General features: G+C 30.7%; 4 protein-coding genes and 3 pseudogenes across 4 annotated transcripts; all 7 read right to left on the bottom strand.

The window, feature by feature from the left end:
* Window positions 1–9,066: 9,066 nt before the first annotated feature.
* On the bottom strand, window positions 9,067–10,774 carry LOC125832565 (transcription factor TCP14-like). The gene is made up of 2 exons (XM_049511745.1): window positions 10,304–10,774; window positions 9,067–10,213 (listed from the first exon to the last, which is right to left on the bottom strand). The coding sequence occupies exons 1-2, from the start codon at window positions 10,598–10,600 to the stop codon at window positions 9,278–9,280; spliced, it is 1,233 nt and encodes a 410-aa protein (XP_049367702.1). The 5' UTR covers window positions 10,601–10,774; the 3' UTR covers window positions 9,067–9,277.
* An 11,495-nt stretch (window positions 10,775–22,269) lies between these two features.
* Window positions 22,270–24,174, bottom strand: LOC125832444 (jasmonate-induced oxygenase 1-like). The gene is made up of 3 exons (XM_049511597.1): window positions 23,798–24,174; window positions 22,867–23,188; window positions 22,270–22,554 (listed from the first exon to the last, which is right to left on the bottom strand). The coding sequence occupies exons 1-3, from the start codon at window positions 24,148–24,150 to the stop codon at window positions 22,270–22,272; spliced, it is 960 nt and encodes a 319-aa protein (XP_049367554.1). The 5' UTR covers window positions 24,151–24,174.
* Window positions 24,175–24,892: 718 nt separating this feature from the next.
* LOC125832680 (1-aminocyclopropane-1-carboxylate oxidase 5-like) lies at window positions 24,893–26,028 on the bottom strand (annotated as a pseudogene).
* Window positions 26,029–27,733: 1,705 nt separating this feature from the next.
* LOC125832308 (flavonol synthase/flavanone 3-hydroxylase-like) lies at window positions 27,734–28,953 on the bottom strand. Its single transcript, XM_049511447.1, has 3 exons — window positions 28,584–28,953; window positions 28,162–28,483; window positions 27,734–28,074 (listed from the first exon to the last, which is right to left on the bottom strand). The coding sequence occupies exons 1-3, from the start codon at window positions 28,916–28,918 to the stop codon at window positions 27,805–27,807; spliced, it is 927 nt and encodes a 308-aa protein (XP_049367404.1). The 5' UTR covers window positions 28,919–28,953; the 3' UTR covers window positions 27,734–27,804.
* A 742-nt stretch (window positions 28,954–29,695) lies between these two features.
* LOC125832307 (protein DOWNY MILDEW RESISTANCE 6-like) lies at window positions 29,696–30,855 on the bottom strand (annotated as a pseudogene).
* A 1,164-nt stretch (window positions 30,856–32,019) lies between these two features.
* Window positions 32,020–33,071, bottom strand: LOC125832249 (flavonol synthase/flavanone 3-hydroxylase-like; annotated as a pseudogene).
* A 1,348-nt stretch (window positions 33,072–34,419) lies between these two features.
* On the bottom strand, window positions 34,420–35,560 carry LOC125832681 (jasmonate-induced oxygenase 1-like). The gene is made up of 3 exons (XM_049511883.1): window positions 35,238–35,560; window positions 34,774–35,104; window positions 34,420–34,689 (listed from the first exon to the last, which is right to left on the bottom strand). The coding sequence occupies exons 1-3, from the start codon at window positions 35,558–35,560 to the stop codon at window positions 34,420–34,422; spliced, it is 924 nt and encodes a 307-aa protein (XP_049367840.1).
* Window positions 35,561–62,889: the final 27,329 nt, after the last annotated feature.

Genomic DNA, 62,889 nt, shown 5'->3' with positions numbered 1-62,889 from the left:
GATTTGACATGTTATTTATAGCATGAAAAGATGGAACTCATTCAATCCCCTTTTCTCCACATGGAAAAACTTCAGTCACAATTAAATATATAGTTCCAACTTAGGTAGCAGCTCCAACATAATAATTAGTAGCATTGTATCCATTCACTTACGACAACGAGCCAAAATTTAATTTCTATTTCAATCTATATTTCCTCCATCTATTTTTAGGTATCCAATATTGACTTGATATATTTTGTAAAGAGCAATAAATAAAAGGGAAAAGGGTCAAAAATGTCCTCCGTTTATAGTTTGACTTAAAAATGCCTTTGCAGTCAATACTTTGATCCAAAAATGTCCCTATAGTTACAAATGTTACGACCGAAATAAGCAGGTGTAACGCGGAAGTTAGCAAAGCAAACCTCGAAAGACCATGAGTAAGAAGACAAACGAGAAATATACAAAGACATAAAGATTTAACGTGGTTCGGTCAATCAACCTATGTCCACAAAGGAGATGAGCGATCCACTATATAAACATGAGAGTACAAAACATAGAGAGAAATAACCTCAACCAATTCACTCGGAATACATGGGAGGTTCACACAAGTGATAACGTATCAAGCTTGTGTCTCACTAATTCTCCCCCTAACCAAAACTCTCAAAGCCCTTAATACTACATTGTGAATGCTGATTATGTTAGAAGGAACAAACCTCTATTTATAGAGTCCTAAACATTTTTCTACAAGAAAAGGACTAGCCAATCCAAAACTTTTTCCTAAAAGGAAAACCTATTTATGGTAAGAAATTCAGGGCAAATAAAACCCAACAAATCTCCCCTTGGCTTGAATTTCTGATAAAAGAAATTTGTCCACCTTCTTCACATAATCTTCAACAGCTTGCTTCTCCTCTCCATAATCTCCTTCATCAAATCTATGTATCAACACAGAGAACTTCTTTGAAACAATTTCTCCAACAAAAATCTTCATTACTGTCAAAAAGGTTGCGGCTAGAACTATGCCCGCCAAGATGAACACCCATCTTTCTAACCTGGTTCAATCATCGATTATCGAACCACTGAACCTGACTCCATCATTGAATCTGGCTCGGATACCACTTGTTAGGACCGAAATAAGCAGGTGTAACACGGAAGCTAGCAAAACAAACCTCGAAAGACCATGAGTAAGAAGACAAATGAGAAATATACAAAGAAATAAAGATTTAACGTGGTTCGGTCAACCGACCTATGTCCACAAAGGAGATGAGCAATCCACTATATAAAAATGAGAGTACAAAACATAAAGAGAAATAACCTCAACCAATTCACTAGGAATACATGGGAGGTTCACACAAGTGATAACGTATCAAGCTTGTGTCTCACTAATTCTCCCCCTAACCAAAACTCTCAAAGCCCTTAAGACTACATTGTGAATGTTGATTAAGTTAGAAGGAACAAACCTCTATTTATAGAGTCCTAAACATTTTCTTACAAGAAAAGGACTAGTCAATCCAAAACTTTTTCCTAAAAGGAAAACCTATTTATGGTAAGAAATTTAGGGCAAATAAAACCCAACAACAAAATGGGTCAAAAATGCTCTTTTTCGAACAAATATATTGTTTGTTTTCTTTTTAAACACATCTTCTTCCTAATTAAAATATTATTAAAGAACACTATTCTTGTTTGTTTCTTCTAAAATCACTTTACAAATAAAAATGTAGGAGATATTTTTCTTATGAATCTCATTCTATCAATTAAAATAGAATAACTTCATGCACCCTTTCAACAGACAATATATGTCATATATATAAGATCATAGTATATTCATCATTAATTTATATTTATATAACGATAAATAATAATAATAATAATAATAATAATAATATAAGAAATATTTTCATTTTTTATTTTTTTTTCTAAATTGAAGTAAGATAAACATTTGCAATTTTTTTTTAAAAAAACACTAATCGAAAAAGAATGTGTCAAAAAGAAAATAATAATATGTTTATTTGGAAAATGAGGATTTTTGATCCATTAAATAACAATAAGGGTATTTTTGGACTAAAGTATTGACGGCAAAGACATTTTTGGACCAAACTACAAACGGAGGACATTTTTGTTCCTTTTGCATGGTTTAAGGCATTTTTGAACTAAAGAATTAATGGTAAGTGCATTTTTGAGCCAAACTATAAACGGATGACGTTTTTGTTCATTTCACATAGTGTAAAGACATTTTTTATCCTTTTTCCTAAATAAAATAATATTTTTATTATAACAAAGGCAACTTAGGAATAAAGTGATGAGTTATCTTTTAAGTTTTTAAGCTGAACAAGTGAAAGTTGATGTTTATGTTTAATATAATGAACTAATAAAAGTGGATGGAGGGTATTTTTGTTCCTTTCGCATAGTTTTTGGCTAAAATCATCCCTAAAGTATGACCTAAACCTAAAGTACATCCTTATGTTATATAAGTGAACAAAAAACATCCTTGAACTATCCAAAAAGTTGCAAGATTCATCCTTCTGTCTATCTTTTTAAGAAACTCACGCCACCAACAAAAAAAAAAGTGTCAAGTCGAATGAATATATGTACACATGGTTAAGCTAGTCAAGTTAGATGGTTTTTTTAATTTTTAGAAATTGAGGGTTTAAATCATATTTAGACAAAATATATTCAAATTCTAAATATTCTTTGTAAAAATATGGCCAAATACTACTCTAACTTCAAAAATTTCAAATAAAGTATTTTTTTTTAATTTCATAACTAAATGCCTACGTAATTTCACTAAATTTTCAGCATTTCTATACATTGTATAAAATGTGAATGGCATTGTATATATAGTACATACGCCCTAAATATTTTATAAAGAAAATCTCTAAATAGTTGGACGTAATATTTTTAAAATGATTTTTTTTACATAGTCTTTCTAACCATCGGAACTTACTGTATAAATATTTCAAAACTTAGTATTGTTGCAAGTCAATTTACTTGATGATACAAAAAACATATAAACTAACAACACACAAAATTTAAATCCTGAGAATAGATTCATTTTCTATCCATATCTTTATTCTTTTTAGGTAACTTTGATCTTCTCGTCGTGGCCAAGACATGAACCAATTAAAAATATTTTTTTTATTGGTTCTATCATTTTCTTAACAAAAATATACTGAAGGATGATTCATGTTATTTTTTGGATAGTATAAGAATGTTTTTTTGCTCATTTAGATAATATAAGGATATACATTAGATTTGAGTCATAATTGAGGAATGATTTTAGCCAAAAACTCGAAGTTTATATTATATAATATAGTATTGATCAGTGACTTAACGCCACAAAATCAATAAATAGTTTGACACTCTGGCCATGGTTGATGAGTTTCTTGGTTCTGAACAGTATATATATAATTACTGTTCTAAATTAAATGTTTATGACAAGAGTTCTGACTTCTGAACGATAGCAATAAAAATTGAAAGAAACATTAATGGAGTGTAAGGTTTGGGAAAATATGCCATTAAGGGTGTGTTAGCCTGTTGGGTATGGAGGAAAATGTTTTTGGTCTTTTCATTTTTTATTGGGTGAATTTTCTGAAAAAATATTTTTTCGAAAAAAATAATTTTTTTAGAAATGAGAAAAAATGATTTCTTTAGTAGAAATATGAAATACAAGTCTCAAAAGCGATAATATTTCATATTAACTGTGTCATTTCTATTTTCGAACACACTTTATCTTTCCTCAACTCACGTAACCTCCATCTCCACACCACAACTCCTACCCCCAAGCTCCCATATTATTTAACTAGCTAGATTATATATAATTTTTTAAAATAATACTTTTTATTTAAATATGAAAGACACAAAAAATAAAATAATATAACTATCAATTTTCTTAAAAGATATTTTTTTCAAAAAATAAAATAATATACCTATCAATTTTCTTAAAAGATATTTTCTTTCGTACCGAACACACTTGGAAGGGTAAGTGGTATGATATATGGCATCTTCTACTGTCTTGTACCTTTTTACAATCATAGAGTTGCAGCTGTCATTCTTACACTCTTCGATCAGTGGGGTATATGTATCACTTTCTACTTAAATGATATATTCTACGCACATCCAATCAAATATTTGAATTAATCAGATCGATTGGTAAGTTTTGAATAGTAAATATAAAATAATTAAAGAAAATATATATGTATAGAACTTATTTCAGCTAGCTGATCCAACAGTAGAGTGACTACTACTTTCAATCAGGAAAAAAAATGAGCAAGAAAAAGTATGTTATCTAGAACTGAAAATAATTTATAAATATTGATAAATTAATTTTATAAACAAGCAATTACATGATTGAATAAAATATTAGTCAATATAAGCGACTAAGATATCCTTAAACCTATCTACAAAAAAGTATTTTTACATAAAAAGAAAATAAGAATAATGAAAATAAAATAGAGAAATAAATTAAAAATATGTTTTAGGAAGAGTATTTCAAAGATCATATATAAATCAAAAGTGTTTATAAATTGAGGGTAACGAACTTATAATTTTTAGCTGATTTTTTATTTATAAACCCTTCGACTTATAACTTTTATTTTTATTTTTGCGTTTACCAAATACACAAATAAATCATAAAATTACTTAGGCATACACCCTCCTGCTCTCCCACATTTTCTTTTCTATTTTTGTGTGTAAGAGAGAGCGGGCAAATCAATAAAAAAAAGAGACAAAAAAGCTATCAAAAGACCAAAAGTAAGTGAGCTATCAACTTCATTTAATTATATTGGGAAAGTCAGAAATCATATAAGAATGGGAGATGATCATATGGCCAAATTTAGCAAAATTTATGTGTAATTAGCAAACTTAAAATCAATCCCCCCCACCAATTTGGTTTGCCAACTTGCTGGATTATAAGCTAATTAATTCCAAAAAGAAGACAATGGCTGGATGTTTGGTTTAATTTTGGATGGTCTAAATCTATAGTAATCAAAGGGGTTACAAGATTTTCTTTAAGGGACCACTTTGTTGTACCTTATGGTTTCAACCCATGTGCTATTATTTTTTGTACAACCACGACCAAATTTTCTATATTGATATTATGGAAGCAGTGACAAACCAAATACTTACCCCTCATAGCCACAGACATCTAATTTCACCTAACTGAAAATTTCCAGTTCTTGCCCCCTTTCACAGGCCAGACTACTTGCTATAATGCCAATCTATACTATTGTATTATTGAAAGTTTTAGTTTGTACCTTCTTGTTTCAATTTGGTTGTACATCATATATTTAAGACTATGAGATTCAAAAAGTATCTTTTACTTTTTAAAACTCATGTATCAAATCAAAACCAAACAAGTTAATTAAAACGAGGGAGTATGTGAATTTCAATCGGAGCACTTCAAAGAGAAAAAAACATCAATAAGTGAAGTTTAAGACGATATATATATACTTGGTTTGAATTTTGAAAAATAAAATAAAATTAGAAGTGTATAGGGTTTAAATGTTGAAGTTGTGTTCTACGTACATAAAATTCACTTATAAATACTGATGATGGCCAAGTCATTGTTTGCATAGTGAACTTTAGTATATTTGTAAATATTTGTGATCAGATCAACATATATTCTACCTTTTTCAGAGTCTGTTATTTTAACTAACGCGGTATATATTTTTCACGCAGTATCTGTACTTAAAACGAATCATATATAGTTTTGCATGTACTTGGTAAGAAAGAGAGATTGGTAAATATTGACACTTTTAATTTTCTCCAACAATGTCTTCCTCATGACAGATAAGTTTTTTCCCCCCTAAAAAGTTAAGGTTGAAGATGCCAACTGTTATAACTCTCTTTAGTGGTTTCAAGGTCCACCACATACTTTTGGATTCATTCAACAGCCAAAAGAAGGCACTTTGGCTTTTATCATTTATTTCACATTTGAAAAGGCAACTGATTAAATAATACACAGACCTTTGTGAAACAATAGAATATGCACGTACGAGAGGAAATACGTAGCTGCAAGGGAAACTTTTTTCCATTTATACTTTTAAAAAAAAGTTTTTCTTCTGCCTAAATTACAAAAGTATTACAATAAAATCCGTATTTTTTTTTGGATAGAAACTAAAATATCATGAGATTCACACAAAATTATGTTCCATGCAATTTAAACTAAGTGTTTTGGAAATTATGGCCAGATCTAGTTACCTAGTACCTATGATGGTATGAGTCTATGAGATATCAGTCATTAATAGATATGAGATATTCAGTGAAATTAATCAAGATAAATATATGAGCTTGTCTGACCATCATCATTCGAAAAAAACTACTCTTTCCGTTTCATTTTATGTGAGGTAGTTTGACTCGGTACGGAGTTGAAGAAAGAGATGATGACTTTTAAAACTTGTGGTCCAAAATGAATTATTGAAATTTGTGTGACTGTAAATCATTTCATTAAGGGTAAAATAAACATTTTATAGTTAAATTGTTACTTAATATAGAAATGTGTTATTCTTTTTGGAAAACTGACTAAAAAGGAAAGTAAGTCACATAAATTGAGATAGAGGGAGTAGTTATTAATTCTACTCTAACTACTAAAATAAGTTAAAAATCATCTTTATTCAACTATTATGTTTTGATAAAAGTAATTGTTACCTTTCAATTGATTATTAGCAGCAAATCTTTTTAAGAAAGTAGAGAGGGTAGTTGTCCAACAAAGTCTAGCGCAGTACAATTTCCTGTATTAATTAGATTCACAATATAATGACTCTGATCATATGATGGAATGGGATGTGATATATTAGTGTTTTATCCCTTTGAACATCAACTTTTTATCCAGACTTTTTTACACAGTTTAACTTTAGTTTCTTTTTGGTACTAACTGAATAGTGAATATTCTTCAACTTAGAACTTGCTTATTGATCAAAATTGTGAAATTGCATGACCATCTCATCTAAAATCTCAACTTGTTAGAAATATTACTTACTCTTTATTTATATAATTATATTTAATAAGTAACAATTTACATTTCTTGATTTGCATGTTCTTACACGTTTACCCAGTGCGCACAAAGGCAAATGTTTAAACTGTATACTGAATACTTTTTTTTAATCTACTTATATTTTTATATATTTTTTGAACAAAAGCTTGAGGGTAAAGTGTTGTGATTTATGATGGGAGACATTGATACAACATGGTGATGCAAGAAACTCATCTTTAATACTCAATACGCATTTCTCTCAAACTAATCATTCAGCTGAGCCCATTAACAGAGGGCCCACTTAAGCATGAACGGTCCAGATCATTGGAGGTGTGGGCCAAGTCCAGTGGGGTCATTTAAACCCACCACCGATCTTTATGGTGCCAGGCCAGCAATGTTCACTATTGGTATTATTTATTCACTTTCATTTTTTGTCTATAAGATAGAATGATTCTTATTAAAGAATATTTTGATATATTCTACGTATCTTTAATTTAAAATTATAAATTTTAAAAAGTTAATTTATTTTTCGACGTATAATGTCAAACAAATTGAAATGGAAAGAGTATAAGGAATGATCCACCTGTTTGTCAGTGATACCAATCGTACATTGGTTTAGGAGATGACCAACATGTGGGCCTCACCACCTGAGCCAACATCTGGACCTGATAAGGTATGGGCCCCCACCAATCTCGGCCCATATCTCTCAAACTACTTTTACTTTTATTTTTTTTCTAATTTTAAAACTAGAAAGGAAATTTTTTTTTAATCATACTTTGTTATGAAAGCAGAGTAATTAATGGGAATACCAAAATTTCTTGCCACATATACTTCTCCAACATTAAATGGTTAGCAAGACTATTCTATACCTAGCGACTAGCGTTAATTACAGGCTTCAAGTCATAGGTCTTGTCGAGAATTTAAGGGTGATGTTTAAAAAAGAATAATCTAATTTGACTAGATACGAAGTTTAAAAATAAAAATTACAATCTTGTGGCCCTATAATAAAATTATGTCAAATATATATAAATATCTTTTTAATCTTGTGACCTGAAAAATGTCGCGTAGAAAGTTAATATTAAAATGTTACCAAGAAAATAATATGGGTCATTCCTTTTTAAATAGATTAAAAAGGAAAGTATCTCATATTTTGTTTAAACAAAGAGAGAGCAATTCATTTGCAAGTTTAAAGTTATATATTGTACTTATAATATAAAAATATTTAATTAATTTAGCTAAGATAGATAATTACAATTTATTTTTAATAGAATAAGCTTTAATTTTATGCTCGGATAAAAATAGTAATTAACTGTTATTATTAGTTAAGTTACATTAATAATGCAAAAATATAATATTGTATTTAACTTATTATATCAAGTAAAACCTTATTAATTTCAGTTCTTAAGAGTTTACGTTATATGTTTATAAAGATTGTTTTTCTTGATTTGTTATAGAAGATTGCTCTCCATTTTTTAAGGTTACCAATTATGTTTATAATATCATCTTTTAATATGACTTGATAATGCAATTTAATATTACACAATCAATGAACATAACTTATTTTCATGACTCAAAATCATAAATTGTGGTAACACCTTATACTCCCTTCTTGCAATTTTAAAAAAATTACTTCTATGTATGTCCGATAGTGTGAAAAATATTATTTTGCATTGTCAATAGAAATTAAACTCATCTTTTTATGATAAGTGCACGACAAAATTAATTAATTTTTTCCTTGAAAAATAGTAGTAACAATTGAGAATAAGAAAAGAAATTACAAAGTAGGGCATCGAACTCTCACCGATATAGTGAAATTTCATATAACAAATCAATCAGCTATCGAGATTTCCCGCGTCAAGGGTTAATTGGGACTTGGAAGTTTCCATAATTTGAACTCAAACAAGTGAAAAATCTTTACTACTGTAGATGTTAATTTGCAAGTCAGCAAAGGGTTAAATGCTTATGACATGACATAATCCATATCCAGAACAAATTAGCTTACTGTAATAATGTTTGTACATGTAACTTTAGAAGAAAGATAAAAAAGAACAATCAAATGATGATGAATAGCAAACGACTCTAAAATTGGAAAAACAATTCAGAGAAATTTTGACAAAATCACTCATCAAATACTCCTTTTTTTGTTAAAACTGTGCCCTCTTCAAACTCGCAAGGCAAATTAATCACACGATAAAAAAGGTGAAGAAAGAAAAAAGAATGTTCAGAACAAATTTAACAACAAAAAAGAAAAATATAAGGACCTTTAAACATCCAAACTTACAAAACACAAGTTGGGAAAGAATGGATGATCAATCAATCAGCAGTCTATAGCTATGAATGATGGCTCGTTGTATCGTGCCGATCATCCGTGCCACCGCCGTGATGCGAATGGGACCCACTCGCCTGAGATTCCGATACACCGCCACCACCTCTATACGGATTTAGTCCGGCAAACATGCCTAGTTGACCTTCTCCCAATCCATTATTACCGCCGCCACCGCTACTGCCGCCGCCTAGTTGCTGACTAGGCAAAAGGGCAACTGGAGTGGGAAAATTCATAAATTGCAATCCACTTGGCATTGTGCCTCTATACAAAGCAGCTGCTGCACCAGAATTGCTTACTGATTGAAACGGCCAAATCGGATCGCCTCCCATCACTTGGTTACTAGGAATCGGATTGGTCACCATCCAAAAATTAGCCGGAATTGAAGAATGGCTTGTTGGCATCGTACCAGTACTCGACTGTAGCAAATAGCTTCCCATTTGCTGTTGTTGTTGATGCTGCTGCTGCTCCAAATCTAAATCTGACCTTCGTTTCCTACTTAAATTATCCTCCGCCGGACTCGACTCCGTTATATCGATTGAATTGTCACGCAATTCAGGCTTTGTTTGTAACTGCATATTAGGGCTTAAATTCGCCGACTGAAAATTCAACAACGTAGTAGCTGAAGTATCAGTCGACAATCCAATTCCCGGAGGAAATAGCCCTCGTCGTTGTGAGAGCGAAAAATTCGGATTGAAATATGAAGACCGTAGCTGTGAAGGTACTGACATGCTGGAGCCTGAGCTACGTAGTGAAATATTAAGCGACGTGAAGTTTGCTGGAATTGTACCGGTTCCTGTAGCGGCGATTACAGCTGGTTCCGCTTGTTGAAGTAGCCACTCTATGGTTTCACCATCGGATTTATGACCGAGTTCCCGTGTGAGCTGAAAAACCCTAGCTGCACAAAGCGCAGGCATGCGGATACGTCTGCCACGACCATCAACCTATCGACACAAAATATACATAAGTAATTAATTCAATATTCTGACTGTTTAAGCTTTTTAGATGAGATAGTCAGAAAAAATACAACAAACCTTAGTGTGGCGGTCTTTGGTGGAGGTTCGCTTTGGGGGCGGCTTTTTAGATGTATCGGCACCAGAAGCTGAGATTTGAAGAGTTGAAGTTGTTGATCGAGGTGTATTATTAGGGTTTGTATGAGTATTATCTGTGTTTGAAATGGCAAGAGAAGTAGTATAAGCAGCTGCAGCGTTGGATGAACTGGAACAAGCTTCGTCTTCTTTTTTCTCAAGTAATTGGAACGGAAAAGTCGCGATAGGGCGGTGATTGTGTTGGTGGTGTTGGTGGAGATGATCATCACCTCCTCCATCCATGTTCACAAAGTAGTAATGACTAAAAACTCGCTCTTAAAAAAATAAAATGATCCCCTTCTTTCTCTTTTTTTTTTCTCACTAGGCCAAGTTCTTTTTATGAGAAAATAGTGACAGACACTATATTTAATTCTTTGTGGGTCTGTGTATGTTTCTTTCTCTTTCTTTGAATGAATGAAATGAAACAAAATGTTCCCTTTTTATCTTAAAAAAAATTAAGTTCCTATTTGTATTAGCTGGGATGAATATGTCTCTTTCGAGTGTAGATAGTTGTAGGGGATTTTCTTTAGGCATTTGACGTGTAACATGTGTTGGTTCGGATAAGAGGTGAAAGAGGGAGAGAAAAGCTTTAAGCATCAACGATAATGAGTGGGAATTATAAGCTTTAAACATTCAAGAAAAAAATTGAACAAAAGGAGAAAAAGGAAATTATTTGCTTTTGTTGGAGGCTACTTTTTTAATTTGCCTTTTTGACAAATATGCCTACAAAATAATCAAAGTAATAATTATACATATTTTGCTGAATTTGATTTCGATATTTGGAGAAAATACTTTTAATTGTGGTTGGACAGAGCCTTTGGTTCAGACTCCACGTGAGGTGCTCTTTATATCATTCAATCCATAAAGACAATGGTGGCCAAAGGTGGGGTCTAATCCCAAGAGTCAATTTTTTTGATACCCGAATAGATTTACTGTTTATTTTTTCTATTTCTAATCAATATTACATGAATTATGTATTGATGGATTATTTTTTAATTTAAAATTTTATACTAATAATTATTTAGATTAATTTTTTGAAAATAAAAATGGAGAGACTTGTAAAGGGAAGATTTTATCAATCAAAGGTACATAGGATCCATTTACTTCATTCATGTAATCATTTCCATTTGCCTTTGGCTCTTTGCCTTTTGTTCTCAACCTTTACCTTCTTTGGGATTCCTCCAATTATTTTCCCTCCTCTTTCATCTAAGTCTATTGCTCTTTGGATCTAATCCTATGAAACCTACTCTCCCCCATATATCCAGGTCTTCAGATTATTTCTTTTATTACAAAAGAAAAATGTTCAAATATTTCATTGAATTTGAGAAAAAAACTTATTTATATCCTTCGTTAAAATTTTTGGATCATGTCATTATCGTTTGAGCAAAGACTCATTCATGCTATTATTTATTAATGGAAAATAATTTCACTTTTGCAAAATCAATTTTTACATATGGTCAGCTGTGATTCGATTACTTTATTAATTAAATTATCTTTTTAAAAGGGAAATGATCAAATATATCATCAAACTTAGAGAAAAGTCTCATTTATGTTATTAATTAAAAGTTTAGTTTATCTATGTCATTTCAGTTAACATATAAGGACATTAATGAGTTTTTTCTCAAATGAAAGCGGATAGATGAGCCAATTTTTACGGAGAGACAGAAGAATGATAACTGAAGGTGGGTCGGTTTTGTGTTATATATGTATTGCCGGTGCTTTAATTAGCATGGTGACACCCTACTTCATATATATATATATATATATATATATACACACATACATACGCACCTTTTTGGGTGGGCATATATTTTTCTACTATATATATATAGGATGGAGATGTTAAAAGATTTTACATGATCAGATCATTTAAAAGTCAATTAGAAGCAATTATTTATACAAACATGCATGAGTAATTGATAGCTTTTAAAAAATTGAAATGCATTCTTCTACGAGGAAAGAAGAAAGTATATATATATATATATATATATATATAAGAAAATAACTTTTAAACTTTATAGTATGAGGAATGGTATTGGTATCAGTGGCGAATCTAAACCTAAAAAATAGGTCACCGGAACCCGTGGTCTCTTCGTAAAACTAGATATTTTATGTATATATTTTCTAAAATTTGTATATTATTATATTCCTGCACCCGTGCTATAAGAAGTCTATCTGGTCCACATGGTTAAATGTTGAGCTTTTTACCTTGAGGATGAAGAATCAATTCTCACTTAATACATTTTTCTTGATGCATCCATGTTCGGATCAATTCCCACTTAATACATTTTTATGGGTGCACCCATGTTTGAAAAATCCTAGATTCGCCTCTGATTGGTATGGGTGTAAGACCGGCAGCTATGGAGAGATGCACCTTTCAAATGTTTGTTTAACAATACCTAGGTAAACACCCTCTATATTATAATCAGGAGTGGAGCTGAGTGGGATACATGGATTCAGATGAACTCAGTAGCTTTTCTGCAGATCATATATTTGTATTAGAAGATTAAATAAATATATATGTATATAAACACGTGAATTTCTAACAAAACTAATTGATGGTTCAGTAGTGAGGAAGGGGTCGTGGAAATGCTTTCCACGCTAAAGTCGTGGGTTGTGAACCTCACTATCAACAAAAGTTTTAAAAAAAACACGTTTTGCAATATTTTTCTCTTCTGTCCTAAAATTTAGAACCCCCAAACTTCTAATCCCGGCTCCTCTGAATTTATAATTATAATTTTATATATATACGTAAAGCATTTTTTTAATAATTAGGAAGTAAATTCAGTCTGTACGTTGTTGACATATTTGGTAAGTATTATATTATATATACATTTTTCATTCTACTTTTTTCTCCCAAGTCCCAGCAGGCAGCAGGGGACCTCTACAAGTCAATTTTTGCCGCAATAAGGTCAAAATAAAATCGATCTTTCTTTATTTTGATCTAACCTTAGTTTAGTAGAGTGCTACTAATTGATATATATGCTATAGAGGAAGTATATACGTAAAATATATATTAATTAAGGTAAAGGAGGTATGAGTTATGACTCCATATGTCCTTGTTGTATAAAGTCTCCCTCCATTTTATTTATACGAATGTGTTTGATTTGGCATAAAATTTAAAAATAAAAGTTATTTTTTGAAATTTATGGTATTAAAGAAAGGAGAAATTATGCGGTTAAGCAAACATATAGTACTAGTTAATTAGGTAACATAATTATAGTTTGCATTAATTATAATTCAGAACTTACTTCTCTGCCCTCTCTCGCTCGCCTCTCTCCTCCCTCTTCCAATCTTACTCGCCACTCTCTTCCCTATAACATGTAGCTACGAATCGTAATTATCAAACTATAGCTATGAGCATAATTAATCTATTTTTGAGTGACTAAATGTAAAATTCCCCTTAAAGAAACATATATATATCACATAAATTAGGATAAAGTAAGCATATACCATTTCTCATTAGTTATTAATTCCTTGTAGTGTATTTCAGTCTAATTTCCTAACTGTATACATTTAATTAAGGTGATTTTTATTTGAAGAAAAAGACCTAAAATCCAACAGAAGTCGAAGTCTGAAAAGTTTTGCTGTTTGTTGAGTCAATAATTAACGCTAGCAATTAGCAATAGCTAAACCATATTAACATGTGATAAGTATGTTATTCAAATTATTGAATAGCATGAAGTACGTGCATCGTACATTGATATATGGTGACTCTAGGGTGGTGCTTAGTGTTGGAAAAAATCAACAAAACTACAGAAGAAAAATAAAGAGAGAGTGAAGATAAACTTAGGGGTCATTTGGTAGCAGGATAATGCCAAAGCTAATACATGGATAACTTGGTTATTCATAAGTATTAATTTTATACCATGTTTGATTTGCAAATAGGATAAAAGTTATTCATGTAGTATTAATTTTGTACAATGTTTTGTTGGCAGATTTTCAAATGTTGTATAAAAGTTATTCATGTATTATTTTTATACGGTGTTTGATTGCCTTTTTTGTAATCCTACATAATTAATACTTATATAACTTATAAGGGAATCTATGTATAATTTATGCGGGATAAAAGGTGGAATACATTATGGGGTATTAGTTATATATGTATTAAAATGATAAATTACACATTCACCCCTATTAATTTACTCTTATATATATATATATATATATATATAACTAATCAAATAATTAATACATATAAAAAAGTGTACTACCATTTTTTTCTTTGAGTTTTTTGTCTTGATAATTGATTAATTTCTTTGCTTAAATTCTTGTTACTGGTTTTTTTTAAGTTAAAAATACAAGTTTTAATTATTTTGTTGCTTAAAATACAAGTTTCAATTTTTAAGTTATCTATTATTTAGTTTAATTTACATTACATACTGCTTAATTACTTAATCATATCGAATACAAATTACTTAATTACTTTTAATTATTTGTTATTTACTTTGCTATTTTTAGCTATTGGTATTTATTTAATTTTAATGTATTATTTTTAAAGTTGGTTATTTTAATGGTTATAATAAATATTAGCTCACTAATAACTTTTGAAATTAAGAAATAAAAATTGACTCACTAATATATAGTAATCTCTACAAAACTAAACCTTGCATAACTAATATCTACATAACTAATACATGTATAGCTAAACCCTGCATAACTAATATATGTATAACTAAATCCGGCATAATTAATATATGTATAACTAAATCCTGCATAACTAATACATGTAACCTAAAAAAGAAACTATGAAAGAAAATATACTCTCTTTTTTTTTATGAAAGAAAATATACAAAAATGTTTTAAATAGTTTTGGCGCTTAGAATTAATTGATGTTAAATGCACAATATTATTTAGAGAAACTTTCACATATAGCAAACAAAAAAATCATATTTGTATGCTATAACAAAGTTTGCATAATTGCGCTCCATAGCAAACATATATATGTATAATTCGCTATACATATATACAAAAAGAAGCAATTGTATAATTCGTTGGCTCCTCTTCAAAATTGTATAATTTCGCTGGCAGACCATTTATATAAATTGTTGTTAGTCTCTCGTTTGTATAAATCGTTGACAAACATAAATTATACATTATACAAGCATAAAACTGGGCAGGGGAATATTTTTATTGTATAATTATAAGTGTATAGGACGAATATATATGTATTTGCATGTGTATATACAATTTTCTCTCGCTTTATACAAACAGAAACATATAAATTGTTGTTAGTCTCTCGTTTGTATAAATCGTTGACAAACATAAATTATACATTATACAAGCATAAAACTGGGCAGGGGAATATTTTTATTGTATAATTATAAGTGTATAAGACGAATATATATGTATTTGCATGTGTATATACAATTTTCTCGCGCTTTATACAAACAGAAACACAATTTATACAATTCTGTTGTATAAAACGAGAAAGAGAGAAAGACAAAAGAGAACTGGGCAGGAGAATATTTTTATTGTATAATTATAAGTGTATAGGACGAATATATATGTATTTGCATGTGTATATACAATTTTCTCTCGCTTTATACAAACATAAACGCAATTTATACACTTTTGTGTATAACGCGAGAGAGGCGAGCACAGAGAGAGTGAGCGAGAGAGGAGAGTGGCGAGCGAGAGTTTGAGGGAGAGAGGCGCTGACAAACAGTTTGCTATAGGACACAATTAAATCAAAGTGTGGTTATACCATTTAATTTGAATTAATAGTTTGCCATTATGTACAATTTTCCCTATTATTTAAGCAGCTTTCAAACCGTTAAAACATTTTTTCACCCCTTCTTGAAACTCTCACTTTTTTGTGCGACTCTAACCCAGTCTAAGCATTTATTTACTACTTGAAATGAAAATAAGAAATTAATGATGAACTAAATTTTGTATCTAAATAACAAAAACCTCATGTCAATTTGATAATCCCTGTTAGCTACAGATTAGCACGAATTATAAAATGAAGGGGAAAAAAAAAAAGAAATTGGAAAGCAAAAAAAGAAAAAAAACAAGTAATAGAAGCCAGTCTGTATCAATCAATTTATGTATGTTAAACTGTCAACTCTTGTTTGATGAATGTGTTGGATTGCATTTATTACTTTTAGATCCATTCCAACTTATTATCACATATCCATTCCAACTCTTAACTCTTTTTCCTCTGTTCCCATTGATATGTTACTACAAAACAAATTAATAATGGAATTTTCTTTAATTTCTTAATTAGTTTTTTCCAATTATAGAGGAACTTCCCTAAAAAAAGTTTGACTTTGTAAATTTATTTTAAAATTTCAACTTCTAAAGGAGTCAAACTGTCAAAAGTATGAATATTGGGACTTCACTATTTCCTTTATTTGACCATATTGCTAGTTATGAATTTGGTGCCAAGATTCAAAAAAGGAGACTGCTAATTGAGATATGATAGAGATCTTTTTTTTTTTCTCTATAGTCCATGATGATGTCAGTCCATTTTACTTGAAAAAAAAAATGAAACAGGTATATAATCTAGCTAGTTCTAATTATAAAATTATTTTGTACGCTGAATGATTTATTGTCTGTCACGAAATTTATGTACATAGGATATGTGTACTGATCTAGCTATAGCGGAATGTCAAGTGGCATCACATCTATTACCGGACAAGGACAATTTTGTCATCCTATGTGTTATTACGGTAATTGAATTAGTTCACAAGAATATGATTCGTCTAGTTAACATGTTCAAATTTGAGCAAATAACTTTAGTCATTTTGATCATCTTGATTAATTTAGCTCAGTGAAAAGTTAAATTGATTCAGTGAAAAGTTACATAGGATATCTGTACTGATCTAGCTATAGCAGAATGTCAAGTGGCATCACATCTATTACCGGACAAGGACAATTTTGTCATCCTATGTGTTATTACGGTGACTAAATTAGTTCACGAGCAAATAACTTTAGTCATTTTGATCATCTTGATTAATTTAGCTCAGTGAAAAGTTAAATTGATTTGTGCTCGTATAAATTGACTAATGTGAGATCCAATAAAAAATTAAATAATATTTTTTGTTTGATATGTTATATAATCATTTATAATGAAGAATAATTTTTTTATTAGGTAATTAAATAAGTTATAAGAAAACAAATCCAAAAATTAAAATTTAATATAAAGCGTTGTGTGAATTGGGCTATGAAGTCAATGTTTAGCTCATGAATTCAACCTTTACTTCTGGACAGATCAATGATTGTTCCATTTATTAAAAACTCAGGCAATTTATAAATATTGATCCTTCCAGAGTTTGGATATATATATTATTTATATATAAGTTGTCAACATCGATCACTCAGAAATTGAGTGACGTTAACCTCTACAAGTAAAAGTGGCAAATAATAGAGTAATCAAGTTGATCTCATGACATGTTTCACAGGCAGGAGGAAGTGCAACATTAAACAAGTAAAGCTTGTGTTTGATCTAAAACCAGCCCACCAAGTAAAGTTAAGAGAGTAACAACTTTATTTGTAGGGATGGAATTATGTGAGTGGGTGAAGGGACTAAAAGGACGTATCAAAATATATTATAGGGCTCCATAATATATACTTACTATATACTAATGGAGGTTGAAATGCATGCAGAGAGAGTACTACTAGCAGTAATTTTTTACAACATATTATCACGTGAAGCCAATTTGTGGACCTCTTGTCAATGTTGTTTTTTCTCACACCATAACCTTTGTGTGAAGAAATAAGCAAAATGTGATAAGTAAAAATGAATGAACATAGAACTAAAAAGTTATTTTTTCTCATATCATATAAAGTTATGTATCGCGTAAAAATATTAGATTTAGATGAACTTGGTATTATTCCCGTAAATTGTAATGGTTACAGCTTTCTCACTTCAATTTCACTCACAAATTTCATTTTCATAAGTGCATCTGTTTTGGCTATTTGTAGTCTCATCGATCGTGCGATATTTCACCTCGACAGAAACATACGTACAAAATTGTCTTAAGATAATAATTATAACAGCTGATGCATATACTCATGTTTTCAACATATTTTTTTGTTTTAATTGTTCAAAAAGTGATTTTTGAATCTAGAGGTAATAAATTAAAAATGTGTATAATGTACTATAGTAGTTTCTGAATCTAGTGATTTTAAATTTATCATGCAAAATATTTGGATTGTCAATTTTTTATTAATATAAAAAAGGAAAATATAAACACTTAAATGAGACAGAAGATATAGTAATATTTACATTCTCTGGAAGCAGGATTAGAGGAGGAGGGCCCTCCTCACAATGCTTGTTGGACGAGTTACCAATCATTGAACTGCTACCTCAACTAAGAGGTGTGTATATTTGAAATAATATTGTTTTGAAACAATATGTTAGAAATAATAAATAAAATTTATATATATTTTTTTATTTTTTTATTTTGGGTATACACGTAAAAAAAATAATAAGAATAAATTGGAGATTAAGTGATAAACTATCTCTTGATTTTTTTTAACTTGACAAGTAAAAATAGACGCTAATTTTTAATATAACATACAAGTAAAAAAGAATGAAGAGAGTAATATTCTAATCTATATATGAATTTAAGTGCGCCTAAAATTATTTTTGACTTTACAGGGTGTTCAATTAAATCTCTTTCATAAAGAAAATCAAATAAAAAGTATATGTACGTATTAAATTTCCTGTGATGTTTTAACAAAGAATAAGCCCATTGTGTTTTAACATTATATTTTTGAAAATTTGTCAATAGTTTATGTATGTCTCTTCTTTATTTAAAATGTGGGGTAGGGAGAAAGGGGATTTATATCAGTGAATAGCTAGGGTCCATTTAGTGCTGAAATTGGTGTAGTGAAAACGGTTAAATTAGTTTGTCCAAACCTATAATCTATTCTTTTGATGCTAAACCCAAAAAAAAAAAAAAGTCGCAGGGAAACAAATTAGTGCTTTACAAAATGAAAGGCACAATCTGCATATTCATAGTCCCACTCAGCCCATTTAATTTTGTTTAAAGCAGACCAACTGATCTTATACATCATCATTGATCCTCTTTTCTTTATGTGGATTTACTTTATTTAATTTTTATCATATACTATTATTGTTATTATTATATACAATGCGCCAAGCTGTTTAAAGATCTTACCACTGCTAGCCTCAACTATATCTATAATTAAAGTGTCAGAGATATGATGAACATCATATTAAAACATTAGCCCGTACAAAATTATGTGATTTAATTTATATCTCTAGCTATTTGTTTTTTAAAGAGTGAAGAATATTTTAAAATTAAGAGTTGTTGGTATTCTTTGGTCATATATTAAGATTTTATTTATATAGTTCTGAAACAGAAATTGATGCATATATCTTTTAGCTAGCCCCTAATCACAGTGGAGGAAAAAAAGGGACTATTCGGGAGCTAAAAGGTATATAAAATAGTATTATTGTGGAATAGATATACTTTGAAAGAACTTGATTTTTACATGAAAATGGAAGTATTTGAAGTGATTAATGTAAAATAAAAATGATCTTAATTTACAGTCAACTAAGCAAACTATTAAGAACTTGTATGGAAGTTTGATTTGATTGTCCTAACTATGATGAAATATTTTCAAAATGTACTTTTATTTGTTTCCATTTTATTCATTCAATTTTGATAAGTTCTATTATCTTACAAATTAGTGGCACCAAAAAAAATTTATCGGGAGGGAATTAACAATAGCTAAGAACCTCACAGTCTTGGATGTGAATCATGTGATAATAATTATCAAACATAAATCTGTGATAAGATTCCAAAAGGATATCATATAACTATGAAATGATCAATTGACTCAAAGTCATTTTCTTTTATTTTTTGGTTAGTGAAGTCATTTTTCTTTGCCTTTTAGTATGCTGTTTTCATCCAAAATTCCAAAAGTCACCACGTAAGAATATCTTATCCAAACGATCTTCACATAAACCAATCAAAATATAACACATAAGAAAACCACGACAAGCAGAAAAATATGGAGAAAAACACTTTCACGGAATAAGCTACACTTGTCATCATATATTTAAATTCAATATTATTTATTTAAACAGAACCCACTAAGTTTTTTTTCTTTAAATATTTTTCTAAATTCTTAAGAGAAAGGAACTATCAGTTAGAAAATTGAACAATGACCGTTAAAGTAAAAAAAAATAGATAATTAATTAATTAAATTATTTGCATTAAATTTTGGACCAGGTGATCTTATAATGAATTTTGGAAAAAATTCACATTAAAAAATAAAACGCTTCCCGACTCCTGATAAAGACGAATATTAGGTTAGCTTGATGAGAAGACGATTTTTTTATTGTCGGTTGCATGATTAAGGAAAGAATGATGGACATTCATGGAGATGATAATAATAAAAGCAAAATATGATTGACACATTTTATTTTAATTTTAGAGGGAAAAAAAAGAACACGTCATCAGAATAAGGAAAAGGAGACACAAGGATTGAGAAAGCTCCTATCCTGTTTAAAGAAAAGTCAAGAGAAAATGCAATTTGCCAATTGAGTGCGTACTGTTATAATATATGATGCTGACATCAAATTTGTAGAAAACGATATTACCCAATCATATATTAGACTATATTATACTCATAAATCATAATAATAACACTCCTTCCTATTTTTTGGGCAACCAGAAGAAATCCGAGCTTATCTCTTGACTATTATTTCATTTTGGAACTTTAAAGCGTAAATCTTACGTTTTAATGTATATGATATTATTTAATTTAATAAAAAATGTAAAAAGAAATAATTTTAAGATTCACAGTGTAATAAGCCATGGATATATATATATATATGTGACTTTAAATTTATCATTCAAAAATAAAATAAAAATAGTTTTTAGATATAAAATGTGACATTTTTATGGATAAATATAATTAAAACGAAAAATGTGTCGGATAACTCTTTTTTTTTTTTTTAGTTTAAACAAAGAAATCTTTTACTAATTGTTTGCGTCCAAAGCAAATACCAACAAGAAAGTCCTATTTTGTGTGTCGGATAACTCAGATGTGTATCCAATGAGTAATAAGCTATTGATATGTAAATGTTTGGGCTTAGACCATGTATATTTGTTTATCTATCAAATAGTTATAAATAATAGATTTTGAGCCGAGTAAATTTGATAAAGGTAGTTGAATCACAAATCTGTTAATAGCATAATTTGAGATTTTCTTTTAGTTTCCATCTGATGTCCAACATTTTCAACAATAAAAAAAAGTCATTTCCAAAAAATCGATTCAAAACCTCTAATTAAAAATAAAAGAATCCCTATAATCCTACCAAAACCATATTTATACATAAATTGAGACATTGATGTGAATGGATCTCTCATTACTGTCTAAAGAAGGTTATAAATAAGGCAAAATTATTTGGTGCTTTATTTATTTAACTATTTAAATATAAGGGGATAAGTTTCACACATCCATCTTTCTATGATCAGAAATATAGATGCACACAACTATCTTAAGCATTTTTGTCATTGGACAGTGAATACCTTAGACCAATCTCGTTTACATGTAAAATTTGAAACTCCACGATAATAATGACTATTTTTTCGAAACAGGATTGAAAATTTATTTCTAGTCTCGTATATCCATTAGAAGTGAACCTGGACGCTTGTCCAATCCAACCCTCTTGGGCTGTACGTTCATATACTCAACTTGAATTCAGTCCAGAAAGAGGTCGAAAGATAATTTGGCCCAAAAATGTATCAAATGTATTGCTTAATTTCTTCCTTCTTGTCCTGTAGTATTATTAATTAAGTAGCTTAAATATATCATTTTGGATAATAAAGAAAAGAAAACAAAAATGGAAGACTAGAGAAACATGTCTACAAATAAGAAAGTTTATATTTAAAATGAGGGGGAACAATGATTGATAAAACACAAATTTAATGATTCTCTATTGATTTAGTGAGTGAAAAATGAGATAAACCAAGATCTTCTTCAAGTCCAGCAGCACGTTTGAGCTTATTTTCGTTGCGTTTTTGCAAATAATCACTGTAAATGAAACCCTTATAATTTGGTTTCTGATCAATTTGCTTAGTGAAATAGGGAAGGGGTTCAAGCCATTTCCCCCCTGATACATTATAGAAGAATGAAAATGAATTTCTTGATCTCCCATTGGGTCTCATCACCCTATGATTTGGACTTTTGTAATTGTCATTCGTCAGCACCTTCAACAAAAAAATAAGAAAAAATAAACATCATGCGAAAAAAAAAACAATTATATTTTTAGTGTAATCATCTACTTTATGAAACTCAATGGTTAGACTAATTTAAATTCGTGACATGTATGACTCATTTAAGAGTGTTGGAAAAAGTTGTTGAGTCGAGTCCACCAACAAAGGATTCTAATCGCCTGTAACTCCTCAAGTTGTGGTTGTTGCAGATTAGCTTCCGCAATTACAAAACTCAAATTCAAGACCTCTGGTGGCGGTGTAAATACTAATGATACTTATATAATATAGTAAGTATATTTTTTTTACCTGAAGAACAATACCAATGTTAACAACAAGGGCACCTTTATTGGGGGTTACTGGGATCCATTTACCATCTTTTTGAACTTCAAGCCCTCCAACTTCATCTTGTAACACAAATGTTATACATCCAACATCTCTATGTGAACTTATTCCCATTTTCTCATTCTCTGTTGCTGGTAAATAATACAATGCTGTCAACACATCAGAATTTCTCTCATTGTTAAATTCTTGAAGAGTACTTGGAGGCAGACCCAAGGATTCACTAAGGATGCTTTCTAAAATTGCACCCATCTTTGTGAATTGATTGAATAAATCTCCCATTACTTCTCTGAAACATTGAATAAACAATAATTAATATATCAGCGGCTATTCGTTCAACTTGAAGGACAAGTTTCTTTCTGTTTATTTTAAGTGATCAGCTTTTCATGCCCTACAAAGGTGATGATTTGTGTTCTATACATTAGATTAATAGAGAAATACGCAATCATTCACTCATATAAAATACTTAAACGGGATTTAAAATTAACTAGCCCTTAATCATTCACTCAAATAAAAATAGTTAAATGTATGGAATTTATAATTAAATAGCCCTTAATCATTTCTGTTCTGCCCCATATGGCCATATAAATAATATTCATTTTTCGGATAGCTCTGTCATAAATTTTAAAAGATGTAAAGGTTCTCAACAAATAATTTAGTACAAGAATCATATGAAAACTTGGATGACTGTTGGAAAAGTTGGATAGCTATTTTGGCAAAAATGAGATAACTAGAAGTGTGATTTTAAGTTCAATATTTACACAATCAGATCACTCAAAAAGGTAATGACAAGTAAACTCTATGACGAATATTAATTGATCAAACAAAACTAATTGCGTCAAAACTTTTTTATGCATTTAACTTAAATCATTCTAATATTAAGATATATATGACTAACCGGAGTTGTGGATGATTGGCAGGAAAAACATTGAAGGTGGATCCGGGGTGAAGCATAACCAAGTACTCTGCAAATTCATAAGACGGATTTGGTTTTCTGTTATAGCCTGCAGGAAAAGGCGCCCCTGGCAATGGAGAGCAGTTCATTTTCTCTTCAACAGGACACTCAAAAAAGGACTTTGATAGTTTTAAGGCGCGGCTCATAAGGTCCAAAGGCACCCCATGATTGACAATTTGAAAGAAGCCATATCGACTACATGCTTCGTGTATCACTTCTCTTGCCTTTCTCTCGCCATCTTCATCTCCTAGAAAGAACGGGGAAAGATCAACTATTGGCATCAGTGAATTAGCCATGTTGATTTACAACATTCGATATGGCTAAGAAAAATCTTATTAGTACAAGATTACAAACAAAATGGTGGCTTTTTAACTACTTATTATCTAGATACGTGTGTTTCTGGTTGATGATTAACATTATAAAAAAGGAAAAGTATGGTTACAGATTAATTAAATCAAATAATTTAACTCCCAGGGACATAACCACGTCACATGGATCCTTCAATTTATCAACTTCACGTGATTTCACCACATATTACTATTATAATTTGCGTTGTGTTGTTGGATCTTAATTAGTATTCTTTATCATTTGTCTGATATTATTTTTAGCATTATCAAAGATTTGTTCAGAGAAAATCTCAATACTCTAGATTCCCATATAACTTTAATATGGAGTTAAATTTTATAAAACAGATGCATTGGTGTCTAAAACTACAGTAAAACAATATGAAGGAGTACTTGATGTTATTCTGAAAAGCAAAAAAGGAAAGCAAGAAAACAATATCTGCAGTATCCGCAATTTGAATATTTTGAATTAGTAACAACATACAGCAGCAATACATAGCTATAAATTGAAGATTCCTCTTCATAGAATCAGGCTTGTGCGTGAAAGACATGTTTAACATACTTAAGAAAATAACTGTGTGCCCTCTAACAATTTAAATTTTTAATTGAGATGGTCGCACACTTCAACATATATATTAGGAGTGATGTAATACATCTTTATTTCCATAATATAGATAAAACTTTTCACTACATAGACGTCTTCTCTAATTAGAAATTGAGTAGTGGGTTATATGGATGAGATCTTCAGGTCTATCTGGTGGATTACTCCTGTTTTTGATTCTCAGCTGATGATATTCTTCAAACAGGAATCCTCTGTACTTTGGCGACTCTCCAATTTCCTCTGTAAATTGTGGTAATGGCTCAACCCACTTGGCTCCTTGCACATTATAGAAGAACGCGTACGAGTAACGGTCTGTTTCACTTGGGCTCACTGCTCTGTGAGTTGCACTCTTGAATTTATTGTTGCTTAGCACCTTTTTTATTTATGTCAATAAAATTTAATAAATTAAAATTTTGGGATAGTGGTAAATGTGAAATCTATAACCAACCTAGAGTGGAGTTATAAGTACCTGAATGACATCACCAATGTTAACAATTAGTTTGTGTTTGGAAGGCGCTATGGGAATCCAGTGGTCATCTTTAAGCACCTCAAGGCCTTTAACTTCATCCTGGTAGAGAATGGTGAAGAAGCCAGGATCTTCATGTGGAGGTTTTCCAATGTTGTCATCTTGTGTCACCACTGGTAAATAGTGGAGTCCGAGCAACGAATCCCGAGACCGATCATTTCTGTAGTTTGGTAGGAAGTCAGGAGGGAGGCCAAGACACTCACTTATGATTCCTTCCAACACAACTCCTAATTTTGTGAACTCGGAAATCATCTCCTCCAATACTTGCCTAACAATATCAAAACATATTTATTAGGCAACATTCTGAAAATGCAAATTAACAGAAACAACTAATTTGAGTTGCAATCAAGAGATAATATATATATATTAGTACTTGAAATGAGGTAGTTTGTTGGGGAAGACATCAACGACAGAGAATGGAAAACGAAACACCAAGTTCTCAACTGAATTCTTTGTGCTTTTTAAATAATTATCAGAAGGTACCGCGAGTTTTTCTTAATCAGAACAAGCAAAGAAATTCTTATACATATCCATGGTTTGGCTCAACAACTCGAAAGGAATTCCATGATTCACAATTTGGAAGAAACCAAAGTTAACACAAGCTTCTCTAATTTGCTCAATAGCCTTCGTTTTCCCTTCCCCATTTTCATCTGATCTAAAAAATGGAGAAACATCAATTGTTGGAATATCAAAACTAGCCATCATATTTTTCTTAATTCTCTTCACTCTTCTTAGTCTTATATTTGGATTTTCTTTTGAGTTTAATTTATAAGCATTTTCTGATCTTACAAATTGTGGTACAAAAAAAGATATTTACAAGGAAGAAATTAAGTGGAGCTAACAACCTCATAGTCTTGGGCATAGTGGGACTCTCTATCTTAAGTAGATATCAATCGTCATTGAATATTATTAACATAAATTTGACATGACAAAATAAATTATTTTTTATGTCATCTTATAAACATAAACCCCATAGTGTTAATAAACAAAAATAAAAAATGGACAAATTACTTAACTACACTCCTTTACTTACCTTAATATCCATTTATCCTACTTATTTCAAAAATTTCAAAAATCCCTTATTTACCTATGTATCCCGCATGTATCCCGTGCACAACGTTATGTATCCCACTATGTGGTATGTATCAAACCTAATGTATCCCGTGCACAACGCTATGTACCCGCTATGTGGAATGTATCAAATCTAATGTATCCCGCAAACATTATTTTTAAGGGATTTTTGGTAAATAGAAAACTAGAAGGGATAGGATGTTATTTAGTACTTATAATATGTGGTTCCTATAATTTATACATAAAAAAAACCATTATGCTTCTCCTTTCTTTATATTTCTCCCAAAATTAAATTCTTACCTAAAAAAAAGGCTCTTTAATGCTATTCATCTTGAAAGTCTTCTTAGGGATGAAGCTTTGGGGACCCCATAATTATTTTTGAAGTTCCCCTGTGTGCGCCTTAGTAACGTTACAAGCAGACATAGTGAGAACTTTTTTTGTTAGAACAATTTTATACTAAAACGGCAATACTAACGGCCAATACTTTTCCTGTGGGGAATGCCCCTCAACCAATGTAATGAACTTATGTTTTTTCTTTCTCCTTTAGTCTATTGAAATCCTTGTTTAACCCCAAAAAAATAAGTCATTCTTACACAATGGATTCCTTCATTATTTGGTGTGATTAAAATGTTATTTTCTTGCCTTGTCTTTCTCTCGCCATCTTCATCTCCTAGAAATAACGGGGAGTGATCAATTATTGGCATCAGTGAATTATCCATGTTGACTTTTAAAGAACCTTATTACTTTCAACATTCAATATTGCTAAGACAAATCTTATTAGTACAAGATTACACACAAAAAATTGATTTCCATTAATAAAAGGGATAAGTATAGTGACATATTAATTAACTCAAATAATTTAACTCCCCATAGAAAAAGGGACTGGATCCTTCAATTTATCAACTTCACGTGATTTCACCTCATTTTACTATTATAATTTACAGATTAATCTAAATTAGTACTCTTTCTCATTTGTCGATCTGAAGTATTTTTTTAGCAGTATCAAGGATTTGTTCATAAGAAAATCTCAATAATCTGGATTCCATATAGCTTTAATAGGGAGTTAGATTTTATAACACAGATGAAGGAGTAGTAGTACTTGACGTTATTCGGAAAAGAAAAAAGCAAAGAAAAGAAACAAGATCTGCAATTTGATTATTTTGAATCAGTAACAACAAGCAGCAGCAAGACACATAGATATAAATTGAGGATTCCTCTTCAATGAATCAGACTTGTACGGTGAAAGACGTGTTTAACATAATTTAGAAAATAAATGTCATGTGCTCATTTAAATTATTAAATGAGGTGGTCACACACTTCGACATACATATTAGGAGTGACGTAATACATATCATTGGTATGTTTCTTTCCATATAGAGAGAACTTTTCATTAGATAAAACTTGTCCTCTAATTAGAAATTGAGTAGTGTGTTATATGGATGAGATCTTCAGGTCTATCTGGTGGATGACTCCTGTTTCTGAATCTCAACTCATGATATTCTTCAAACACGAATCCTCTGTACTTGGGCGACTCTCCAATTTCCTTTGTAAATTGTGGTAATGGCTCAACCCACTTGTCTCCTTGTACATTATAGAAGAACACGTACGAGTAACGGTTTGTTTCACCTGGTCTCACCACTTTGTGAGTTGCACTCTTGAATTTATTGTTGCTTAGCACCTTTTTATATGTCAACAACATAAGAAGTTAAAATTTTGGGATAATGGTAATTGTGAAATCTATAACCAAGAGTGGAATTATAAATACCTGAATGACATCACCAATGTTAACAACTAGTTTGTCTTTGGAAGGCGCTATGGGTATCCAGTGGTCATCTTTGTGCACCTGAAGGCCTCCGATTTCATCCTGGTAGAGAATAGTGAAGCAGCCAGGATCTTCATGTGCAGGTTTTCCTGTGTTGTCATCTTCTGTCGCTGGAAAGTAGTGGAGGCCCATCAACGAGTCCCGAGAACGATCATTTCTGTAGTTTGATAGGAAGTCAGGAGGGAGTCCAAGACACTCACTTATGATTCCTTCCAACACAACTCCTAATTTTGTGAAATGGGAAACCATCTCCTCCAATACTTTCCTAAGAATATCACATGCAAATTAAAATGTTAGTTCTTATTGGAAACACCATAACAGAGGATCAGCAGGTAATTTGAGAGAGAGTATAGCGGAAATGTTACTTGAAATGAGGTGTAATGCTGCGGCAGTTATTGAAGCCAGAGAATGGAAAACGAAACCACAAGTGCTCAAAAGTATCAGCTGAATTCGGTGTGCTTTTTAAATAATTATCAGGTACCGACAGTTTTTCTTCATCCGAACAGGCAAAGAAAGTCTTATACATATCGATGGTTCTACTCAACAAGTCTGAAGGAACTCCGTGATTCACAATCTGAAAGAAACCATAGTTAACACAAGCTTCTCTAATTTGCTCCATAGCCTTCTTTTTCCCTTCTTCATTTTCCTCTGATTTAAAAAATGGAGAAACATCAATTGTTGGAATATCAAAACTTGCCATATTGATGTTTTCCTTAATTTTCTCTTCAATGTCGTTCTTCGTCTTATATTTGGATGTTCTTTTGAGTTTATTTTATAAGCATTTTCTGGTGTTGAAGTTAGTTAAATTTGGCATCTCTTCATTTCTCCAAGTTCTTATTTGGACAAGAGATTCAGGTGATTAAATCTCAACCATTAATTTAGATTTATGACATGTGTTCTTTTTGTTTTTTTTTGGTCGCTGAATGTCATTTTCCATTGCCTATTTGTCTGTTCATGTCTTGATCCAAAATTCCAAAAGCCAAAAAATTTAAAAAATTCAAAAGCCAGTAAGCATATCTTATCGAATCAAGGTAACCAATTATCAAAATACAACAGATCAGCAACCTCTGATCCAAAATTCCAAAACCAATAAAAAATCATAATGTGCCTGCCCACGGCCCACCTGATGAAAGATGTCGATCGGCAAATTAATAGCCTTTTGTTTTCTTATTTTTAATGTTATTAGGTAATATGCATTGGTGTCTAAAACTAGAGTAAACAATATGAAAGGAGTACTTGACATTATTCAGAAAAGAAAAAAGGAAAGAAACAAACAAGTCTGCAATTTGATTATTTTAAATCAGTAACAACAAACAGTTCATTGAGGATTCCTCTTCAAAGAATCAGGCTTGTACGATCAAAGACATGTTAACATAATTAAGAAAATAATTGTGTCCCCAGTAACAGTTTAAATGAGATAATCACACACTTTGACATACATATTAATGCTATGTTTCTTTCCATATAGACTTGTTCTCTAATTAGAAATTGAGTAGTGGGTTATATTGAATTAATCTTCAGGTCTAGCTGGTGGATGAGTCTCGTCTCTCTGTCTCAACTGCACATATTCTTTAAAGAGGAATCCTCTGTACTTGGGTGATTCTCCAATTTCCTTGGTGCACTGTGGTAATGGCTCAACCCACTTATCTCCTTGCACGTTATAGAAGAAAGCACACGAGTAACGGTTTGTTTCTCTTGGTCTGATCACCCTGTGCGTTGCACTCTTGAATTTATTGTTGCTTAGCACCTTTTTAATATGTCAAAGACAAAATAAAATGTTCAACTCTAGAAGAATTTTGGGATAATTACAACTGTGAAATACATCAGGAATAACCAAACTATAATTACCTGAATGACATCACCAATATTAACTTCTAGTTTGTCTTTGGAAGGCGCTATGGGAATCCACTGTTCATCTTTATGCACCTGAAGACCTCCAACTTCAGCCTGGTAGAGAATGGTGATGCAGCCAGGATCTTTGTGTGCAGATTTTCCTACGTTCTCAGCTTCTGTCGCTGGACTGTAGTAGATGCCGAGCAAGAAATCCCTAGCCTGATCATTTCTGTAGTTTGCTAGGAAGTAGGAGGGAGCCCAGACACCCACTTATGATTCTCCCCAATACAAATCCTAAATTTGTGAAATGCGAAGCCATCTCCTCCAATAATTGCCTAAGAATATCAAAACATATTTATTTAACAAACAACATTCTTATCATTTAAGTGAAATCACCATAACAGGGAATCGCTTAAACTTGAAACAGTGAGAATAGGGCTATAACGGAAATAAATTAAAATATTACTTGATATGAGGTGGATTTTCGGGGCAGACATTGAAGCCAGAGGATGAAAGATGAAACAGTAGCTGCTCATAAGTCCCAGCTGATTTCTTTGTGCTTTTGAAATAATTATCAGAAGGTACCGATAGTTTTTCATCATCTGAAGAAGCAAAGAAAGTCTTGTACATATCCATGATTCTGCTCAACAACTCCAAAGGAATTCCGTGATTCGCAATTTGGAAGAAACCATAGTTAACACAAGCTTCTCTCATTTGTTCAATAGCCTTCTTTTTCCCTTCTTCATTTTCCTCTGATCTAATAAATGGAGAAACATCAATTGTTGGAATATCAAAGTAAGCCATGTTGATTCTCTTGACTCTCAATGATGTTCTTAACCTCTTTATAAAGCAAAAATGAAGTTAACTATTGATTTTCTGCCCATATAAATATTCAGTTTCTGGATTGCTAGATCTGTCATAAATTTTAAAAAAACTCAAATCTGTAGTTCATGTTATAGTTTAAGAATTTCATGATTTTGTAGTACTCCAAAAAAGATCCTATAGCATAAAGTGCCAACATTTTATCTAACAAATTAAGTCATATGTGACCCTTAATATTTCATTTACCACTTTAATCTTAAAAAAAATTATATCTATTAGACATAAAATAATAATCAGTTGAAAAACAAAATTGTGTGTATCTCAAATTTAAAGAGTTAATAACTTAGATGGTCACTGAACTATTAATTCTTTTCATAGAAAGTCACTGAACTTTCATTTTCAACTCAAAAATCATTCAACTATGACTTCTTTGCACATAAAGTCACTCAACCTATTTAATTGTTTTTTTTATTAAAATTTGCTGACATGAAATTTTAATTATTAATCAAAATTTTAAGAACTAAATATATATCCATTTAAATCATTTAATGACCCGCCCCATTTAACTCAACCCGCTATTTTATCTTAATTTAAAATTTTCAGCTTTATTGATATGAAAAGAGAACAATTACATCACTCATTTGGGCCTAATGCCCAAATCCAATTAACAAACAAACATATAAACAAGATAGGGCCCATTTCGGGAAAGTTCCCGAATTCCTTCCCTATAACACTTTCCTTAAGCTTAGGGTTTCCTAAAGTGTCACTTTCCTAATCTTCTTTACCGCCACTAAATATGGTTAAGGACTAATCCAATCAAATAATTTAACTCCCTTTGCAGAACCATAGAAAGGGACAAACTAAAGTAAACAAAGAAGAAATAAGATTGCAGTATTTCAAATTGACAGCAGCAAGACGCATAGAGGATTCTATGAATCAGGCTTGTACGGTGAAAGACGTGTTTAACATAATTAATAAAATAATTGTATGCTCTTTAACAATTTAAAATTTTAACAAGAGTAAACAATATGAAAGGAGTAGTTGAAGTTATTCGGAAAAGAAAAAAGGAAAGAAAGAAAACAACAACTGCATACATATATTATTTTTCTTGCTATGTTTCTTGCCATATAAAGAGAAAACATTTCATCACATAGAAATTGAGTAGTGTGTTATATGGATGAGATCTTGAGGTCTAGCTGGTGGATGAGTCCTGTTTTTGATTCTCAACTGTATATATTCTCCGAAGAGGAATCCTCTGTACTTGGGCGACTCTCCAATTTCCTCTGTAAACTGTGGTAATGGCTCAACCCACTTGTCTTCTTGCACGTTATAGAAGAAAGTGCACGAGTAACGGTTTGCTTCTCTTGGTCTCACCACTCTGTGAGTTGCACTCTTGAATCTATTGTTGCTTAGCACCTTCGACATAAAAAAAAAAAAAGATTCTTCAAATTTTTGGATGATTATAAGTGATGATAACTGTGAGCAGCGGAGCGGAACAATAATTACCTGAATAACATCTCCAATGTTAACAACTAGTTTGTCTTTGGAAGGCGCTATGGGTATCCACTGGTCATCTTTGTGCACCTCAAGGATCTTCGTGTGCAGGTTTTCCCGTGTTGTCGTTTTCTGTAGCTGGAAAGTAGTGGAGGCCGATCAAGGTATCCCGAGACTCATCATTTTTATAGTTTGTTAGGAAGTTAGGAGGGAGCCCCACACACTCACTTATGATTCCTTCCAACACAACTCCTAGTTTTTTGAAATGCGAAGCCATCTCCTCTAATAATTCCCTAAGGCAAAACATATTTATGTCACAAACAACTGCAATTTCAGATACAATATACCGTAAATAAAATAAAGAATTACTTGAAATGAGGTGGATTTTTGGGGCAGACATTGACGACAGAGGATGAAAGACGAAACACAAAGTGCTCAAAAGTCTCAGTTGGATTCTGTGTGCTTTTGAAATAATTATTAGGTACCAACAGTTTTTCTTCATCTGAAGAAGCAAAGAACGTCTTATACATATCCATCGTTCTGCTCAACAACTCCAAAGGAATTTTGTGATTCGCAATCTGGAAAAAACCATAGTTAACACAAGCTTCTTTCATTTGCTCAGTAGCCTTCTTTTTCCCTTCTTCATTTTCCTCTGAACTAAAAAATGGAGAAACATCAATTGTTGGAATGTCAAAACTAGCCATGATGTCTTCCTTAATTTTCTCCACTCTCAATAGACAAGTATCAATTATTCACTCAAATAAAATAGTGAAGCAGAATTTAAAATTAATTAAGCCTTAATCATTTCTGTTCTGCCCCATATGGCCATATAAATAATACTTGAATTTCTGGAAAGCTCTGAATAAATTTAAAAGGCATAATACACAAATGTGTCTTTTAATTTGGCTTCGATTGATAACTGTCCAACTTTGAATGTACACATATAGACACTTAAATTAATTAAAAAATTAAACAAGAATACACGTGCATCCTATGTGGCATATTACACATATAGGACGCCATGTAGGATGTGAATTGCCACATAGGATGCCTAAAATTAAACAATGGTGTCAGCGAACCACTGAACAGGGGCAAAGTACACTAGATCAGAGGTGTTGAGATATATACTATTAACCATGCGTTTGGATATAATATTAATTATAGAATAATTATTCATTAAGTTTTAATAAATTATATGTTCATTTATGATGTCTGTTTATTTATGTAGTAGATGATTTAGAGTCCGTTGGGATTGACTTAAAAAATAGCCATGTGGACTTGCAATAGTACTCGTGCAACCAAGATGTTGATAAAAATCAATCAATAATTTGGTTTTGTGAGATGGCTAAGTTAAATCTTAGGCATAATACATAAACATGACCCTTAATTTGGTTTCAGTGGACAACTATGCCCTTCAACTTTGAGTGTGCACAAATAGACACTTAAACTTGTACAAAATAGAACAAGTAGACACATGTGTCCTACGTGACATAATACACGTAGGCCATCACGTTGGACATAAAATTGTCATGTAGGGTGCCATGTAGGATGAATGTGTTTATTTGTTCAATTTTATAGAAGTTTAAGTGTCTACTTGTGCACACCCAAAGTTAAAGGTCATAGTTGTCCGTTGACGTCAAGTCAAGGGTCATGTTTATGTATTATACCTAAATCTTATTAGCACAAGATTACACATAAGTATGGTTAAATATTAATCATATCAAATAATTTAACTCCCTTTGCAGAACCATGGAAAGGGACAAACTAGAGTAAACAATATGAAGGAGTAGTACTTGACGTTATTCGGAAAAGAAAGAAACAAGATCGCAGTATCTGCAATTTGAGTATTTTAAATTAGTAACGACAAACAGCTGTAACACAGATAGATATAAATTGAAAAGACGTGTTTAACATAATTAAGAAATAACAGTGTGCTGCCTAACCATTTAAATTTTAATTAATTGAGATGGTCACGATACATATTCAATATACATATTATGGCTATGTTTCTTTCCATATAGAGAAAAACTGTTCATCACATAGACTTGTCCTCTAATTAGAAATTGAGTAGTGAGTTATATGGATGAGATCTTCAGGTCTATCTGGTGGATGACTCCTGTTTTTGATTCTCAGCTGATGATATTCTTCAAACACGAATCCTCTGTACTTTGGTGACTCTCCGATTTCCTTTGTAAATTGTGGTAATGGCTCAACCCACTTGTCTCCATGCACATTATAGAAGAAAGCGTACGAGTAACGGTTTGTTTCACTTGGTCTCACCACTCTGTGAGTTGCACTCTTGAATTTATTGTTGCTTAGCACCTTTTTTATACCAACAAACATAAAAGTTCTTAAATTTTGGGAAATGGTAACTGTGAAATTAACCAACATTCAAATTATAAATACCTGAATCACATCACCAATGTTAACAATAAGTTTGTCTTTGGAAGGCGCTATGGGAATCCATTGGTCATCTTTGTGCACCTCAAGGCCTCTAACATCATCCTGGTAGAGAATAGTGAAGCAGCCAGGATCTTCATGTGCAGTTTTTCCTGTGTTGTCATCATCTTCTATCGCTGGAAAGTAGTGGAGACCGAGCAATGAATCCTGAGAACGATCATTTCTATAGTTTGGTAGGAAGTCAGGAAGGAGGCCAAGACACTCATTTATGATTCCTTCCAACACAACTCCTAATTTTGTGAAATGGGAAACAATCGCCTCCAATACTTGCCTAAGAATATCAAACAGAGAACATTCTTGCAAATTTTCTAAAGAATTAAAATTTCGTACTACTACTTATAATTGGAAACACCATAACAAAGGATCGCCTAAATAAGAAACAGTTAATTTGAGATGCAATTGAGAGAAAATGAGGTGGAATGTTGGGGAAGACATTGAATGGAAAACGAAACAGCAAATGCTCGTAAGTCCCAGATGAATTCTTTGTGCTTTTAAGATAATTATAAAAAGGCACCACGAGTTTTTCTTCATCTGAAGAAGAGAAGAAAGTCTTATACATATCCTTGGTTCCGCTCAACAACTCCAAAGGAATTCCGTGATTCACAATTTGGAAGAAACCATAGTTAACACAAGCTTCTCTTATTTGCTCAATAGCCTTCTTTTTCACTTCTTCATTTTCTTCTAATCTAAAAAATGGAGAAACATCAATAGTTGGAATATCAAAACTAGCCATGGTTTTTTCCTTAATTCTCTTGACTCACAATGTTGTTCTGATCAACCTCTTTATAAAACAAAACAAAAAAACATAGTTTTAAGGAGAAGTCAATTGTTGATCTGCCCCATATAAATATTCAGTTTCTGGATTGCTAGCTCTGTCGTCAAGACTTGTCATATGCTATAGTTTAAGTATTTTATGCTTTTGTAGTAATCCAAAAAAATGATCCAACAACGTAACGTCCTAACATTTTATCTTACAAGACAAATATATACTTATTAGTTAAAGGGTCTCCACAAATCATTGAGGACAAGAATCATGAGATAATAACTTGAACAACTCTATTAGAAAAGTTTGATAGGCGTGATCAGTAAACTAACCAGATGATCACTTAATTAATAGTGGAATCCAATTAATTAATTTATATTTTAGATGATGCTGATTGCTACTCCTACTATATATATAGTAGTGATGATAGATTTGTTATTTCTCAAAAGTAAAGCAACTACCACCTACTTATGTAGTTGTTTATTTTCAGCTGCAACTCTCCATGATGTTTGTCTTCTAACTGACTCCAGTATTACTGAATAAATTATTTTGAAAAAAATACAGATGTTGGTTGCGGAAAAAGGAGGGTCACCTTTATGTTCATTAAACAAATTATTAGTTGGAACTTTAATTACACTTTGGATAATAATTAAGGTCTGAATAACTCTTTAGCCCTTGTGTATCGGTCGGTTCGGTTCGGTTTTGAAATTTATCGGTTTAACTTATTCGTTATGGGTTTGTAGAGATACTAAACCATTATAGAACCATTAAGACATTGGTCTATCGGTTATTGATCGTTATCAGTTCGGTTATCGATTTACCCGTTAAGATTTGACACAAAAAAAATATTGAAAATCATATGGAAATAAGGTGACAAACCAAATGAACCATGTACATGAGTTCACAAGTTACATCTTGCTAAAAAACAAACACTTTTACCTTGTAGAGTAACCAAGAGTTTGAGACAACCAGAAATAAAAGTAGGAAACCAAACTCTAAGTCAAGAACTTTATATACAAAATGATATAAATATAATTATTTAATTTACTATCGGGTTATCGGTTAACCCGTTAAGAAAAAGCTTCAAACCGTTAGGAACCGATAATTAATCCGATAACAAAAATAATCAAAAACCGTTATCAAAACCGCTATCAAAACCAATAAACCAATAACTTTTTTTCGATTCAAATTATCAGTTTCGATTCGGTATTGAACAACCCTACTCATCACATCATTTTTTTCCACGAATACTCTGCCAATTCATTTTAAATTATGTGAAGGTGTTATAACTATTTCGGTAATTAAATAGTTTTTTAATTGTAAGTTTCTCAATTATTTTTAAATATTTGAATCCTTACATCTGTTGACTTATAGTGTTTCCGTGTATTTAAATATATCAATTTTTATTTTTAAAAATCTATACATTATTCATAATTAAAGTAAATATTTTAATTTTCTTGTATTTTAAATTTCTCCACATAGATTGAGAGAGTAGCATTTGAGAGCTTCTTTATTTTACAATGTTAACTTAGTTAGCTTAGTGATGAGACGAAATTTTTATTTTTGGTGGCATGACTAAGGAAAGAATGATTGTCACTCATGATTATGGGTGACGATAATAATTAATAATAAAACCAAAATATGATTGACGCATATTTTTAATATTTAGTTATTTGGAGAATAAAAAACACGTCATCAGAATAAGGAAAAGTAGACACGAAGATTTTTATTTTTATTTTCTTAATTTAAAAGTGGGACAAAGATGCCCATTTATTAAAAACAAGGATTAAGAAAGCTCCTATCCTATTTAAAGAAAACTCGGGAGCAAAAGCAATTTTCCAATTGAGTGCTTATATGAGCAGCATATAATATAATCCCTATATTCAATTTTATATGATGATGCAATTTGATTTAATACGAAATTTAAAAGATAATTTTTTAAAAAAAATTGTAATTTAAAATAAGTAATAGCTATTTATGTAATTATAAATTATTTTATTAAAAATAAAATATATATTTTAAGTTAGTTTTTTTTTATTAAATACAAGAATGCGTCATTTTTTTTGCACGATCTAAAAAGAAAAATGAATCATATAAATTAAGATAGAAAATAATAGAGGAATTTCAGGAATAGATAATATTAGTTTGAAATTAGGTATTTTTAGCTACATTTTGACTGTTTCAATTCATAGTTACATTATTGTCTGCGGAGTACTAAATATATTCCATGTATCTTTATGTTAAAAGTGATTTCTAATAAAAACAGAATATTCAATGCAGTACATTAATTGAATTCCAATATCATTTTGAAACAAGAAAACTTAGCATAAATCACACCCACTAATATCTCAATTTTTCATAAATAATGAGACTCCAAAATCTCACAAGATCTTATCTGTGATAAAATGAAATTGTTCAAACAAGATATTTTCTTCTTTATTTATTTATTTATTACTAACTATTACTCATACCACAGTATTACATAATTATTCAACATTACATATTAAGAATGATGTAATACATATTGCAATGTTTCTTTTTCATATAGAGATAAAACATTTCATCACATAGACTTTTTGTCTAATTAGAAATTGAGTGGTGTGTTATATGTATGAGATCTTCAGGTCTAGATGGTGGATGACTCCTGTTTCTGAATCTCAACTCATGATATTCTTCAAACACGAATCCTCTATACTTTGGTGACTCTCCAATTTCCTTTGTAAACTCTGGTAATGGCTCAACGTACCCACTGCACTTAGTCGAGTAATAAATAATTTATGCATGATTAATGTTAGAATAATTAATATAAATATAACTAAAGTAATACATTATATTTAACATTACTCTTATATACTCTATCAAACTATCATGAGGGAAAGTGCATTGTCTATTAGGCCAAATGTGAAGTTACATACCTCAACTATGTGTTCAAATGTCAGCTCATGTTATTTTACTTGGTAGTTTTTTTTTTCATCCTTTAATGTAATAAAAACATTGTGTTTAAAGATTATTTTTTTAAAAAAAGGTTAGGGTTCACTACAAAAAAACCCTTTAATTGTTGGAGTTTTATTACGGAGGTTAATATAACCCCGTAAATTGCATCTAATTACGGAGGTTTAAGTAACCCTGCCATTTCTAAGCAATTTGTGGGGTTATTAACTGTGGTAACCCTCAAATTAAAATTCAATTTATAATATTAAGGCAGAGGCATTTTCTCCTCTTCTCTCCAATATCCCTAATTAACATTTTAGGTTCCTGGATAGCGATTGTTGGAGAAGAAACAATGGCGTCGGTGTCAATTGGAATCACCAGCCTGGAAGTCCGATACATCGACAACTCCATCGGCGATGGCATCAATATGTATTGAACGTGCTGGACCAATAATTTCGTTGCCGAAGAAAGTAAGTATACCTACCTCAAGGTCACTTAGAACACCTCTCTAATTACCCGTCCATAGTTGTCCTCTTCTTAGTGTCAATTTTGTTGAAAATTTGGTACAGATTGATTAAAATATTTGCTTGTGTAGGTTTTGTCGGTAGCAAATTTTGAATATTTGTTCATTTACCTGGCGATTTCCATGTATTTGATTACAACTGGATGCGATTTCTGATGCATATGTATCACTAGTTCCTTACAATCAGGTATTCTAGAGGCTTAAATTTAGTGTAGAAGATTCATGGCATATTAGTTAGTATTGTTGTGAAGTGAAATAATAATATAGGTGACCTTTGTTTTGTCGATTTTCTCCACTTTACTTGGAGAGGTTTTATGACCCTGTTGTTGGTCACGTTTTACTTGATGGCTGTGTTTTGAAGTCATACAATTTGAGATGGTTGAGGAACCATTTAGGACTTGTTCATCAGGAACCAATTATCTTCTCAAACATCATTAGTTAAAACATAGTCTATGCAAGGGGCAATGCTAGTATTAGAACACTAACATGATGTCAAGAATCTGCATTGGTTAGAATTCTCCCGTTCTAAATGGAATATCGATCTTGTTGGAATTTTTTGGCATTCTTAACCTGTGCTTTTGTATTCGTGACAGAGGAATTGCTTCGTAGGTCTTATAAACTGATAATCATTTTTTGACTTCTTCAAGGGAGCACTTGCTCTGGACATTGGAAGATTGGCAACAGGATATGGAATGGGAGTTTTCTCTTATGTGGTAGTTTAATCGATTGCTTTATTAAAATATCCAACTATAGTTATGTGTTCAAACTTGTTGGTTCTGGCATTTACCTTGACAACAATAAATCAAGTGCCGGTATTTATAGCTGAAATTGCACCTAAAGATTTACGAGGAGCCTTGACAACCATAAAATTGTCCCCTGCATAGCTTACCCCGACTCCAACCCTCCCTCATTCCAGTTTATCTAATATCGGTTCCTTTTCAGTAGAAATGCGTGGGTAGTAATGTCGGAGGTACTATCACTATATATCCTTTCTCAATCCATACTTCTCTTCTCCTATCGCTTCCCAGTTTCTCTCAATTTTAGGATTTCGCCCTAAATTAGATATAGAAAGTTTAGAAGATGAGCCACCAGACTCACTACAAAAAAAATGCATACTTTGTCATCATCAGAGCATCTGAAGTTCAGATTTAATTTGACGTCGTCGTCAGTTTTGCCGGCCATGACATCGATGTATATGGATGGAGCTATGACATGCATTTGTTAGTTGATTTTGCTGCCAAAAGAGTAAGTGTTGTCACTTTGAACATTTCCATCCTTACGTTTCTGTCGCGTTGTAAATGTGAAGCTACAAGTTAGTATACTTTTCCTCCAGTTTATGTCAATTTTGTTGAAAAATTGGTACAGATTGGTTTAAATATTTGCTTGTGTAGTTTTCTCTGCATTTGATTTTCATGTGTTCGATTACAGGCGATGAGGGTTATGGACAAGTCTCATTAGTTCCTGACATTTGATTTTCATAACGTTAAGTTTAAGCTCATCTCTCTCGTGTATAAATAGAAGATGTATGTATATATATGGCTAATGACAAAACCGAATAAATTACTTTCAAAATATTGTCGTTTCCTACATAATTCTTACTCTTTAATATTAGTATAGAGAGATCTAGATTTTATTTTTATTAAAGTATATATTTACTAATTTGCCTCTAAAGATTTTTTTTTTGAAACTTATGTACTTGTTTTTATATATATATAAATTAATTGTAAGAATAAAATACTTAAATGAGAAAAATTTAATAAATTTTATCTTGATTTTGTAAATTGACAATTTAAGTATTTATTTATAGTGAGATGGATAACTACTATGTGACGAGTGAAGTATATATTTGTGGAGTTTCTTTTTTCCGATTATTCGAGGTAACTATCATGATCGTTCACTTATATTTGCTTATGTAAATTGTGCTACTTTGAAGAAGAACTGATCAGAGTCCATTGAAATATATATGAGTTACTTCATGCTTCTTAATTAGTGTTCCCTCGTTCTAATTTATATGACATTCTTTATGGAATAACATAAAAGAATGGTAATTAAAATGATAGTAGAATAATTAAGATTTTCTTTGTATATATGATACTTTTTAAATAGCGGGAAGATCTTAATTATAGAATGAACATAGTCATGATTCACTATTTTGATTTAGACAAAAGTCTTTTATTTATTACTCCATATATATTAATTAATGCATTTCATATATACGCATTAATATTAAACATCCGCTAGCAATTGGGAATTGATAGAGGAGCTCGATGGCGTCTAGACAAGGTTGAGCAAGACGCTTTGATTAACTCTCATACGATTCTTAGTGGTTCCAAATCCACATTGACTTTGACAGTTTCCACGAGCACAATAGGCTGCAGTGGTTCCACACCGTACCAGCCCGATTTACTACAAGAAGCTCCAGCACGAAAACATCTTCTACCGTCAGCTTGCCATCCGCATCGAGCGGGATGGTGGGGGTGGATGTGGTCTTATTGGACATTGGCTTTGACAATTTACGGTACCACAATAATCTCATGTGGTTCCACACCAACCAGTGTTATTGCAACACATCCTATATGGGTATAGTTGACCATCAGCTTTCTTTCCGCATCGTTCCCATGGACATTGGCTTTGACAGTTATTTCAATGTCTCCATGTGGTTCCACACCAACCAGCGGCACTGCAACACGCTCCATTAGGACATAGTCGATTATCAGCTATCTTTTCGATAGAAAGGACAATATCATTATCCATCGCTACAAATAATTGTTGGAGGACTAAACTATACTATTTGAGCACAACAAAAAAGATTTTAGAATAAAAACAATTAATAAGAAATAGTATACCTTTGTGAAAAATACATAGCGTAAAGAAATTGGCAGCCCATAAGACAAATGTTATGACACCATTACATTGATTGTATTCCATATTTATTACTTTTGTATAATTTATTGTCACATATTGTACCTCTATGTTTGGCTTTAAAAGGGAGAGTGGAGATTTCATATAAGCATTTTTCTCAGTAAATAATCTTTTGCAATGATATATTGAAATTATGTAGAATATATTTGAGAGAAGCAATAATAATTTAGAGCTACTATTTCTCATCTACCAACTAGGTATATTAATATTAAACAATTTTCTCGCTAAACTAGGACCATACCAAAAAACATATCATAAATCATTCAAATCGATATTATATAATCATCAAAAGAGGAATCAGGGTAATTTGTGATGTTTAATTTATTAATTGTGATGTTCCAATCCTTAAATTAAATAAAAATTAGATTCTTTTTTGCGGTTTTATGAAAATGAAAAACTAGGGTGCTTAATATAAAAAAAAATACTAGTAAGATAAGATGCAAATTACCACTCAACCAATAGTGCGGTTAAATCAAAGTTGTGTAACACTTGACCCCTGTCAAATCATACTTATGGATTACACTGAATAGTTATTGTCGTACACCAAATGTGTAATAAAAAAGGTATATATAATATTGAAAACAAAAAAAAACATATATTATAAGATGAAACCTTAAAAAAATCTATGAAATTATAATTTTGTCTATCAATAAAGAAAAGTGAGGAAGAGAAAAGATAACCATTTGATAATCTTTCTAATCCATATTATTTCTCTCCTAAGATTTTTCATACCCTTGAAGAAATAAATTCGATAAGCTTAATAGTAGGAAATTAACAATTCAATTTTTTTTGTATAAAAAAAATAACTAGAGTAGTAAATATTTATAACAGTTTACTTTTTGATTTCTTTTTCTTTCTCTTTTTGTTGTTTGTTTTTTCAAAGCAATCAAATACTCCTTTCTTTCTTTAGTGTTTGATTGAAAATAACAAAAAGAATTGTTTTTTTGCAAAACTTATTTTCAACTAAACATTAAGAGGGGGAATCTTTTAATTTTTGCAAATTATTGTAGTACTTGTCGTTTTAGCTAGATGTTTGATTAAAAAATCAGTTTTAATTTTTTAAAACTCTTCTTCACATTTTTTATACAAAGGATAATCGTAAGCACATCTTTGACATCCCAGAAATGTTATATTGAGAGAAAAGCACCCGCACAACTAGTTAATAGGATCATATATTACTAAATCCATAAATAGTTTTCGTTATTAATTATTATTACGATAATAAATTTCATTAGGCCTTAAGTTTGATTTATGTAGAACATTTTAGATAAGTAACAATTGAGGCTTTATCGAAAATAATTTTTATAACTTCACAAGTTAGGTGTAAGTAAGACTGCGAAAACACACCTATACACGATGTGTGTTGTTATTGCTAGAAGTAACAATTGTTTAAATGGAAACAACGATCTCTCATCTACCAACTGCATTAATATAAAGTTTTCCATTTCTAAATTTAGGATCACTACGAAAAATATATCATGAACTTCTAATATATCTCCAGACGTGTGATTACATAAGTATGGTATTTTAATATTGTTGTTGTTGTAACATTCTAAGATGTTATTTGAATATTTTTACAAAGTAATATGTGAGAATTAAGCGTAGAGAGGAAGAGAAAACATAACCATATAATAATCCTTCTAATTCATACTATTTGTCTTTTAAATTTTTTTATACCTTTGAAGAAAATAATTTAATAAGCTTAATCATAGGACCTAAAACAATATTTTCAACTATTAACAAGGTTATCACTTACGTTCGATTACGGCTAATTAAAAAGGAGAAAACGTAACTAACGACGTGACAAGAAACATTATCCATAACGTGCTAAAAAGGATCATCAGGAGATATTTGATTGATATAATGCATGGACTTGTCTCTCATTTTAAGGTTATTATATCTACGGCCCACAATAATGTGTATTACCACCAGTATAAGGATAAGGAAAAGAATGGTAGCGAGGATTACAAAATGGAAAATTGAACTCTTATTAATAAAGTGCTTGTTCAGAAAATTGACTAATCCAATTGTGTTTTTTCTTAAAATTTGTGAGATCTTAATTTTATAAGTAAGATATATTACTGTTTTTTATATTATAACAAGTAAAGAAATTAGATAATTGTATAGCTTTTAAATTGGTAATGTATATATTAAACTCATTTATTAAAGGTACTAATAGTAGCTTTCTATAAATTAAAGAAATCCACCTTCAGGTGGCAGGGGATTCGGTATGAACCCCTGCCTATATATATATATATATATTATCAAGCAAAAAATAAAGCACATGACCTTTGTTTAAGAAAAATGTGAAGAGGAGTTAAAATAAAATTAATTGAAACTGGTTTTTACTCAAACATCTAACTAGAACACAAGTTTTCCTTTCTGAAAAAAAATAATTAAAGATCCCTTTCTTCTTGTTTGGTTGAAAATAGTTTTTTGCAAAAATAATAATAATATTTTTTTCTCTTATTTTCAATCAAACACTAAGGAAGAAAACCCGCATTTGATTGCTATGAAAAAAAAAAAATCAAAAAGAGAAGAAAGAAAATAAAAAAGTTAATGTCGAGTATCTACGAGTGAAGGTGGCAACTGGCAACCTTATTCTTTGTTTAAAATGTTGTGTTTTGGTTCTAGTTTTTAACAAATTGAATCGTTAAAAAAATATGGATACTCCTGTGATTAAGTTTATTAAATTTATTTACTTTTGCAGTTGAGAGGCAAGAAAATCCAGTCATTTTAAAGAAATAAAAGGTAATTGTGAATCATTTATGTAACCATAGGGGTATATATAAGTCACTTTTATAATGAGGATATATTATCTTCAAATGGAGAAAGTTGAGAGGCAAATCAAATCATTTTCATTGTATAAATAATATATAACTGTGTATATATATGATGTATAACTATGTATTAAAAATTTATATATAACCATATACGTTGTTTAGACAATAATTATAAATTATAAGCTGAATTTCTTTTTCCAATCTTGATCAACTCAATTCTCATTTAAATCATCCCAAATATCATTTGTATTTCTTTTGAATCTTAGAACATTTGTTTACACAAATAGTAGTTAGTACACGTGATTTGACTAAAATAAAGTGTATCTTATGAGGTTGAAAGAAAAGAGAAGTGAATTTTCTGAAGAAGATGGGATCCGGAAAAAAAAATGATGAAATAGAAGAAATCTCTCGTACTTCAGACATGAGAATTGGAAGGCATATTTTGTAATTTTTTTTTTTTTTAGCTGGTGTGTTGATGATCCATAAGTCCAATTCACTCCTTTTTTTTCTTTTGAAAGCCGCCTATAGTTATGTTCTTTTATTTCTTTATTATTCCATACTAAATTCCTTTGTTCACCAATTAACTAAAGAGTCACTTAGTTGTAGCAACACCGATGACTGAAAAAGTAGCATCAATAAACATTCAAAAGAAGAGGTCTAGGTCTGGTCTCGAAAAGGGATCGAATAGAATGTAGCTCATTTAAGACTCAAACAGAATTAATTTAAAGAACCTCTTTCTATTGATATTGACTCAAGAAGTAGGGGGTGAATGACCAATTTTTGTAACAAATAATAATTGAATTATTCTAGATAAAAAAGATTAACCTAATGAATGTTTTATCTGAATTTCCCTTTCAATTATACAATTAGAAAAGAAGTAAAAGCCATATATTTGTTCTTTTCCATCAAAGTTAAAGCAAGATTAAAAATCCTAAATGGGGGGTTACTTATCCCTCACAGCTCTCCCAAAAAGAAAACTCTCTCCTTACTATTTCAACAGAAGAAAAAAAACTCTTTTTTTTTTTTGCTGAGATATGTATGAGCTACCTCATGCTTCTTAATTAGAATTTTCTCTAGTCCGTATTAAGTAAATTGTTCGATTTTTTTTCAGAATTCAAAATAAATGGATTTTTCAAAGTTTAAAAGAATTGTTTTGACTCTTTTCCATATTTACCTTTTGTTAGATCTGAACTACTTTATATTTTTTATGAGAATAGTTTTAAAATAATAATTAAAAAAAATAATGGAAAGTAGCCTTTAATTTTTGTCCATAAATATTTTGTAGGTGTTTCATACCCAACAATTCACTTAATATGGACTAGAAGGAGTAAGAGATAGTAATTTCTAGTGGAAACAAACAGGCCCTTAGACCATCTCCAACCCATCTCTATTTTACTCTCCATTCTCTATATTTGGAGAGTAAAATAGAGAATGGGTTCTCCAACCCATCTCTATTTCACTCTCTATTCTTCAATTATAGAGAGGTGAATAGTAGTTCTCCAAATTTGGAGAACTACTATTCACCTCTCTATTTTACTTTTTGATTATTATAATATTATTTCTATTATATTATTAATTGAGTCTTTATCATTTGTAATTATTTTCTAATGTAATATAGCATTTAAAAATATATTATTAATAAGTTACTATTTCCGCAAATTAATAATTTTCTATTTTATTTTTTAAAAGAAATGGTCACTTTAAATATGTAATTCAAAGTTTTTTAATATTATTTATATTATATAAGATTATGTCATTTTAAAAATGTAATTTAGATTATAATTATTTTCATTATGAAGTATGCACAAAATTTACATGATAATTCAAACAATTGACTTTTATGTTATAGTGATAAATTATTAAACTACACTTTTTAAAGAGCATGAAAATATTTGATGCAATAGTTCAAAATGGAATAGGGGAAGTAAATTAGTACACGAAATAATTGAATACAAGATGAAATTGTTAATTTAAACAATTTTTAGCTACACATAAAAAATAAGGACAAAAAATGCTCATTTTGAAGTCCGTAATACATTAATAGAACATTTATGAGAGTAACGTAATAATCTTGAAAGTTGAGTATTTATGTAAAATTTAAAATAAATTTTATGATAATACAATATTTATGATGCAATTATATTTCATCAATGATTTCACTTTTATTTGAATTTTTCCTTAATATGTATTATATATAATATTTATTGCAATTTATGTTATTTAGAAATTTAGAATAAAATATAATTTTAAATTAAATGAAGAATTTGAAAAAAAATTAAAATTTTGCATTACATAAAGATTATAGAGTGATTATTTGCAAAAAGAAGAAACGATTTATATTATGAAATAAGAAAATAAGGATGAAATAGAAATATAATATAATATTGAGAAGAGAGAAAAAAAAAATTGAATTGAAGTTGGTTATCTGGAAAAATAGAGAATTCTTGGAGAATAAAATAGAGGATAGGATTGGAGATGCCCTTAATTCTCCAATTAAAGTATCCTTGCTCATCCACGTATTAGAATTTGATAGATTAAAATTAAGGTTCTTACGATCGAACTCATTGCCTTTAAAAAATTATAGGTTCATTTTATTTTTTTAATTATTCTAAAAATTTTACTTGCATAAAACAAATACTACTATACAACAAGAAAATCAGTAAAGTTTTGTCACATAGAAATTTATCCTTCTTATCTTACTCCCCTACCAAAATGTGTGTGGATATGTTAAATAAAAAAGTATAAAGTAGTCACACACCTACCAAAATTTATCCTTCTTGGCTCAACTCCAGTACCTCCAGTACATCTTTAATATTTGGGAAAATACATAAAAAAAAAAAAACCCTTAAACTTGACAGGAAAACTTACTTTAGCACTTTAACTTTATGGGTAATTATTTGCCCCTCTAATCTCATTTGAAATGAATTTAATATCACCTTAAGATTATAATATCAGTCTCACAGTGGCAAGTGCTTCTCACACGCGCCATGTCATCGATAAATCAACACCACAACACTGCCACGCCAGTGCCACCTTGAAACTTATTTAAATTTTGATTTTTTAGTTTTTCTTTTATTTCTTTTTATTTATTAACAATTTTAGAAAGAAAAAAAATAGGAAAAAATGAGGATTAATCTTACATTAAAAAAAAAAATTCAAGTTCATCACCATTAATATAAACACTGCCTTAAATAGTGATTTGAAGCACCAATTTTCAACACCAACAATCTTCTCTTTTCAATTTTCAAAATTAGTGATATCAATTTAGATTCATATCTTGAAAAAAAGAAGATCCTCTTCTTCAAATTGAAAATTAATATGAGTGAAAGATCAGAAGTAAAGAAAAAAAATGGTGGGGGTTCAACGATGAAGGAGAAAAAGACAAGAAAGATGACGGTTGAAAAAGGGGAGGTTTGGAGTAGGAGAAAGAGGGTGGGGGTGTGAGGTTCGAAGAAGGAGATATGGGGTGGGGAGTTTTGAAGAAGGACAAAGAGAGGGGGACGGGGGTGTTTCAAGTAAGAAGAATGGGGTGGTGCAAGGGTGGTTGAAGGCGGCAAGGGGTGGTGGGCTGCGGGGAAGAAGAAAGTGTGGGGTTGCTAGCAACTAAGGGTGGGGTGGTGGGGTGTGAGGAAGATGAAGAATGAAAAATGATGGCTGAAAAGAAAAAAAACGTGACCCACTTATCTTTTTCCTTTTAAATTTTTTGCCAAACGCGCTTGTATTTTTTGCACTTGCCATGTCAACGATTTGGGTGCATTTAAATTCACTTGATACGAGATTAGGGAGTAAAGAATTACCCGTAAAGTTAAAGTACTAAAGTATGTTCTCCTGCCAAGTTCAGGGTTTTTTTTTATGTATTTTCTTTTAATATTTTGACATATAATCTAATGGATCAGATTTATTTGGTTAACTAAATGAGTTTTAACATTTTTCTCACTTTTTTTCTGTGCTTAAATCCTTTCCTTCTCTACCATAGTTTTTTTTTTCAAAATCTTTTCGCAGCAAATCAGCAATATTAAAGGTGTACGTAATGGAGGAACTGGACAGATCCCCTAGCCAAATATATATAGGAGTGCGGTTAAAGCTAGTTAAGAATGGTAATATATTAATCATAACATAAAGAGTAATAAAATAATTAAGATTTTCCTTGTAGGTAGGAACAGGATACTCTTTTCAAGTGCATATGTATAGATAGATGAAAATGGTGGATGATGTTATAGAATGAAGATATATAATAATTTAGATAAAAGTCGTTTATTTATTAGTCCATTAATAATGCATTTCATATGCATGCATTACAATTACACATGACTAGTTTGAAAAGAGGAGATCCTCTATAGGTAGCATTTCATTTGTTGAAGAAGCTTTGAATGCCTCTCATACGATTGACGTTGGTTTGATCTAGGCACTGACTTTGACAGAAGTCACGTCCACAATATCTTTCTGTAACTCCACACCAACCCCATATACTACAACATTCATCATCAGGACATTCTTTAACACCAGCTTCACATTGTCTCTCTTCCTGCCTTAGTACTCCTTCAACGCTAACCCGGGTTTCCGCATCATCGGCTGAAACCTTAAGGAGGAACAAACCCACCAAAACTAAAAGGCAAATTGCACTTCCTCTCATTTTCATCATTTTTATGACCTGAGCTCTCAACCTACCTGCTCACCTATATATATAGCTACGCAAAAATAAGTTACTATCGGTAACTATGTTAGGTAGAATATTTTTGTATTAATTTTCTGTTGTTATTACATCTTCCTTTCCTTTCAATACAAAGATTTAAAAAATCACATAAATTATCTTTTTAAACCAACAATATCTTAAGTCTTACATCAGCAAAACATAAGAGATATGTAGGGTATATAAGTAAACATGTCTTATCAGTTAGGGACATGTATTAAAGTCGCGCAGAGCTAAGTCTAAAAGAGATAATATTACTAGCAGGTTGGACTCTTACCCAATAAGATCCATGTCTTAAGGGATACTTAATTTGATTCTATTCAATATGCCGTGACAATTCTTTAATTTTGTTTGAAAAATTCTATAAATAGGGATGTAATTAATTGGTTAACTTCAATGACTATTTATAAACATTAATCAAATATTTTCTATATATACTAAAAAAAGGCTTTTTAGCCAAGATTAAATTAAGGACAAGTATATAATGTTTTTCTAACGTTGGATATTTGTTCACGGACAAGTTCAAGGAAAACTCAGCCATTAATTATTATCTCCTTGGTTTTATATTACTAATTGGTTCATACTATTTTTTCCCCATCCAATTGGTTCATACTAACATAATGCACTATTTTTTTTTTTATAAAAAAAATAATAATTAGAGGTGTATTTTATTAAATTAATTTTATTATTTATATTTTGAAAATTTAAATTTGACTATTACTGGTATTTTATGTAGTTATTTATTGGCAAAAATGGTAGATTAATTTGTTAAAATTTATAAGTAAATAAACTAGCTATTTTTAATATAAAGACCAAGTAAAAAGGTGGTTGAGCTGTAGCAAGAGTATCCAATAAGAAAAAAAAGATTATCCAATAAAAAAGACCTGGGATTGAATCCCACCTGATCCTTTCTCAGTCTACCGAGTTTGGTGGATCCGGAGCGAATGCAATATCCCCAAAAAAGGATGTACGGGGTGTTCCACGCCCTTATTTGGTGTCTTTCTCAATTACATATGAGTATATGACTTATTTAGTGTTGTTTATATCTTTTATATATGATTTATGAATTATTAAATAAAAGTAAATTTATTCGGTACACATTCGAAAAATAACAACCACGGGTGTTTCCTACGAATAAAAATCATATTCTCATTTATTTCAAGTAGTTCAAACCAGGGGCGGATCTATGAAGGGGTGTGGGGGTGCCACGCCATCCCTGAACTTTGACAGAAACTCTATAGATACATAGATATATATATAATATTTATATAAATATAAAACGTGCCACCCAGAGAAACAAAAACTGGCTTGTGGTGCCACGGTAGAAGGGGAACTTTAGAAGGCTGATGTTGCGGGTTTAAATCTCATTTGTACCTATTTTTTTGAGAAATTTGCTGCAGACGTTTTTTAAGAAAAAAAAAAGGCTCCAAGCACATTTTTTAAAGGAAAAACAGCTGGCACATTATTTTTTTCTTTTTTATAATTGTTATTAACTTAAATTAAATTAATTATATTATTACTCCTTTGACTTTTCACTTGCTTATTTACTTGTAAAGTTGACTTTGATTTTACCTGTTGCTATTGCAACTATGGAGAGAGCATTTTCGTCAATGAAGCACATAAAAAATGAAGTGCGGAATCGTATTGATAATCAATATTTAAATGATTGTCTAGTGTGTTACATAGAGCGTAATGTATTTATAAATGTTAGTAATGATGTCATTATCGATCGTTTTCAGAATTTGAAAACTCGTCGAGGACAATTGTAAATGAATGATGAATATTTATAATATTAGTAATACTATTGAAAGTTTTAAATTTGTTAACTGCATGCTTTTAGTGTGGAGTGTGGATTTGTAATATCTTATTATTTATATTTTATTGATTGATTTATGATACATATTGAAAAGACGAATAATTTAATCAAATATAAAATTAATTTAATCGATAAGTCTATTTGGCACCCACAGACTCTAAATCCTGGATCCGCCACTGGTTCAAACCCTCAAACATCAAAAATAAATTTATCGAAATAAAAAGCAGAAATGGGCCTAAAATACCCTTAAAGTATTCGAAATGGTACAAAACTACCATTCATCCACCTATTGGCTCCAAAATACCCTTCTCATCCACCTTTGGGTTCAAAATTGACCACTTATTTAACGATTTTAAATTTAAACTATTTAAATATTTTTTTGAATACGTGGTGCTCAACTATTTGTTATAATTTAACTTATTTATATAATTTATAAACCCACCCATTACTAATTAAACTCCACCCAATTAATAAACCTACCCCAAATTCACCTATTAAACAAAACCCCTGAACCCTTCCTTTCCAACGTTGTGTTCTTCTCAGTCAATATCTCCTAGGTTTATAAGATTAGTGTTTTAATAAACCATTCATTCAACATTAACAAACAAACATCCCCATTGGCTTCCAAACAAGACCAGTTAACTAGTTATAATCAATAAATGAATTACAAAGACCATTCATTCAACATTAACAAACGAACAACTTCATTGACTTCCAAACAAGAGCTAGAGATAGTAATTTATACCAGTTAACTGAGAAAGAAGCAAAACACTAATCTTATAAGTGCCTAGAAGAAATTTTTCTATCATGCGAATCAATTTTTTAAAAACTCAAGATTGGTTCTTGGGATTTTCAATTCCATTAAAATCCAACCAAAAAATAGAAAATTGACTAGGCAATTTTGCAATCTGTCTAAAATTTGAAAATTAATGGAGGATTTTGTTAAACGTACAAGAAGAACACACTCTTAGAAAGGAAGGGTTCAGGATTTTGTTTAATAAGGTGAATTTGGGGCAGGTTTATTAATTGGGTGGGATTTAATTAGTAATGGGTGGATAGTGGGTTGGTTTATAAATTACATTAATAAATTAAATTATAACAAATAGTTGAGCACCAAGTATTTTTAAAAAATATTTAAATAGTTTAAATTTTAAACCGTTAAATAAGTGGTCAATTTTGAACCCAAGGGTGGATGACAAAGGATATTATGAAGCCAATAAATGGATGGAAAAGATATTTTGAAGCCAATAAGTGGATGGAAGATAGTTTTGTACCATTTTCAATATTTTGAAAATATTTTAAGCCTTTAAAGTTTAAAAAGAGAGTTCAATTATTAGCATGTGGAACAGGTACAATCATTTCTGAATGTACCCTACGTCCCTACCTAATAAAAGTCACTTTTATTTATTTATTTTTTTGGCATACCAACAAACCAATATGGACAACTTAAATCTTAATGAAAGCAACTTGTCAATTATCTCAGCTAGAAAAGTAGAAATCGTCCTTTTATATTCAATATCGTGACAAGAAACATTATCCATAACGTGCTAAAAGCCTAAAAGGACCATCTGGTGATATTATATGGAAAAACTACATAAATAAAATACCTTATTACTCTATATATATTATTAATTATTTATACTTTCTGTTCTTTTAATTCGAAAACAATTTCAATTTTTTAAACAATACTCCAAACTCCTCGACATTTTAAAATAAAAGCCAACTTTAAAGGGCATTTTCAATTTAGCTTTTACCAAAAAAAAAATCAATAATATTCTCACTTTCTTCTAGCATAACTCTAACTCAAGGAATATCAAAAGCACATCATTGCAATTTGCACGCCATTAAATTTACCGAAGTATAAAAAGAGAAATTCAATTACTCCATTAGCATGTGGAATAGTACGATCATTTCTGAATATGTACCCTACCTAATAAAAGTCATGTGATTTTTTGGCATCCCCACAATATATTAATGATGAAAAATAATTAAGCCATTATCTATTTTGTGGGAATCTAAAAGATGAATCTGATTTCAGATAGAATTCTTGGACACTACTCTATTTTAAATTCCTAATTCATGCCTATAATTAAGGGTAATATTTAGAGAAATACAACATTAAGATCCCTCAAATCACAGAGATAATTCGAAAAGAATAATTATGAGAGAAACAAATTTGTGCCTATATTATTTTATCAATAAAAGTATTTTTTTCATATTTATTTTCTATCACTTTATAATTAGCTATAAACAAGTATCTTTAATAAATGAAAAAAGACCAAAAATATCCTTAACTAATGAAAAATGATTTACAAATATCCTTCATTTACCTTTGATCTAAAAATATCCCGTATCTACATTTTGGCTAAGAATACCCCAGTCTAACTAGAAAGACATGTTTTCCTTTCTGCAAAAAGTTAAAAGATTCCTCCCTTAAATGTTTGGTTGAAAATAGTTTTTGCAAAAACAATTTTTTTTTTCTTTTCTTATTTTCAATCAAACACTAACGAAGCAAAAACGCATTTGATTGCTTTGAAAAAACAAAAGATCAAAAAGAGAAGAAAGAAAATAAAAAAGTTAATGTCGAGTATCTACGAGTGGGTGGCAACTGGCAGCCTTATTGCTTATCTGTTTAAAATGTTGTGTTTTGGTTCTAGTTTTTAACAATTTGAATGGTTAAGAAGGGAAAATTACGCGAGTTGTCAAAACATTACTAAGTTATCAGTTAATGAGGATATAATTTAATTTATTTACTGTTCATAATTATAGTTTTAATTTTTTTCTATTAATAATGGGACCCACCACCTCTTTGTATACCGAACCAACAAAGTCTTTCATCGGTTTTTGTATATGATTTTATACAAAATTAAATTTATATCATATATCCTCATTATTTTCCTCCTAAAATTACTCTTCCACCTCTCTAAAATTCGAATTTCACCTTCTCCCTCCAATAGTGTTTTCCCTTTTCATAGTCAACCACCAAAATTGTCGGTGAATCTTTTCTTCTTCTTTTTTTCCATTTAATTGTATATGTATTATGCTTGTTAGTTTTTTGACATTTTTCTAAAAATTCCCTCATTACTTATTAGATTATTAGTTTTTCAAAAATAAAATAGATGATTCGGCTCCATCTAAGAGGGTTATGAGAGGTACGTCATTGGATGTCAAAGTTGTTGACAATCCATCTTCAGCTTCAATCGGTTTAACTCAAGATTTTGGAGTCAATGCAGGGTCTATAGCAAAATCTAAACAAGTTCTAGATGAAAATTCTATTGAAGAATCGAGATCCAAGAAAAAAAATGACTCAATTGCACTTCAGAAAGTCATCAATAATGTCAAGACAAGCGATATTAAAATTATTGAAGGTGAAAGTAAGAGAAAAGCCAAAAACAATGATTCCGAGGAGATTGTGTCTGCTTCATCACATCTCAAAAAATTTGAAGAACATTAGGCTTTTGCTTAAAACACAATTTTATGTAGATATTTATATATTTTGTTAGTTATTTACAAATTTACATCAAGTGTATGTATATTTTTTCCTTAAATCACATTTGTATATAGATATTTTTATATTATATATCTCCTGCTTAAAAACCATTTGTATATAGATATTACTATATTGTATATTTCCTGCTTAAATCACATTATATTAAATATTTGTATATTTTATTAGTTATATACAAGATATACTTGAAGTTTATGTTTAGTTTATGCCTAAATAACAATTGTACATTGGTATTTATATATTTTATTAGTTATATACAAATTGCTTGAAGTTTTTGTATATAGTGATTTGTTCATTAAGTTATATACAACGGGACTACAAATACAAATATAGTTTATTTATACAACATGTAATTGTATATAGCAATTAATCAAAACATTTTTTATCTTCATTTTTTCTTATAGGGAGTTAAAATGTGCAAACACCAACCAACAAATGTCCCCCCACATGCAATGTTATATAGAACTTTCTTTTTTGGAAAAATATTTGATTTCAAATGTTTAGCTTGAATCATAGGATTATGTAAAATTACTGTTATAGTAATTAGCGCTCATGTTTCCATTTATTTATAAAATAAATAATTTATTTATGAAATAAAATATTGTATACATTTTAAACAAAAAAAAACGTTTTATACAAAATTAAAGCTCCCCATCAAACTTAACTATACTCATGGAATGTAATTATGTAAACTATACCTATAGAGCGTTATTTCATTAAATTTGTTTGCCATATGTGAAATTTTCTCTTGTTAAAAATATATGAATACTCTTGTGATTAAGCTTATTAAATTTATTGTTTGCAGTTGAGAGGCAAAAAAACAGACCTTTCAAGGAAATAAAAGTTATAAGGGAGTCATCTGTGTAACAATAGGGATACATATGAGTCAGCTTTATAATAAGGATGTATCAACTCTAAGTGACAAAGTTAAGGAATATATAAAATATTTTCCCCTTATATTTAAATAATGTATAACAATGTATATATACTATAACTATCTATTAGAGATGTATATACAACTATATACGTTATTTAGACAATAATTATACATTAAAAATTGATTTTCTCCAATTCCGATCAACTCAATTCTTCTTTAAAAAATTCCAAATTTCATTTGCATCTTCTTAGCGATAATGTTGGTCTAAACTTGGATATTTTTTTTGATTTCCCACCCTTGTCCGATACCCACATTGGAGCCCGTCTAAATTCGAATTTGCGCTGGGATCAACTAAACTGATTTTATTATGAATGTTGGTCTAATTTCAGTCATAATTTTAGGAGACTATTCTATTCTAAATCCCTAAATTATCTCTATATAAAGGGTAGTCTAATCTTCTGAAAAGGCATCTCAAATATCAGGGACGTATCTAGAGAGGGTGTCATGGGTTCACCTGAACCCATGCTCCCCTCTCTAGATAATATATAGCAGTGTTATATTTTTAAAAAATAAATTATATATAGATGTGTGAACTCATGTTTAAAGTATCACATAATAATGCAATAATAATTGAGTGCATCTCTCTAAGTAAGGATAGAAATTTAAATTTTACATCTATCTTGTCTTTTTGAGTAACACGTTTCCAAGTGGTTATCGGTTACACTTTTGGTGTTTCAATAACTATTTTTTTTCCTTTAATCTTTCAAAATTTTCAAGTGTGTTACATTGAAAATTCCTAAAAAATTTAGCACTGTAAATTTCTTATATAATTAAATCAAATGTGTATATTAAAATTTAAAACCAATAGTATTATATATTTTTGACCTATAATTTTTAAAAATTAATGATTCATATTAAGAACCTAAAAATCATATTGATCAAATTTAAATTTAAGATGCATTTTTTCGTAACCGACACCCATCTTACCCAAATTCTGAATACACATCTGTCGAATATCTCATAAATTCATGAAATATTCATAAAGATATTAAGACGTTAAATAACACCTTCTCAAAGTCTGTCTGATAGTCCTCGAGATCAAATATATCGCAAGGTACTTTCGAGAAATACACTACTAAGATCCTTCGAATCATAGAGAAAATTCAAAGAGAAGAATTATGGGAGAAATATAGTTGTACCTACCTTGTTTTATCAATAAAATTATGTTTCTTCTATCACTTTAAATTAGCTATAAACAAGTATCTTTAAAAAAATGAAAAAAAGCCAAAATATCCTTAACTTATGAAAAAGGGCTTACAAATATCCTTCACTTACTTTTGATCTAAAAATACCTTCAACTTTTATTTTGGCTCAAACTTAACACCCAAAATCTGATGACTTCTTGCAATTTAAAATAGTTTATAGTCACGTGGCTTATTATAATTGACCACATATAATACCTAAGTTTTTTGTGTTGCATCTTAAAGAATTATCATTAGGCGCTAATTTGCAATTAATTACGCAAAAGCTCTGGATTGTTTTTGCTTTTCTCTGGTTCATATAATTTGGAAGGAAATGAGGTCCATGCGTAGTCCTTAATAATAACTACAGTCTACAAGAAACAAAACTTAATTAGTCTCCAATTTTAATCCGGTGGATCGGAGAGAGTGCATTATCCCAAAAAAAGGGTGCACAACGATGTTCCCTGACTCCCTATTTGGTGTTTTTCTCAGTCGAGCACATTATACATGACTTATAATAATTGACTATTTTGATTTAGACAAAGTGTCGTTTATTTATTAATAATGCATTTCATATGCATGCTTCACAATTACACACATTATTTAATATGGAATGACTAGTTCCAAAAGAGGAGTAAAAGTACATCCTCTATAGCTAGCTAGCATTTGATTAGACAAGTTTGAAGAAGAAGCTGTGAATGCCTCTCATGCGATTGTTGGCTTGAGTTGTGCACTGATTATGACAGGATTGTAATTTGTACACAATACTAATTTTCTGTAGTTCCGCACCAGCCAATAGCCAACAGTATGTGACACCCAACTTAAGGTTACAAGTCTCGTACTGGTTAAACATAAGAGATATGTTAGGTATATAAATAATTAAGCATGTCTTACCAACTAGAGATGCGTTTTAAAGTCGTCCGGGTTTTGGCCCAAAACGGACAATATCACTAACAGGTTGGGACATTACAAATGGTATCAGAGTCAATCATGTGTCAGTCTTGTCCATATGGGCCAGAGTTCAACTGAGTCTAGATAAATCACGGTAGGAGCAAACCTAAACAAGGACGTTGAGTCCATGAAGTCCTACTGGGTCATTACACAATACTTAATAAACGGCAAATTACAGAAATCACATACTTTTAAGGCAAAATTACAATCTATCACTTAAAAGTTTATAATTACAGAAATCCCTCAAACTGATACAATAATATAAGCGCTGATACATTAATCTGATGCACGAGATACATTAATAATTAAGTAAGATACATTACATTTTATACATGATACACTAATCTGATGCGCGAGATATACTAATCTGATGTGTTGATACATTAATCTGATGCGTGAGATACACTAATCTGATGCGTGAAAGTGAAGGATTTTGGAGATTTGTAAAACTTATAGGGGATAATGGTAATAAGTAAACTAAAAGGTGGGATTTCTGTAATTAACCCTACTTAATTTGATCTATTTTATATGCCGTGACAATTCTTTACTTTTGTTTGAAAAATCTGTATATGGGGATGTAATTAATTAGTTAACTTCAATGACTATTTGTAAACATAAATCAAATATTTCCTATATATACTAGAAAAAACCTTTTTATCCAAGATTAAATTAAGGAACAACTATATATATAATGTTGGTCTAAAGTTGAATATATGTTCACGGACAAGTTCAAGGAAAACTCCGCCATTAATTATTAATTGGTTTTACATTACTAATTGGTTCATACTAACATAATACACCATTTAAAATAAAATAAAATTACTGGTGTATTTTATTAAATTGATCTTATTAATTATATATTTTGAAAATCTAAATTTGATTTTTGGCAGTATTTTATGTAGTTATTTATTGAAAAAAATGGTAAATTTATCATAATTTGTTAAAATGTATAAGTAAATAAAATAGATATTTTTAATATAAAGACCAAGTAAAAAAGGTGGTTGAGTTGTAACAAGAGTATTCAATAAGAAAGACCGGGGATTGAATCCCACATGGTCTTTTCTTAGTCTACCAAGTTTGGTGGATTGGAGTGCAGTATCCCAAAAAAAAAGGTGCATGTGTAGGTGTAATGACCTGATTTCCATCGTTAGGGAAAAGCCAATGGGGAAAGAATTGGACCAAAAAAACTTTGGAGTAGTAACTTAGAATTTTCTAGCATAGTCCAGATTTGGACGAAATTGGTGTCAGGCGAGTCTAGGGAAATTTGGTAATGAATGAGAAGTGTAATAATGACATTGATTGCATGAGTAGATAGCTAAGACGTTAAGGAATCCGTACGACTTTACAGACTCGAATTCGGGCGAGTAGAACTCCCGAAACTGATCTTAGCGTAAATGGGTATGTTACACTACAAGAAACAGCTTTATTTAAGACCAATATTTATGGACGAGTTAATAATCCCGTCTCTGAAAGTACATATATTGGGACGATATTTTATTTCGGTCTTTAATTTCATATGTTATTGTGAAGGTACTAAATCTGGTCTCTAGAAAAAGTAGTAACTCGTCCCAAATTAAAACTTGGGTCTTGAGAAATATATTGGAAGGCGGGAACATATTTTCACCAAAAAATTAGCCGCCTAAAAATTCATCAATTCACTAAAATTCTAAAAGGAAAAGAAAAGACGCTTCAGTTTGTTTCTCAATGAAATAAAAAAGAACCCTAGCAGCGATCTTCCCTAGCTAACAATCAGCTTCCCTTACAACGATCTTAGTGTACTAGCTCTCAACTAAAAATCTGTGTTTTCTCAAAACAGAGAAAGCACAGGTCTGCCTAGCAGCAAACGCAATACAGGTCTCATTGATTAGTGTTTCATCTCTGTTTTCTCAAAACAGAGAAAGCAGAGGTCTGCCTAGCAGTGATCTCCACTCAATATATATCTTCTATTCACTCGGCTCTAAGGTATGCCTCCACTTCGACGAGTTGATTTGATTTTTTTCTGTACAGTTGACTTGTTGTTTGTTTTGTGCGAGTTGTAACTTATCGTCTTGTTTGAGTTCTTGTTCTCTAAGACTAGATGCTGATTGTTTTCTTAAAAAAGATCCAGTTTCGTAGTGTGATATGAAGCCAAAAGTGAAGGGGATCGATCAATCCTTAAAGAAGTTTGTGTTCCTAAAGATAAATAGTAATGAACTTGAAAAGAGGCACTAACAACTCAATGAACTAAAACAATATTAAGAGATAATATAGAGAGTGTTTTGTTTAAGTTGAGAAATCTGTTATGAATTACAAGTGAACTACTAACAGGGCAAGTGAGACAAGTGATTGCAGAATGTTACAACTGAATAAGTTAAAAAAGAGATAGTTTCATTTGGGTCTGAATCTGATGAAATATGTAAAACACAATAGAACTGATGCAACTAACCTCCTGTGGTGCTGCACATAGAAGATTGAATGAGGGATAGTTTCGTTTGGGTCTTGATAACTTTCAAGAAGATGCATTCTAATAGTTGTTTAAAACATTCTTTCAATTTTTTCTAATTGGTTCTTTTATTTCTGTCTACTTGTATATCAGCTGTGCATCCTCTTTTGTGAGATTTTTTCCTTCTGTAAATTCAATTTGTTGATTGTTTTCTTCTTATAGCATAGTGTATAGTGTGTTCCTAAAGAATCGATCATATTTTGACGATTAAATTAACACGAGCTGATGAACGATGAAGAAAGCAATAGAAAACTGATGCAAATTACCTCTTGTATATGATGTATATATTAGGTAGAAACAACGATAGTTTCATTTAGGTTTCAAAACTTGGAAAACTCAAGATTTTTCAATAGTTGGACCATATATATTTTTTCTGTAAAACAGAATCACTGGCTATTTTCTGTCTGTTCAACTTTCTGGTAAGCTTCCTCTTTTGGGAGCTGATTTTTTCTTCTTCTCTATATTTGATTTTTTCGAGTTACACTATACTTGTTTGAATTACTCTTCATCTTTGAGATTATCTGGTCAATTCTTTGGAAGTATATCATAGTGTTTCGTGTGTGTCTAAGAAATCGATCATATTCTTTTACAATAAAATTAACTCGAACTCACAAAAGATGTAAGAACAAACAAAACGGATACAAATTACCTCATGTGGTGTTGTACATAGAAGGTAGAAATAGTTATAGTTCCATTTGCGTTACAAACTTACCAAACTCGAGATCTTTCATGAGATACGTTCTTATAGTTGCACCATATATTCCTCCATTCCTATCAAACTCACAATCACCACAAATGTATTAAAAAAAAACTGTAATAACATATTGTAATTAACTTTTAGAAGGTTAAAGATGCAAGTGAGTTCTTATCGTTATACTTCCTGTGATTCTATATATAAAAGGTAGAAACAATGATAGTTCTCTTTGGGTGTAGAAACAATGATAGTTCTCTTTGGGTTTTGAAACTTGACAAACTCAAGATATTTCAAGAAGAAACATTCTTATAGTTGCACCACATATTCTTCCATTCTTGTAAAAGTCAAGCTCGACAAATTTACCCAAATGACTGTAAATAACAGATTGTAAGTTGTGCGCATCTTATAATTTATCAAAACGTCTGTAAATAACATATTGTAAGTTGTAAATAATATATTGAATTTAATTTTGATAACATAGTGAACTAGGTACAAAATCACAAGTTGTGTGCATTTAAAGTTTTTCCTTATCGTTTATATTTTCTTATTCTATTTTTATGTATTCTCCAAGGTTATGGCACCTAGTAAGAAATGGATGCAACTTTCTCTTGATAAACGGGTTGACCAAGCCTATTTAGACGGAGTGCAAAAGTTTTTGGATTATGCTTTTCTGGGATCAAGAGAAGAAGATGAAATACGATGTCCATGTTACAAATGTTGTAATACAACATTAGGAACTCGTGAGATGATTGATACACATTTGAAAGTATATGAAATAATTCAAAATTATACTTTTTGGTATCACCACGGAGAACATTTAGGTGAGCCAGTGTCAAACTCTGAAATGAAAATGATGATGAAGTAGAAGATTATGAAAGTGAAGATGAAATACAAGAGTTATTGAAGGATTTATATCCTAATGTTGATGGAGGAGATACCCACACTGGTTATGATGATGTAGTTGAGGAGGAACCAAATGTTGAAGCTAAAAGATTTTACAGCCTATTGAAGGATTTGGAGCAGCCACTATACCAAAACTCAAAGGCTTCAAAGCTTTCATCTTTGATTAAATTGCTTCACATCAAAAGTATGGGTCGTTGGAGTAATGCGTCATTTAGCATGCTATTAAAAATGTTAAAAGAGGAGTTATTGCCTAATGGGGCTGATTTGCCAAATTCATATTATGAGGCAAAGAAGATTATTCGAGATCTTGGGCTTTCTTACGATAAGATTGATGCTTGTAGTAATGATTGTATGTTATATTGGAAGGAGGATAGCTTACTCGATTCTTTCAAAATTTGTGGTGCGTCCAGATGGAAAATAAATACACATACTGGGGAAACAAAGAATAAAAAGGGTAAAAAGATAGCCTCAAAGACTTTACGTTATTTTCCCTTAAAGTCTAGGCTTCAAAGGTTGTTTATGTCTACAAAGACATCTTCTCTAATGACATGGCATAAGGATGAAAGAACTAATGATGGAATAATGAGGCACCCAGCTGATTCAATGGCATGGAAGTCATTCGATGACCTTCATCCTTCATTTGCAATCGAGCCTCGCAATGTTCGACTTGGACTTGCTAGTGATGGATTTCAGCCATTTCGCAATTCAAAAATCTCACATAGCATTTGGCCTGTGGTTCTTATTCCTTATAATCTACCACCTTGGTTGTGTATGAAACAAGAAAATTTTATATTGTCAATGCTTATTCCTGGTCCAAATGGTCCTGGAGATGCAATTGATACATATCTTAAACCTCTAATTGAGGAATTGAAGGAGTTGTGGGAAGTTGGTATTGAGACCTTTGATGCATCAACTAAACAAAATTTTAAGTTGCATGCTTCTTTGTTATGGACTATCAATGACTTTCCAGCTTATGGA

This window comes from Solanum verrucosum, unplaced genomic scaffold (genome assembly GCF_900185275.1).
Source record: "Solanum verrucosum unplaced genomic scaffold, falcon-dt-bn FXZP01000009.1, whole genome shotgun sequence".
Lineage (NCBI taxonomy): Eukaryota > Viridiplantae > Streptophyta > Magnoliopsida > Solanales > Solanaceae > Solanum > Solanum verrucosum.
Note: the sequence above shows the minus strand (reverse complement) of the source record. Positions and strands in the feature narration are given on the sequence as shown.

Coding starts and splice junctions, on each gene's coding strand:
- LOC125832444 (XM_049511597.1), bottom strand. CDS start 24,150: ATGGCTAATTCACTGATGCCAATAGTTGATCTTTCCCCGTTCTTTCTA. Junction 23,189..23,797: donor GCCAATCATCCACAACTCCG/GTTAGTCATATA, acceptor TCAATGTTTCAG/AGAAGTAATGGGAGATTTAT. Junction 22,555..22,866: donor ACATTGGTATTGTTCTTCAG/GTAAAAAAAATA, acceptor TTTTTGTTGAAG/GTGCTGACGAATGACAATTA.
- LOC125832308 (XM_049511447.1), bottom strand. CDS start 28,918: ATGGCAAGTTTTGATATTCCAACAATTGATGTTTCTCCATTTTTTAAA. Junction 28,484..28,583: donor AGCATTACACCTCATTTCAA/GTAACATTTCCG, acceptor TGATATTCTTAG/GAAAGTATTGGAGGAGATGG. Junction 28,075..28,161: donor ACATTGGTGATGTCATTCAG/GTATTTATAATT, acceptor ACATATAAAAAG/GTGCTAAGCAACAATAAATT.
- LOC125832565 (XM_049511745.1), bottom strand. CDS start 10,600: ATGGATGGAGGAGGTGATGATCATCTCCACCAACACCACCAACACAAT. Junction 10,214..10,303: donor CCAAAGACCGCCACACTAAG/GTTTGTTGTATT, acceptor TTGTGTCGATAG/GTTGATGGTCGTGGCAGACG.
- LOC125832681 (XM_049511883.1), bottom strand. CDS start 35,560: ATGGCTAGTTTTGATATTCCAACTATTGATGTTTCTCCATTTTTTAGA. Junction 35,105..35,237: donor TTCCCCAACATTCCACCTCA/TTTTCTCTCAAT, acceptor TCTGTTTGATAT/TCTTAGGCAAGTATTGGAGG. Junction 34,690..34,773: donor ACATTGGTGATGTGATTCAG/GTATTTATAATT, acceptor GGTATAAAAAAG/GTGCTAAGCAACAATAAATT.